We start from the raw sequence: 72,089 nt of genomic DNA, 5'->3' as shown, positions 1-72,089 counted from the left end.
AAAGTACCAGGGAAGGCAATTGCTAATATTTCCTTGTTTAACTTAGCCTTTCTAGGCAATTTAAGAAAGAATGAAATACATTACCTGGTGCCTATTTCATTCATTCAGTGTAACTCTATTTTTTTTAATGATGATATTCAGCACATATCAATAACTAGGTATATTTATCTGCCAAAGACACACATTATGTTTCACATAATACTTTCAATTTTACTAGGCTAGTTTTGTAAACAGAAGATGATTACTTATTCAACAAAGATCGGACAAAGTAAAATAGCAGAAATGTTAGATGTTACCTCTGTGGTGACATCTAGGGATTCCCCTTCAGGGTTGATTAACTTTACATAGGAATCTAAAATAATTATGACTACACATGCTGAAGAATGAAATGTTCCCATCAGGCAATGATTACCACCAGCATCAAGACAGAATTTCAGCAGGCAATCAGAAATCACCAATTATGCAGAGTATCTGCAAGAGATAATGTTGTTGGTGCATAAAAAAGCAGAAATGAATAACTGGAAAAGATTTGTAAAGGGAGCAGATGGACTCATTTTGGCTCCTGACAGTTGACTTATGCATACTGTGTGCACCTGACCCATGGTAATAGCTAACTACCCGCACTCATTTGCAAAATGCTCTTCAACCACAATGATAGAAAACAAAGCAGAACAATTCTTGTTCAAACAGAATCTATTTCTTCTATACTTTGTCTACCCAAGTCCCTGACTTTTCCCAAAAGCATGAATTTCTAATTTACATTTCAATGTTGCATGTAACAATTACTTTATGTGTTTGCCAGCATGTTTTTGAGATGTTTGTTATCCCACCACAACAGGAGCCACCACTATCTAAGATTTTTCTTGCTGGTTATTCTCTCTCTCTCTCTCTCTCTTTTTTTTTTTTTTTTTTTTTTTTTGAGATGGAGTCTGGCTCTGTCATCCAAGCTGGAGTGCAGTGGCATGATCTCAGCACATTGCAACCTCTGCCACCCGGGTTCAAACAATTCTCCTGCCTCAGCCTCTGGAGTTCCAGAGTAGCTGGGATTACAGGCACCTGCCACTGTGCCCAGCAATTTTTTTTTTTGTGTGTGTATGTATATATATGTGTATATATATATATATATATATATATATATATATATATATATATTTTTTTTTTTTTAGTAGAGAGGGGTTTCACCATCTTGGCCAGGCTGGTCTTGAACTCCTAACCTCGTGACCCACCCACCTCAGCCTCCCAAAGTGCTGGGATTACAGGCGTGAGCCACTGTGCCCGACCTGGTTATTTTTACTGAACCTTTACAGCTTTCTGCCATCAAAGATCGATTCAAGTTTGCAGATTTGGGAGAAGTTTCCATAACACAGAAACAAGAAGGGACTTTAGTTTTTACATAGTTCACGTTTCCACCTTTGAGATGTGAGATAAACTACATAGAATCAAACATCTTGTCAACAACTAATTAGTGGCAAGGCCAAAACCAGAATACAGGTGTCCCTAAAACATAGAAGCATAAACCACAATAATTTATTTCTCATAGTGTTGTGAGGTGATTGGGTAACTTTTCTGCTGCTTTCACTTGGGCTTATCTGCATGGTTGCATTTAGCTAGAATGTCATCCTGGCCAGAAGGAACAAGATGGCTTCACTCGTCTTGCTGGCTGGGGCACTTACGCTCTCTTTTCAATGGGTTCTCGTCCTCAGAGGGACTGGGCCAGTTCCTTTACATGGCAGTCTCAGTCAGTGTTGCAAGAGAGCAAAAGCAAAAGTTGTAAGAACCCTTAAAACCTGGGCCAGAACTGGCACTGCCACTCTTGTCCCATTCTGTTGGTGAAAGCTGGCCATACAGACAGATCAGACAAGAGAAGGAGAAATGGATTTCACTTCTTGATGGGAGGAATAGCCAAGAAACATTGCAAAGGAGCATGGAAGACATCTCCGTAGGATCTTCGTCAATCTACATTCGGTCAGCAATCTCAAGGAGGGAGGACTACATTTCTATGTCAGCCCAGCCTCTTCATCATTTGACTCATTGTTGCTTTTGCAGCAAATGGGTTCAACCTAGTTTTTCTGCAAACACTTGGCCAACAGCCAATTTGTAGGCAAATTTACCTGATTTGGGTTGTTTGGCTTTATATAACAGTGAAAACTTTTAAACCATCTAGTAAAAATAACTAGGTTCTCTTTTAAAATTAACTTGATTTGTAACCTAATACATTTTACAAAGTAATAAAACCTTGAGAAAGCCTTTTTCTGCTCTAAGTCGAATCCTTAAAGTTTGATTAGTTTCCAAGTGAAAGCTGTCGAATTGAGCAAAAGGCCTGTGCTCACAGTTTATGAGAGATGTCATTTGGTAACCTGAAGGTGGCAGATGCAAAGGCCAAAAGTGGAGGAGGGTAGTGGGGCCAGGGTCGGGGGCCCCCAGCTGCTTTTTTGATGGGCTCTTTGTCAAAGTCTCTCCTCTAAGGAACGTGACTCCATGCAAGTGGCTGTAGGTCTCAGAATAAATATTTCATTAGTCATGATGGTTTTGAAAACTTAAAGCTGTGAAGGACACATTGGAATCTCTGTGATTTATGATAAAGCTGAAGGAAATTTGATCATTCCAGTCCTGCCATATGTAGCTGTGAGAAATGTGCAAATGAATTGAACTAGCAAACCCCACAGATTTTGTTTCTTGATTAAAAAAAAAAAGTCTTAAGTCAGATCAGCTAACAGTCAATTTGAAACAGGGACTTAGCAAGGCAGCTGTTTTAGATGAAATTCTTTTCAGATGCTTCTTTCTCCCTTCCCCCTTCCATATTTTTCTGGCAAGGACTCAGAGCAGCTTATCTTCCAAAATTATTTTAGTGCTGCCTATCAGTGATTAAAAAAAATAAAAGCCTGGCATAGTTCTGTAGGTGCATATGTTACTCCTCTATCAGTTTGCTCTTTGAGGGTGGGTGTTTTACACATCCTAGTATGTCCACCAATCTTATTCTCTGCACATAATAATTCTTTATATGGTACATGTAAGGCATTTAGCACAGAAGCTCAATAAAATGTACAAATGTGCTTTTGAGTATACTATTAAATTTAATTATCATAAGTATCTAGAGAGAAAGAGAAGTTAAGTGACTTGCCAAACTATACAGGAGTTAGATGGCTAAATCAATTTGAACCCAGGGCTCCTGACTTGTATCTGAGTTCTTTTTCTGTTACAACATGTTTGACATTTCATAATAGGTGCTCAGTAAATATTTATGCAATGAATGAATCCTCATTGTGATTGTCTTTGTTACCAGGCAATGCAGCTTAGTCAACAGAGCATATTTTAGAATCTAAAATTTAGATCAGCACGTCAGTTCTAAAACACAGTGATTCTTTGACTCCTGTCTTCAGCGACCCATGAACAGACCAGACTGGCCAAAAAGGAAGGAAGTGATTCATCAGGTCATTTGGACAAGGACTTCATTTCCCAATATGACGAGTCTTTCAGCACTTGCCCACAGCGATAGGAGCTTGGAGGGAATCAGACTCAGTGAGCTGAATTTTCTTTTCTCTGTGGCATAGGTTCACATTCCTTTATCCAAAACTCTTAGGTGAAAATTCAAAATATTTTAGATTTTAGAAAGGAAATACAGTGTATATTCTAAATATTCTGCATATACAGGCCTGAGGGTACACCACACAATAAATACATTAAAATTTATACAGTGAAATAAATATTCTTAGTAGAATAAAGATTAAGGCAGATTTTGCCACTCAAAGAGCTTTGGAGCCAAAATTGCAAAAACATTTACAGTTTCAGAATTTTCAATTTTGGAATTGTGTATAAGAGATTGTAGACTTGAATTCTGGTGATAAGACAAGTCTCATAGAAATATAGGAAAAACTTTCTCTTGAGTGACATTTAAACATTTGAAAAACAAACAAACAGACACACCACTCCTCTTCTCTGTCTGTGCCAATAAAAGAAAAAAGGCAAGAATTCTTTTCTAGATGGAAGATGTATCTGTATAATGTGCATTTCTCCACTGTCTCAATTTAAATATCCTTCCTTTATAGAGAAAAGCAGTCATGTTGCACCTTTTTAATGCCCATTTGAGTAAGTCCTGTAAGTTGCAAGTTCCAGAGAAATCCACATTTCATTTTTATTGTATGTGAACCAGATATCTTACCTGACACGTGTCAAGTGTATAAACACAATCTTCAGTTAAGTTTTTCGTTGTCTCTGTGCTTGTTCAGTAACCAAGGGCCTAATAAATGTTACTGATTTTTTTGGCCCAGTGCTGTCAGATTCCCTTAAGTCAGGCCCAATGCAGAAAAAGATCAATGTAGAATCAGTACAAATGCTGTAGGTCGAAGCATCCATCAGTTCAACCAGAAAGAAGGGAGTGGGGTGGGATGCTGTAAAATCATTACTCTTCACAAATCCTGCCTTTTGAAATCAGAATCCAAATTTCCTCCATGTCGTTTTCAAAGTTCAAAGAGAGTTATTTTCTTAAATCGCATTTTATTCTTTTTAGGAACATCTGTCCCGCTGGTTTCATCTTGCGTGTAAATGAGCTACGATAACAACAATTTCTGTCATCTTTGTCACTGATCTGGAATGAAAGTTACCAGACAGCCTCTTGAGAAATGTGGTAGAGATAATTGTGAGCCCTGCAAAAATGTGAGTCCTACGTTGCATTTGTTAACCAAAAATCCTACAAAATTGATATTTTCCTAATATCATCTCTAATAACCAAAATGTCTCTGCATAAATCACATATATAAGGAAGGCACTTACAGTTTCTAAAGTAATAACATTAATAAGAAATCAACTTTAGATAAAGAATAAAATAGCTATTTATGTGGCAAGGTATCTGAGATCTCAGATTATTAAAGTTAGCAAAATAAGATTAAGTCATCCAGGAAAAAGAAGAAAGAATCTACCAGTGTGTTAGTCTGTTCTTACGCTGCTATAAATAACTGCCCAAGACTGGGTAATTTGTAAAGAAAAAAGTTGTCTAATTATCTCAGTTGCACATGGCTGTGGAGGCGTCAAGAAGCTTATAGCAGCAGACACCTCTTCACAGGGTGGCAGGAGAGAGAATGAACGCCCAGCCGAGGGGGAAGCCCCTTAGAAAACCATCAGCTCTCGTGAGAACTCACTCACTATCACGAGAACAGTATGGGGGAACCACCCCCGTGATTCAATTATCTCTACCTGGTCCCCCCCTTGACACTTGGGGATTATTACAATTCAAGGTGAGATCTGGGTGGGGACACAGACCCAAACCATATCAACCAGCTATCTATTATATTTCTAGTTTGAACTTCCTAATTCTTCTTTCAACTTTTGTGCTTCTCTCTGATGAGCAGCTAAAGTGATTGTTTACTATGAGAAGTTAGAGCATATTAATCCTCTACATAAAACTGTTTAGTGCCTTCCCATTTCACTTTGGAAATATTCAAACTTTTTAGCAAACCCACAAGGCTCTATGAACTGGCCTGGGTCTACCTCTGAAGGTAGGCATGACCTACACCCCTGCTGACCATGCTATCGACATACTGACCTTCCTCCAGCATTTTAAAAGTGTCACTTTCTTTCTTGCAGAGCTTTTACATGTGCTATCTAAAATGCCCTATTCCAACTTGCTGGCCTTCAGGTTTCAAATTAAGTATCATATCTTCAAGGAGTTTTCACCTGGTGATATAGACTTGATTTCAGATACTTACTCATAAAATCTGTGCTTCATAAAATCCGTGCCTATCTTTGAAAGAATCCCCAAATACTTTTCATTATGTGATTATTGTTGTGATTGTGAATTCATTGCCTATTTTCCCACAAGCTTCTGCTTTCTTTTAGGCCTGAAATTGCACCTGTTTACTCTTTACTCCATTCCCAGTGCCTGGAAAAGCTCCTTGAACATGCAAAGCATCCATGAATACTTAAATGAAATGTCACTTTTATCATATATATCTTTTCTTATTGAAGAGTCCCTCGCTTGTGATGGGAGTCACTTGCCTTATACCTCCTGAACAGTTTCTCGTAGAGACAGAATAAGCATAGTCACATTTCCTTAGGCAGTTGTTTAAGGCAGAGGTTCACGATTCATGGGTAAAGGCCCAGGTGAGGAGTGAGGGCACCCAATTCTCCAGGCTCTCCCCCCACCACTTCAGCATTTGTCGATTCACTTCAATGTTGATCACACTTCTCATTTGTCAAATGTGATAATAATGCCTCCCCAACTCATAAAATTGTATCAGAAGTAGGCCAGGTGCAGTGGCTCACACCTGTAATCCCAGCACTTTGGGAGGCTGAGGCAGGCAGATCACGAGGTCAGGAGATCGAGACCATCCTGGCTAACACGGTGAAACCCTGTCTCTACTAAAAAAAAAAAAAAGCTGGGCATGGCGGCATGCACCTGTAGTCCCAGCTACTTGGGAGGCTGAGGCAGGAGAATGGCGTGAACCCAGGAGGTGGAGCTTTCAGTGAGCTGAGATTACGCCACTGCACTCCAGCCTGGGCGACAGAGTGAGACTCCGTCTCAAAAAAAAAAAAAAAAAAAAAAAAAAAAAAAAAAAACTATATCAGGAGATGAAGCTGAAGGTTGTGTGAAACATGCTATATAATTTAACTATAATAAATTCTTTTTAACTTCTATTTTATGTTTGAGGGTACATATACAGGTATGTTACATAGATCAACATATGTCGTGGGGGTTTGTTATACAGATTATTTCATCACTCAGGTGTTAAGCCCAGTACCCAATAGTATCTTTTCTGCTGCTCCCCCTCCTCTCACCCTCCCCTCTCAAGTAGATCTCAGTGTCTGTTGTTCCCTTCTTTGTGTTCATGAGTTCTTATCATTTAGCTCCCACTTATAAGTGAGAACATGCAGTATTTGGTTTTGTGTTCTTGCATTAGTTTGCTAAGGATAATAGCCTCCAACTCCATTCATGTTCCAGCAAAAGACATGATCTTGTTCTCTTTTATGGGTGCATAATATTCCATGGTGTATATGTGCCACAATTTTTAATCCAATCTGTCATTGATGGGCATTTAGGTGGATTCCATGTCTTTGCTATCATGCATAGTGCTGCAGTGAACATTCACATGCATGTGTCTTTATGGTAGAACGATTCATATACCTCTGGGCACATATCCAGTAATGGGATTGCTACGTTGAATGGAAATTCTGCTTCTACCTCTTTGAGGAATCACCATACTGTTTTCCACAATGGTTGAACCAATGTACACTCCCACCAACTGTGTGTAAGTATTCCATTTTCTGCACTACCTTGCCAGCATCTGTTATTTTTTGACTTAATAATAGCTATTCCGACTGGTGAGAGATGATATCTCATTGTGGTTTTGGTTTCCTTTTCTCTAATGATCAGTGATATTGAGCTTTATTCATATGCTTGTTGGCTGCATGTATGTCTTCTTTTGAGAAATGTCTGTTCATGTCCCTTGCCCACTTTCCAATGGGGTTTTCTCATGCTCCCACATACTTCTCTAATCTAAACCAAGCTGGACCAAAGGGAAAGAGATGTAGTTTTCCAAATACATCTCCAAATGATAAGAGTATTATAATAAATATATAATAGAGATTCCTTGAGTTATATGTTAGCTTTCTAGAAAACAGAAGACAATATTGATCTGAAATGCCTGGATCTGAAGAGTACAAGTTCTTATTAGAAGAGGAAAATAGTTGCACCTGAGTAGTTATGTAGGCAAAGTAGTCTGTACCAAATATATTACTATACACCTCATTAAGTAACTGCTAGCAAGCTAGTGCTAACCCACAAAAGTAGATGAAGACACTAAAAAATAATATTGGGGATTTAATCTGGAAGTAGACTGGATACACTTGCAGATTCAACAAAAATCTCAAACTAAAGTAAGAGTATCCATGATTTTAAGGAAATAGAAAAGAAGGGGATGAAAACAATTGTTAATTCTTTGCCCTTTAAAGACCTGATGTATTTATCTTGGAGTCAGAGGGAGGGCAGGATGCACATTATTTCTGATTGAACATTTTTCATCACTGCCTACTTGACCATGGTTCAGTGCTAGTGTGTGTGTGTGTGTGTGTGTGTGTGTGTGTGTGTGTGTGTGTTAAGAGGAGTGATATGGTACTTCAAATAATCTTGCAGCCAGCAGCAGCTGTTTCTGATTTCTTTTAATAATCCATGAGAAAAATATTGAGTGTATAGTAATGCAAACAGCCAAACAATGAAATAAAAATAGGCAGAAGCAATCATTTGCTCTAAGTCTTTTCATTTTATTTGAATATACTAAGTAGGTTGAGATGTTGAAGTAACTGCCACTGTTTATGAAACAGCACATTTGTGGCACCAGTCTTTAATGTGTCGTACATGTTTGTTTAAATCCATTCTTGGGTTGAAGCATTTGAAGTCAATGTAGCTACTCTTGTTATAAAGGAGATCTTTCTGCTTCACTAATTTGTCCTTACTATTTTTATTTTTATGCTATCCGCTAATTGTTTCATTGTGTAACTCACCTAGACCTTAAGCAACCACATCAGATAAAGAGTGCATAGATGAGTTAGTACACATTAGCTTAATATCTGGTACCGGAATTCATTTTACACTGGGAATTGTCTTTTGTCAGGAAAAACTTTTATCAGGTGCCACCCACTCCTCTGTTTACTATACTCTGGAGACCCTGGTCTTCTTCCAGTTTCTTGAACAGGCTACTTTCTTTCTTGCCCCAGGGCCTTTGCATGTGCTATAAATGGGGGCTAGAAGGTGAGACTATGGGGACAGGAGTTAGCACGGAAAAAAGGAAATGGAAGTGATAGATACAACATTTTAAATTAAAAATATGTGGAGAATTGTGCACTTAAGATTCAAGTATTTCATTCTGTTACTAATTTCCTGGGCTGCTGTAACAAATTACCACCAACTAGAAGACTTAAAACAATAGAAAGTCACTCTCTCACAGTTCTGGAAGCCAGAGGTCTGAAACCATGGGGTCAGCATAACCCTACTCTGTTTGAAGGCTCTAGGGGAGGTTCTGTACTGTGCTTCTTCCAGCTTCTGGTGGTTCTGGGTGTTTCCTGGCTTGTGGCCCACAGAAGTCTAGTCTGTTCTATGGTCATCTTGCCTTCTCCTCGTTTGTTTCTTTTTTAAAAGGACACTTGTCATTGCATTTAGGGGCCATCTGGATATATGGGGTAATCTCATCTCAAAATCTTTAGCTTAATCACATCTGTAAAGACACTTGTTCCAAATAAGGTAACATATACAAATCTGAGGGATTAGAATGTGATAATTTTGAATGGTCATTATTTCATTAACTTCTTCAAATTTACTTGCAAAGTATTGAGCTAAGTTGCATCTTCAGTTTATTTCAATATGCTTTTGGGAACTTCTCATATTGTAATTTTTGGTTTAAGTAGTTTTAAGTTGTCTTTTTTTCATAATTAGGTTAGCTAATGGATTGAAATTTTATGGACTTTTCAAGAAAATAACTCAGAAATTTGATTATAAATTTTGTAATTGTGTTATCTCATTACTTTAATGTATATTTTTATATTTATCTCATTAATTATTTCTACTTTTATAAGATTTGTTGTGGGTTTTTCCCCTAACTTTTTAATCTGAATGTTTAACTCATCTATTTGTATTCTTTCTTGTTTATTGATGTAAGACTTTCATGTTAGGTATTTTCTTCCAAGAACCTCTCCAACCAAATCCATCCTGCGAATATGTATTTGAATCTTTGACCCAAGAGTATTTTTTCAAAAGATTCTTCTAATTTAGAGGTAGCATGGTATTTTTGTTTATTTTTTAATTTCTACTACATTAATTTTAGTGTAATACATAGGTCTGAGATTGTTACCTTTATTATTATTTATTTTTAGGATTTGACAAGTTTTCTTTGTGGCCAAGATTTGTGATTGTTCCATGGGTACCTGAAAACATGTTCTGCTTTCAGAGTAGAAAATCAAGTAGAAGAGTCTTATTAATTATGTTATTTAGGTCCCCTATATTCCTTATTTTTAAAACTTGATCAAACATAAAATGATAGTGATATGGTTTATATCTGTGTGTCCACCCAAATATCATGTAAATTTGTAATCCTCAGTGTTGGAGGTGGGGCCTGGTGGGAGGTGGTTGGATTCATGGGGTGGATCCTTCATGAATAGTTTAGCATCATCCTCTTAGTGCTGATAGTGAGTGAATGAGTTATCGAGTTATCACAAGATCTGGTTGTTTAAAAGTGAGTAGCATCTCCCCCCACCTCTTTCTTCTGCTTCCACCATGTGAGACGTGCCTGCTCCTGCTCTGCCTTCCACCAAAGTTTCTTCTGCTTTGTTTCCTGACGCCTCCCCAGAAGCAGAAGCCACTGTCTTTCCTATACAGGCTGTGCAACCGTGAGCCAATTAGACCTCTTTTCATCATAAATTACCCAGTCTCTGGTATTTCTTTATAGCAATATGAGAAGGAATTAATACAGAAAATTCATACTGAGGAGTGGAGTATTGCTATAAAAATACCTGAAAATGAAGCAGCTGTGTAACTGGGTAATGGGTAGAGTTGGGAAAAGTGTGAAGAGTTCAGATGAAGACAAGGAGATGAGGGAAAGTTTGGAACTTCTTAGAGACTTGTTGAATGGTTGTGACCAAGGTGCTGACAGTGATATGGACAATGAAGTTCAGGATGAGGAAGTCTCAGATGGAAATGAGAAACTTATTGGGAACTGGAGTTAAGGTCACTTTTGCTATGCTTTAGCAAAGAGCCTAGCTGTATTGTGTCCCTGCTCTAGGGATCTGTGGAACTTTTGAGAGGAATGATTTAGGGTATCTGTAAAAGAAATTTCTAAGCATCAAAGCATTCAAGATATGGCCTGGCTGTCTCTAACAACCTATGTTCATATGCGTGAGCAAATAAATAACCTAAAACTGGAACTTGTATTTAAAAGGGAAGCAGAGCTTTTAAAGTTTGGAAAATGAGCGGTCTGGCCATGCCATAGAAAAGAAAAGCCCATTTTCAGTTGAGGAATTCAAGCAGGCTGCAGAAATTTGCATAAGTAAAAAGAAGAAGCTAACTGCTAATAGCCAAGAAAATGGGGAAAAGGCCTCAAAGGCATTTCAGAGACCTTCGTGGCAGCCCCTTCCATCACAGGCTCAGAGACCTAGGAGAGAAGAATGATTTTATGGACCAAGTCCAGACCTTGCCTCCCTGTGCAGCCTCAGGACACTGCTCCCTGCATCCTAGCCACTTCAGCCATGGCCCAAAGGGGCCCAGATATAGTTTGGGCCACTGCTTCACAGGGTGCAATCCATAAGCCTTGGTGGCTTCCATGTGGTGTTAAGCCTGTGGGTGCATAGAGTGTAAGAGTTGAGGCTTGGAAGCCTTCATCTAGATTTCAGAAGTTGTATGGAAAAGCCTAGATGTCCATGCAGAAGTCTGTTGCATGGGTGGAGCCCTCATGGAGAACCCCTACTAGGAAAGTGCCTAGTGGAACTGTGAGAAGAGGGCCACCATCTCCAGACCCCAGAATGGTAGAACAACTGGCAGTTTGCACCCTGTGTCTGAAAAAGTTGCAGGCACACAATGCCAGCCCTTGAGAGCACCTGTGGGGGCTGAACCCTGCAAAGCCACAGTGACAGAGCTGCCCAAAGCCTTGGGAGCCTACCCTTGCACCAGAGTGCCCTGGATGTGGGACATGAAGCTGAAGGAGATTATTTTGGAGCTTTAAGATTTAATGACTGCCCTGCTGGGTTTAGGACTTGCATGGGGCCTGCAGCACCTTTCTTTTGGTCAATTTCTCCCTTTTGAAACAGAAGTATTTACCCATTGCTTATACCTCCATTGCATCTTGGGAGTAACGTATTTTTGATTTTACAGGCTCATAGGCAGAAGGGACTAGCCTTGTCTCAGATGAGCCTTTAAACTGTGGACTTGTGAATTTGTGGTGGAATGAGTTAAGACTTTCGGGGACTGTTGGGAAGGCATGATTGAATTTTGCAATCAGGGAAGGATATGAAATTTGGGAGGGGCCAGGGTCAGAATGATGTGGTTTGGATCTGTGTCCCTGCCCAAATGTCATGTCAAATTGTAATCCTCAGTGTTGGAGGTGGGGCCTAGTAGAAGGTGATTGGATTCATGGAGTGGATTCTTTGTGAATGGTTTAGCATCATCCCTTGGTGGTGTTCTTGTGATAGTGAGTTATTGAGTTATCACAAGATCTGGTTGTTCAAAAGTAGGTAGCACCTCCCTCCTCTCTCTCTCGTCCTCCTGCTCCCATCATGTGAGGTGTGCCTGCTCCTACTTTGCCTTCCATCATGAGTAAAAGCTCCCTAAGGCCTCCCCAGGAGCAAAAGCCACTATTTTTCCTCTTAAACCTATGGATATGAGCCAATTAAACCTCCTTTCTTTATAAATTACCCAGTCCCTGGTATTTCTTTATGGCAATGTGAGAACAGGCTAATACAGATAGTGAGAGTCTCTTTCTCGTAGTATGATTCTTCTTTTTCCTTTATGTTTCTTGTGCTATTGACTTTATGACTATTAATACTACATTATTTGGTATATGGCTATCCCTAATTACTGAACACCATTGTAAATTTCATTCTTTACCAATCTAAGTTGACCATAACTGTATCATCAAATGCCTTTTTTCTCCCTATTTACTTTTTCTGTTTTTTGTTGTTGTTGTTGTTGTTTGTTTGTTTGTTTTTGAGACGGAGTCTCGCTCTGTCACCCAGGCTGGAATGCAGTGGCACCATCTCGGCTCACTACAGGCTCCGCCTCCTGGGTTCACACCATTCTCTTGCCTCAGCCTCCCAAGTAGCTGGGACTACAGGCACCCACCACTATGCTCGGCTAAGTTTTGTATTTTTAGTAGAGATGGGGTCTCACTGTGTTGGCCAGGATGGTCTCGATCTCCTGACCTTGTGATCCACCCACCTCGGCCTCCCAAAGTGCTGGGGTTATAGGCATGAGCCACCGCACCTGGCCCCTATTTACTTTTTCTAATACTAAGGTTGTAACCTCTGCTTTCCTAATTGTTTGCTTGCATTTTCCTCACATGCATTTTCCCATATTTTAATTTACAACTTTTCTTAGTTATTTTTGTTTTGTTTTAAGTATCTGTATCTGTTGTATAAAGCCTACAATTAAATTTAGCTTTATAATTTCCAAAAATATCTTTTTTGGGGATTTTGAATAGGCAAATTCGTCCATTAATACATTTATTAATGTGAAAATAATGTTTGATCTTAGAAGTATATAATATTTCACACCACCTTCATCTCAGTTTTTATTCTTACTTTATATGATTTTCTGTAAGATTTGTATTTGCTTTGCTTTGTGGCTATATGACTTAAAAGGTTTTCATATTTGTTCTGTATGATTGCCATTACACAATGTCCTTAATCCTCTATTTCTTTTGAAGGACTCTTAATTCCTTACTATGAGCAATGACAAAATACATATTGTTATATTTCTCATTCCTTTCCCTGGCATCATCCAGTTTTTGGATGATTATGTGTTTTGTCCTAATATTTGTCTTCCTGTCTTTATGCTTCATCTTTTGTGACTTAACTGTACAGACTAAAATAACGTTGTAGCTCCACCCCTCATGGGTTGAGAGTTGCCCCTGGTAGCTTAGCTTTCACTGCAAAGCTCCCCTGCACTCACTTTCTGAGCTGAGTAGGTTGCCCTGACTTTGATGAAAGCCCTGCAGCAGAAGAGCCAAAAGCCTACATGGAACTGTCCACACAACTGCACAGGATTCAGAATGGGTCCAGGGATGTAATGTGAGCACCAAAAGCATCTGTTCCAGTATCCACAGAAGAGTGAGTGTCAATTCATGCAACATCAGTTGGACATTGATATCATGCGTGAGCCTCAGGTTGCATCACCTCTGTGATACCAGCAAGTGTGGGAAAGGCCGTGAAAAAGCCTGTTCAGTTCACACAGTCTATCTTTTGGGCTTATCTTCTCTTTTGTGTTCTGAGGAACAGCTACCGTTCTTGCTGTTCTTGTTCCCATGAGAACAAACACAGGTCATGTGGCTTATGAAGGTACACACTAGTTAGGGCCTGATCAGGCTTCTGTTGGAGACAGACACTAAAACTAGATGGCAGTCAATAAAAATACAGCTCAAAAGTATTACAACTATAGTTGCCAAAGTAGCTGGTCAATAACAGCCTTCATAAATCAGGCTGTTAAAAATGGATTTCTCTGTGTCTCTTCCTGGCCTAAAATACACGAGATAAAACAGATCAATGTATTAAATTGCTTAGATATATCTGTTTTTCTAAATTCCAGTTACTAAGTGTGTACACTTTTGGGCGTCACATCTGGATTAAAATCTTGCCTTTGCCACATACTGACCATGCGAACTTGGGCACGTTACTGAACCTTTCTGGGACTCAGTTCCTTCATCTGTTAAAATGAGGTAATAATAGTACTTACTTCATAGTGTTGATAAGTAGATTTTTAAAAATGATATATGTAAAGTGTTTTAAACAGTGCCTGTTCCATAGTAAACACTGTACAACTGTTATCTCTAATCATATTATTGTTGTTAGTATACTCCCACTGTTAGGTGAAGCCTCCTTTCTTGTGTGTGTCTATAATGCCTTCATAAAACTGATCTTACAGCCAGGTGCGGTGGCTCACGCCTGTAATCCCAGCACTTTGGGAGGCTGAGGCGGGCAGATCACGAGGTCAAGAGGTAGAGACTATCCTGGCCAACATGGTGAAACCCCATCTCGACTAAAAATACAAAAATTAGCTAGGCGTGGTGGCACGCACCTGTAGTCCCAGCTACTCGGGAGGCTGAGGCAGGGGAAGCACTTGAACCCAGGAGGCAGAGGTTGCAGTGAGCCGAGATTGTGCCACTGCACTCCAGCCTGGTGACAGAGCAAGACTGTCTTAAAAACAAAAAACAAAAAACTTATCTTACTTACAGTTACTTATGCAGTGCGCATCCTACCTACTAGACTGCATGCTGTGAAAACAGGGATCCTGTTTATCTACTCCACAGTTTTTTCTAGCTCCTGGTAATTAGTGTGGAACATGGTATGGTTCAATAAATACTTTGTTGCATAAAAGGGTGAATTACTCAGTGAATCATTCAATCAATCCTGCTCATTTAGCTCCCTTATGTGCCAATTTTCTGAAGTAAAGCATATATTTTGAACTCTCTCACTCATTATAGAGAAGCACTATTTGATATAAGCTTTGAACATACCTCTTAAAACTATATTTATATTTCCCCTTCAGTGATAAAATACAGATCAGACTGATAGATCAACTTAACCCATAACTCTTCTCCCTAACCACCATACACAGATTGACTTCAATTACTCAGATACATGATATTTTTTCTCAGTGGATTATACAGACCCTATGGTGTGACCATTCAGGCATTATCTTGAAAAAATTCTCAGTCCTGACCCTACTGCATCCTATTTCTGTTACCCTGGAAAATAGTCATTAATACCTCTGCTGCCATACGGGATAAAAACAGTTAATTTCTAAATTGTCTGATGTAGGTAGTTACCTTTTTGGCTGTCTTTCACTCTTTTTAAATTGTATGCCCCCAAAGCTAGAATTGATAAGCTTCAAAGTGAATGGGGAGAAACTGACCCCAAAATTTCTGATTTCCAAGCAGTCAGAGGTGGTTCAAGAGTGTTAGGACCTGGATGGGGGAGCTAAATGAACAGGATTGATTGACTGATTCGTGATTATTCATTGATTTATGCAACAAAGTATTTATCGAACCGGCTTCAGATGAGATAAAATTGTCCTTTGTCAGGGGCCTGAGATTTCTTCCAACATGGAAACACTGCATTCCACTGACACATTAGGAACACTCATTGGCTGGGCGTGCCTGATACAAAGCTATGAAGAGGAGCAAAAATGGAAGGGAACTAATATTAATTAACCCCCAGTTGTGTCAGATGCATCATCCTATTTAATCCTCACTGCTATGAATCCTATAATTAAACCTCTTTTCGATGGGAAGAAACCAAGATTCAGAGAGTTGATGCTACTTGCTTAGGGTCCAGATAGAAAGAAACAACTGATCGTTGATTATTTGACAATGCTGATAACTAACATTGGCTCACCCAGTGTCTCAACTGCCTAATTAAGTGGGTCCAGGGATGTGATGTGAGCACCAAAAGCATCTCCCCACTCCCATCTTCCCCTCAACTGTATGAGATCTCACATCGCAGGGAACACCTCTTTTGCTGTGTCTATTGCTTCTTAAACCCTACCCACCTCCAGTCATTGGTCTTTCTGTCAAACAACCCCTGTTTACATGGAGTTTCCCTATCTTTGTCCCACTCTGGGGCCTGCTCAGGTAGAAAGTGATTTACAGAAAGTAATTAACAGCATGTTTTGTGTTTGCATTTTATTTGGTTCTTAGATTTCAGTATATACAATCTATTATTTTCTTGACTTGATTACTTTCTTCCTGAGTTCTTCAAATTCTATTTTTACTTCTCCATCTCCCTCGCTGACTCCTGCCCCCAAGGACCTGCCCTTGTTCTCTTTTGTGAGCTACACAATGTTCTCTTCTTAACTAAAGTCACACCTTTATAACTTCCAGTGTCATTTCTACTCAGATGAATCACATATCTATTTCGGACCTCTCTTTTGAGCCCAAGATTTGCATTTCCAACACCCAGTTGGACATCCAAGAGATGTTTGCTCAGGTTTGGACATGTTGATTCTGATGCAGGCCTAATGTCTATGGGAAGACTCACATTCATGTCTGTATTTATTTGTTAATCTATAAATGGATGCCAAGCTAATGCTTCAAAATCAACAAGCCCAGACTTCTCCTTGCTCCCTGCTTTGATAAATGTTATCACTTAGCCACTCAAACTTAAAACCTAGTTACCTTTGTCTTGCTGTCTTTCATAAACACCCACATGAGTTGGGCCACCAGATTTTGTGGACTTTACTCAATCCTTATATGCTCGCTTTTTATTGATCTTTCATTAGGATCCTAGTCAATCTTTTCACTTTTTGCTTGACCACTTTCTATATTCTCCCAACTAATCTTCATCCCTGCACATCTTTCTCTGAAAGTTCATTGACACTGACACTAGAGTTATTCTTCAAAATCACAGACCTTATCTTGTTTCTCATTTATCCAAAATGCTCTAATTTAACTCCCTTGCCTCCAGAATATCAATACAAATCCATAGTGGGCATTTTAGGCCCCATTTAGAGCCAGACCAGACTAATTCAGCATGCACTGAAGGCTCTGACTTTCCCTCTATGCCTGTGCTCATGCCACACTATTTTGCTTAGAAAGGCCTTCCTTCCTACTCTGTCACACTCAGCCCAAATTCAACTTTGTCTTTCAATATCCCAATTCTCTCTGATATGGTTTGGCTCTGTGTCCCCACACAAATCTCATCATGAACTGTAGCTCCCATAATTCCCATGTGTTGTTGGAGGGACCCAGTGGAAGATAAGCAAATCATGGGGTGCTTTTACTCATACAGTTGTCATGGCAGTGAGTAAGTCTCACGAGATCTGATGGTTTAATAAGAGGTTTCCCTTTTCACTTGGCTCTCATTCTTTCTTGTCTGCCACCATGTAAGATGTGCCTTTCGCCTTCCACCATGATGGTGAGGCCTCCCCAGCCACATGGAACTGTGAGTCCACTGAGCCTCTTTTTCTCTGTAAATTACCCAGTCTCGGGTATGTCTTTATCAGCAGTGTGAAGATAGACAAATACACTCTCCCAGTCAGAGTTTATTGCCCCTTCATCTATTTTCCTATTGCTTAATTGAAATAATATCAACATCTATTTTTGAGACAGGGTTTCTTTTTTCTTTTTTTTTTTTTTTTTCACTCTTGTTGCCCAGACTGGAGTGCAGTGCCATAATCTCGGCTCACTGCAAACTTCGCCTCCCGGGTTCAAGTGATTCTCCTGCCTCAGCCTCCCAAGTAGCTGGGATTATAGGCGCATGCTACCACACCCAGCTAATTTTGTAGTTTTAGTAGAGACAGAGTTTCTCCATGTTGGTCAGGCGGGTCTCGAACTCCTGACCTCAGGTCATCCACCCACCTTGGCTTCCCAAAGTGCTGGGATTACAGGCATAAGCCACCGCGCCTGGCCCAACATCTATCTTTCTATGTTTGTTTAAGTTTTTTGAGCAGAGAGAACTTTTCATAATCATTTCTGTAATTATGCTACCCCAAGTAATTCAATACAAGTTGAAATTAACTTCCAAATATCTTACCTCTTAGATTAGAAATCTATCAATAGAATATTTATATTGAATAATCTTATATTTAAATCATATTATGTCACTAACATTTTTACTTAGAGACCATGAATTGTAAGCACCATTTTAAAGACAGGAAAATAAAATACAAGGGAGATATTTGGCAGAGATCAGCCAATGAAATTGTGAAAGATTTTAGAGAAGAATTTGGTATTCTTCATCTTTAGTGCTATTTTTGAGACAGGCTAAGAGAGAAGCACTAGCCAAATGTTAATTTTAAATTAACTAAAATTAGAGAAAAAGGTAAAACTTAGTTATTTATTCACATTAGAAATATTTTCAGCACTCAATAGTCCCATATGGCTAGTGACTACTGGTATTGAATAGTGTTGGTGTAAACATTTTCATCATCACATAAAGTTTTTTCAACAGCATTGTTCTATTTCCCTTTTTTTCCTTTGTAGTATACACTTGATAATTCATTACCTATTAAGGTAAGATTCTACTCCTTTATTGGTGTTTTGTTCTTCATTTTTATTTGCTCCTGCATTGTGAAATCCAGTGTTTGGGGTGTGTCAGAATGAATAAATATATGATTTTCCAAATAGCTCTTGTAAACTGACTGACATTCTTCCATGCCTTTGGAATTTCTTTCAATCCAGCTTCTTCTCAGCTGAGGTCATGCAAAAATGACTCACTTGCATACGATACTTTCCTTGAGGAATTAAACCATAAACTGTATCCTTTTGTGTAAATCCCTTACACATTTCAGTTATGAATCTGTATATCTCTCACTTCATTTATTCTGGCTTAGTTATCAGCATAAGCCTGTAAAAGTCAAATTTTGCTAACAAATGGAAGTAATAGCAAAGAAAGCTAAGGACAATTTATTTCTCTTAGGAGAGGGGAAGCAGAGGTACAAACAACTTTTGTTCCACTACCCTTTTAACTTAAAACACACACACACACACACACACACACAATCTTACTTGAAAATGAGGACATTAGAATCTATAAAAGGGACAGAGGGTCAGAGTACAGTAGTGTGAAGATCTCTTGTCAGTTGTACATTATGAATACAGAATGGGCTGATATAGCCCATTCCTCAAGTCCTGGGTAGTCCAGCCTTCCATATCCCTGGCCCCATTCCTCATTCACCATTACTAGCTCTCCTTGCATTGTGTATTTCAGGAGAAGATTCCTAGAACCAATATTCATCATCTCTCTTTTCAGTGATGGACAACTCTCTGCTGTGCCAAATATACTAATTTTAACCACCCACTCCCAAACTCACACCTCCTTGTTCAACAAGCCAGTTAAGGGCAGTGAATGAATCTACGATGCTGAAGAGCCCCATGGGAATCTTCTCACTGGACACTGGCTAGAATGCAATTGCATTAGACTTTCACAATTGCTTTGTTTCAAAGCAAGGAAGGAGAAATCAAAGGCAATTCACCACCTTTCTATATCCAAGATGAAAACACAGCACTCTTCTAAACTTTGGAAGTATAACTCAGTAGGTTAGTACTTCAGATCTAGCCTGAGGCAAAATTATGATTTTTCCAAAAGATTTTCTTTTTTTAGCATTCTTTTCCTTACACACAGGCCTTTGATCAAGCTACAGTTTTGAACTGATTGCAGCTTTTGAAGCCTCAGAAGATTTAAAGACCCACATTGTTAACAATGGTGTTTTAGGTGTGTGGGGAGTTGGGTACTCAGAGGAGTTAGGTAAGTGCAAAATCCTGAAATTTACACAAGGTTTGCAGCTGCCTCTTCCACTAGACATGAGTGTACCCTGCTATGGTGGGTCTCAAATGAAGAAAAATCCTAAAGATAAAAATAATTAATTTAGCTTTGAGATCAGAGTCTAACAGCTGTGGAAAGAATTTCGTATTTCCCTCCAGAAAGGAAAGAATTACAGTCTGCTCAGTTCCAACCAAGCCTTTCTATGACATATGGAACAACTAAGTTCTTTTTTTCCACAGAGAACAGCTTTCATTAATCAAGTTTCTCAACTTCTATAGAAGAAAGGCTGACATATAACTTAAACAAGTGGTTAAACCAAAAATATGGTGTAGTTTTTATTTGGTTAATCAATGATTTAATAGCTTAAGCTGAACTTTTAGGACTTCATTTATTTTCAGTTTTCTTTATCAACAGAATTAGATCTAATTGACTACACAAAATTGCTCATTAAAAAGATTGATCAACAAAAGGAAAAAAATGAGGGAAAGTCAATTAGAATGCCAGTATAAAGACAGAGCTATTGATACTGGGAAACTCCAGGAAGCTTATACAACATGCAGAGATTTTTTTTTTTTTCTAAAGCTTCCTTTTAAAAGGTGGTATTGATCTTGTTTTGGACAAAAGCAAATATATTTTCCCCAGGATCACCCTATGTTTTCTGAAGTTACCAGATTTATTTCTTTAAATCTTCTTTCTTTGGTCTGTTAACATAGTCTATCTGGGTAACTCATAAACAATACACAAAACTGTGTCTCTCTACTGAGACCAGGCTAATGCTTCCCTATGTTAGCTTTATTCTCTTGTTTGTGACTTTCCTCATCCTTTCGTATTTAGAGCTTAATATAAAAAAGCAAAAATATTAAAAATATGGCAGAGGATTGAGGATGGGGAAGAATATCTAAATCTCAGCAAAAAGGTACATGGGCCATGCATTTTTATTATCCCCATGTCTTGCCAGTATTGCATAGTCAATTTAGGGTGTCATTTTTTCAAGCACAATTTTATCAGACAAGACACTCTGTACCTCTGCAGAGCTTGGACACAGGGAAGGTGATCACACTATGGTGCTGAAGAAAGCTATGTAGCAGGTGACTTTGCTCTGGATTCATATATTTGATACCCAAATTGACATCCTTGAAGCTCTGGGTATTTTCTGAACAGAACATACTAGAAGCTAAATGCCTAGTGGGAAGTACCTTGACAACCAACTAAAGAATGGACATTGGGAGCATACAGTTTGGAGCATTAAGTGATTGAGAACAGCAGATAAGCTTTCAGACTTGAGAGTCCATTTTCCTTTTAAGCTGCATAGACTCCAATAATAATAGATCAAGGTTACCTTTTTACACTTTTGGCATCTGTCTTAATCTACAGGATATAAATGCCCCAGACAATGCATACTTAAAATTGACTTTATACAGAATTTGGAGAGAGAGAGTAGTGATTGTGCAACCAGATTACAGAGACCAGCCACATTCCAGCAAATTCACATTTACTCAGCATCTGGGATAGTTTAAAGCTAACAGAAAATGGGAATGAATGTTGACAAAGGTAGAATAGTATATATTAAGTTCAAACATAATACAAACAAACCATATAACCAATGACATTTTCCGTGAAGAGAAGCTTTTAACGGGAATAGTGAGAGGCCAGGCCGCACAACCCTTTGGGTGTCTAGACATTTGGATGGAAGGAAACTAACCAAATTGTTCCAAATCCTTCTCTTTTGCACTGATTGAATCTGGCCGCAAGGACTCAGCCTGTGTCTAAAACAGAACAACTCAGTCTTCCTCTTCTTCTTCCTCTACTGTTTCATGTTTCAGAGTTGATAGTTTGGGTCAAGGAAGCTACAGACAGCATATGAGTCTATGTATAAAAACCAGAAACAGTTCAATGATCTTGAACCTTAGCTAAGTGTTTCCTTCATTTACAGGCACTCTGCCTTTCCTGAGTTATCAACCTTTAGGTCCTCAAACTAGACACATCTATAATGGACATGGCTGACCTCCACCAGGGAGGCCCTGCAGTCCTTAACACTGAGTACGCTTGAAGGCAGGGGCTTCTCTCGACTCTTTTTTTTCTGAGACAGAGTCTCGCTCTATTGCCAGGTTGGAGCGCAGTGGTGTGATCTTGACTCACTGCAACCTCCGTCCCACCAGGTTTCAAGCGACTCTCCTGCCTCAGCCTCCCAAGTAGCTGGGACTACAGGCATGCACCACTACGCCCAGTTAATTTTTGTATTTTTAGAAGAGACGGGTTTCACCATCTCTTGGCCAGGATGGTTTCGATCTCTTGACCTCGCGATCCGCCCACCTCGACCTCCCAAAGTGCTGGAATTATAGGAGTGAGCCCCCATGTCCAGCCTCTCTTGACTCTTAAATGTTTGTTGACTTCTCCGTAGGATTCCAAAACTAACTTCAAGTTAAAAAAAAAAAAAAAAAAGATGCAGGATACCTTTAGCTTTTTTTCCTTCTTACCAGCTATTTGGACAGTTGCTGCTAATTGACTTGGTTGAAGATGTCCATTCTTGAGGTAGTTCATAGCCATGTTTCTAGGGTCATCTTTATCTAAGGGTCAAGGATTAAATTGGGATCTTGAGAAGGAAAGTGAGTATTGACATATACGCACACATTACAAAGGAAGCAAAAGAGCCTACTATCATTTGATTAAATAAAAATAGGCTGGGCACGGTGGCTCACGCCTGTAATCCCAGCACTTTGGGAGGCTGAGGTGGGCAGATCATGAGGTCAGGAGATGGAGACCATCCTGGTTAACATGGTGAAACCCCATCTCTACTAAAAAATACAAAAAATTAGCCAGGCATGGTGGCGGGCGCCTGTGGTACCAGCTGCTCGGGAGGCTGAGGCAGGAGAATGGCATGAACCCGGGAGGCGGAGCTTGCAGTGAGCCGAGATGGCGCCACTGCACTCCAGCCTGGGCGACAGAGAAAGACTCCGTCTCAAAAAAAAAAAAAAAAAAATAGATAAGATTTTAAAAGTGATGGTATTTTAAAATCTACCCACTACAAACAGGAATTGCAAGACTTTCAAGACAGTGTCTACTGAGTGGAGAGAAAGGTAAACATTTAAGAAGAGAAAAACTGCCACACTTAAGTCAGACTGTCTTATATCTGGATAGTTTTTTTCCTCTTTCGACAAGGGACTTTTTGTAAGAAAGTAGTTACTTCCTACATTTAACTCTGAAAGATAGGGATGTTCCCCAAACACGCAATTTACTGTAATCAAACATGGATGATGTTAAATTCTTCCAAATCACTGCTTGCATTAGTTAATTATGCCCAATTGAATGATGTCATCAGTGCAGATAGCCAGAGAAAAACCATTAAGACCAAATACTATTTAAAAGTCTATATTCACTGAAGCATCTGAATTCTTAAAAGGGATGCTTGGCTAACCTCTGGAAGCACAAAGTAGTCCTCATCCTCCACCTGCAGAGTTAGCCTGCCTGGGACCAAAGCCTGGCTCCACTACCATAATACTGTGGAACTGTTTTTGTCAGGGTTCTCCAGAGAAACAGAAACAATAGGATTTAGAGAAAAAGAGAGAGTGCCAAAGAGATTTATGTTAAGATATTGGCTCACATGGTTGTGGAGGCTTGATGAGTCCAAAATCTGATTGAGAAGGATGCAGGCTGGCAACTCAGGAGAGAACTGCAGTTGGAGTTCATAGGCAGTTTGCTGGCAGAGTTCCCTCTTACTCTGGGGATGGCGGTCTTTTGTGCTATTGAGGCTTCCTTCCAATTGACTGGCTGAGGCTCACCCACATTATGGGAGCAATCAGTTTACTCAAAGTCCACCGATTTAAATATAAATCTCATCCAAAACACCCCCATGGAAACATCCAGAATGTTTGACCAAATATCTGGGCATTGTAGCCCAGCCAAGCTGGCATAGAAGATAAACCATCACAATGACCTTGGGCAGGCCACTTAACCTTCTTGTGCTTCACTGTGCTCGTCTATAAAGGGAGATTGTTTAAAGTATGGGCACATACTTCATCGGATGATTGTGAGGATTAAACAGGTTCATTTCTAAGTGGAGTGCTTAGAACAGTGTATGGCTCATAGTAGGCACTTTATTGCAGAGCACTGGAACAGAAGGGAACTTTCAAGATATCAAGTACACTCTGAGATTCAGAGTGGTGAAACGACTTCCCCAAAATTGCAGAGTTAGTTGTTATTAGGGATGAGATTACAATTATAATGCCCCAAACACCAGTCCAACCACTATTGTACAAAGTTTTACTGCTGCTTCCCTTGGTGTGGGTAGACTCAACAACAGTGTATCAGATGAAATGTATTATCACTGGAATTTAGAATCCCTTCATTTTTGAGATGTTATTAAAATAAGTACTTGGTAATCATTATTGCAGAAATGTATGCTTGATATTCCTATCTACAGATTGTTGAAAAAATACCTCTCTTGTCCACTGCATGATTTATTGACACTGGGATTCCTTTATCCTTCTGCTGTTTCACATGAGACATTGTATTCCCTTGGGACAGACTGAACTAATACACCTGGTGCTTCCACAGAACCTACCCTCTAAAGTTCAGTGAGAGTCAAGGTACGACTAATTAAAAATACTTGCCTAGTTTGAGTTGTTGGGGTTTTTTTCTTTCTTTGAGGCTTAGATCTGCATTCCATCCCAGCCTGCTGAGAAGAGCTCTCGCTCTTTTGCAAAGCCGTTTCTTCCTTCCTATGCGAAATGTTACTCAATCTGAGATTCTAGATCAGTGTTTCTCAACGTGAGTGCTACCGAGATTATTTGGATTATAATTACCTGCAGAGTTTGATAAAAATATAAGTAATTGGTCAGCACTACAGAATCACCGAATTTGAATTTCTTGAGGGGAGATTTGGGAAAAGACACTTTTTATAAGGTCCTCGTGTTGATCCTTACGCCATAGGAGCTTGAGAATCACTGCCCTCGATTACCTTGATCTTGCTAATAAACACTGCTTCGTGGAATTTCAAAGCTTTAATAATGTCAATTAAAGTTTGTAGGTGGATCAATCTCCACTTAATTATGTTGCATTATACATTCCTTCTAGCTGAAAACAGTTTAGTTCTTCTGCATTAATGAAGTGTAGCTGTGCTTACACAGTATTTCCTGATTTGAACTGCAAGCCTGGTGATTATTGTTAGCTCTGCCTTATAGAAGCTCCAGGATAGGTATCACGTGTTTTAATGCTGACCGTTAACATTCATGGTTTATTACATTAAGTGCCAAATTTTTAATCACCGAGTGTAAAAGTTTCCATTTTCAAAGCACATTAAATCCCAATGATATTCTTGACTGAAGTCATTCACATCCTTAATAAACGGTTTAGTAAGTGTATTTGAAGGGCCAGTTGGTAACAGGTAGAAAGATACATGTGTAGGCCAGGCGCGGTGGCTCACGCCTGTAATCCCAGCACTTTGGGAGGCCTAGGCAGGCAGATCACGAGGTCAGGAGATCGAGACCATCCTGGCTAACACAGTGAAACCCCGTCTCTACTAAAAATACAAAAAAAAAAAAAAAAAAAAAAAAAAAAAGCCAAGTGTGGTGGCAGGCACCTGTAGTCCCAACTACTCAGGAGGCTGAGGCAGGAGAATGACGTGAGCCCTGGAGGCAGAGCTTGCAGTGAGCCCAGATGGCGCCACTGCACTCCAGCCTGGGTGACAGAGCGAGACTGTCTCAAAAAAAAAAAAAAAAAAAAAAAAAAAAAAGATACAGATACATGTGTAGATGTTGGTACTGATGATATAATGATATAAACTTACATTGAGGAAAGAAGTCTTTGCAACCTCAAGGTGAAAATACCCACTGGAATTGATTCTTGACTCCTGCCTGACCAATTATCATTGACAATACTAAGATCGAGAACAATGCAACATTCAGTGAGTGTTCACTACATTGAGGGACTTCTATGCATTATATTACTTAATCCTCCAACAACACAATAAATTATATAATTTTATTTATCTCCATTTTTCAAAGAGGACCTGGGGCTTGGAGAGGTCATGGCTCTTGCCCATAGTCAAACAGCCTGCCAGGAAAAGAGTGTGGATTTGAACACAGGTTTATTTTACCTCAAAGCCCTTGTTTTAACCTTGTCTTTCAGTAGACCAGCTTCCTGTTTCTGTTCTGTTCTGACGTTATTCATAAAGTGAGACAGCAGACAAAAAGAAAATGGGATTTGGCCTTTGAGAACAGTGTCAGCACATCTTGAACATGCTGCCACTCCAAAATTAGAACCATGCCATTTTCGTTTTACTGCAGAGGGCGCTGCCTGGGGCCCAGCTGAGCTGAGCTGAGGTTTGGAATAGCTCAATTACTAGTTAAATATGGACTCTGTGCAAGTCATTTATTTCTGTGGACTCCACTGATCATATGTAAATCAAAGGGGCTAAAATCACATGCCTTCAAGCTTCTGGTATTTTACAAATACTGTGATTTTTGTATATTTTCACAGAACTTTAGAACCAGCAGGGATGATCTGGTTAGGAATCATTTGGCTATAAGGAAAAGAGATCCACCCAAGCTTGCTTAGGTAAAGGAAGTTTATGGTAAGGAAAACGGCTTATCTCATAGAAACCAAGTTAAGGGATATAGCCAGGCTTCACAGGAAAGAAAAGCCATCATTTGTCTTCTGTTTTCCTTTTTTCTGTAAGGGGCTAAGGGATGTTCATTTCTGTGTGTTGTTATTTTGTTTCTCTCCAACTCTGAAGATTGGTTTTCTTTCCTCATCTGCTCATGGCCAGTCAGAGCTGCCCAACTGGCAGCACTCAACACTGCTTCACTTCAGTCTCTGGGAATGAATTCCAAATTTTAAGACAAGAGAATCTAACTGGTTGAGTATGGGTTCCATGCTTAACATTAATTATCAAGCCAAAGAGATGGGATGGGATTGTTTGGTATTTGGTACTGTTCTTTCAAGAAATGATTTTAGTAATTTATGCAGAGATTATACAACCTTTGTGAGAAATTGAGAATGAATGTCTAATGGATAGGATAGACATGGTTTGCACTAGGAAAAGCAACAGCGTTTTTTTACTCTCTCTTATCCTATTTCTGTATCTTTGATCCTATTTTATTCTCATTCTTTCTCAGTGCCTTCATCTTATCTTTCATCCTGGTCTTTTCTGATCTCCCTGGTTCCTTTCCTTCCTCTACTCATGAAATTTCTCATTTCTTTGAGGTGCTGCAGTTAGGTCTTTGCGGTAGTAGCAAAAAGAATCAGATGAAGTAATTTCTGCCTCGAGTTAAAATAAATACATGTTCATTTTTCACTGAGTGATTATTATGTGCCAAATCTAGTGCTAAGCCGTTCACATATACTATTGTATTTATTCCTCACTGTAAACTCACAAAATAAACATTAACTTATTTTTCCATCTGAGAAACTCAAGGTTCTGTGAAGTTGAGTAGTTTGTACAAGCTCACACAGCTAGTAAATGAAACTGTGGGATTTAAATTCAGCCTCCAGAGCCTGAACCACTGTATGCTATGGCTTCTATCATCATGATATGTTATCCAAGCACGTGAAGCAGCGGGGTTATCCTGACTCACAAGAGACAAGTGTTACATTTGCTTGAATTTTGAGAGCTGATTATTAAACATGACCATTATGAAAATTTAAATTATACAAACTTACAATGAAATTACATTTATTTTTAAAAAATAATACTTAAAGCACATCACTAATTATGTTACTATATGTGACCACTATATATGCATTTGAGTTTATTTCTATCACATCTGTATGATAGAAATACTGCACCTCTCCCAAAATCTAGAGTATTTACACCACAGAAATTGACAACTGCCCATCTAAATGCAATTAAAAATTTTTTTTAAATGAATAAGTAGACAGCCATAGAGGTGAACGAAGTCCATCTAAAGGCTAAATAGGACTGTGAGTCACCAGTTTGACCTCTGGTTTTTTTGTTTTGTTGTGTTTTGTTTTGTTTTTTGAGACGAAATCTCGCTCTGTCACCCAGGCTGGAGTGCGGTGGCACGATCTTGGCTCACTGCAACCTCCGCCTCCCAAGTTCAAGCGATTCTCCTGCCTTAGCCTCCCAAGTAGCTGGGACTACAGGCATGTACCACCATACCTGGCTAATTTTTTGTATTTTTAGTAGAGATAGGGTTTCACTGTGTTAGCCAGGATGGTCTTGATCTCCTGACCTCATGATCCACCTGCCTCGGCCTCCCAAAATGCTGGGATTACAGGCGTGAGCCACTGTGCCTGGCCCTTGACCTCTGTTTTAAAGAAATGCATCTACAATGAATGAATCTCAAGCACTCATGCCAGAGCACTCTTTTAAGTGTGGGCATCAGACACAACTACACATCTGGTCAATCATGACTGCCTCAGGAACCACTCGTTGTCCAGACAAAAAAAAAAAAGGAGTTAAGTTAGTGCTAGCCAAAGGTTGTCTGTTGCCTAAGCTGAGGACTTTTTGAGGCCTGGCTAAGGTTTCCTGTCCTGCACAGCCAGGTATTTGCATTGGCAGATGTGGCATCACCACAGTCTCTGCAAAGAGCTGGCTGGACTTCTTGACTAAAGCAGCAGTGAGCAAGAAAGAGCTGACCCAGAGATTACATTTTTGCTAACCCACAGCAGTGTACTTTTTATGCAGACTGCCTTTGCATCTGTTTTAGACTTTATTTATTCATTAGTTCTTCTTTCTAGGTCAATGAGAAGCCAAAGAGAAGAGGGTCTTGCAGCTGGAGGAGATAAATATGTGATGGGGTGTGTGGGTGGTCATTTAATGTTTCTTTCTGGGCTGAAATGATGTCGGTTTCTTATGTTGTCTGTGGAAGTAGCAATTATCCTTTTCTCTTTGACTGGAGTAGTTATTTTTGGTAAAAGCTATTAAGTCTTTTGAGTAAGAACATTTTGGGTACCCTGTGGTTGGTTGTCTATGTTTAGATCACTTGATCTGTGACCTTGGACAAATCTCCCAGCTTTTCCATTTCTCTCTTGTTAAGTTGAAAATGATAGAGTGACTTGTCAATAACTAGACAATTTAAAAAAGGTTTTAAAGAATTGTTTAACTTCTAGAATATTTCAATTCAATTATGATTTAATATTATTTCAATTTTTAATGCCTAGAATGTTATTTTAAGTCACATTTTAGCGAGAAAAAAATCTTATTTATTTATTTACTTAAACAGTTACCCCAGTTGCCACTAATTCATTTTGTGCTTTGGATACCATATCATATCCATAATTGTATATGGTATATTGTTTCCAGTTGTGAACCTTCGGAGTGTTTCTCTTCTGGGTAGCTCTAAAAAGCCTCTTCACTTCTACCTTGCTATTTGAGTGTAAGGAGCAAAGAAAATTTAATGAATACTGTATATATAAATACATATATATTCTGTAAAATATCACTGTGCTTTGCTATGAGGAAGACCCTGCTTTGCTATGAGGATGACCCTAAAGGAATTGTAAACAATGTTCCTGGAGTCAACTATAGCAGTTTAGATGAGAAAGATAATTATCGCCCGAAAAGCAGTGTATAATCAAAGTCGAGTAATGATATAGATTACAAATATAAATGAGAATAATCTCTCTTCACTATCCACTTAACCAGTACTCTGGAAGACATTCAGCTCTTCATTCACCCCATCAAACACGCTGACCTTTGTCATAGCATACTGTCTGCTCAGAGCTAGCATGCACCCCTCTGCTAGGGCCACTTGAACAGTGTGCAGCCCAAGTGTGTTCATTCCAAACTGCCAGTGGCACTTGTTATTAAAATCATGTAACATAAATCAATGAAATATCGTACAGAAAGTAAGGTATGAGATTTTTTGTATGAAAACTAAATTGATTGCATTATGAAGACTTTTATATATGAATGGCTAAAAACAATTACTAATGAATATTGCAAGAAAACTTTTTTAAAATTTGGGGCAGAAATCAGAAAAGTGTATAGGAAGACTTCACACTCACAATACTTGGAAGGTTCTTGCTCTATTTTAAATAAACCAAGACTGGGAATCATGGAGGATGCATTATGGATGAATTGTATGCAAGAAAGATACTGTAGGATTGTTATTAGCAGACTCTTAATCGCAGGAAAATATCCCCTGAATCAAAAGCTTAATGAAATAACACATGTGTAGTTTTAAACATTTTAAATCAGAGTATTTATAAAGCATATGTATCATTGTTAGGATTCCTTCTCTGATCATTTTTTTTCTCTCTTTTTTTTTTTTTTTTTTGCTGCTGTTGTAGTTGATTGGCAAATCAACTACTAGTCTTGCTTTCATCAAATTAGAGAACTTCTACTATATTGAGGATTTGAGAAAAGATGAAATCAGTTTTGTTTAATAGTTGGGAATTTGACTGTAAAATGATTGGTGTGATTTTCTCACCACAGAAGAACAAAGCAACTTTTTTTTTTTTTTTTTTTTTTTTTTGAGATAGAATCTCACTCTTGTTGCCCAGGCTGGAGTACAGTGTCATGATCTCAGCTCATTGCAACCTCTGCCTCACAGGTTCAAGTGATAGTCCTGCTTCAGACTCCCGAGTAGCTGGGATTACGGGCGCATGCCACCACACCTGGCTAATTTTTGTATTTTTAGTAGAGATGGGGTTTCACCATGTTGGCCAGACTGGTCTTGAATTCCTGACCTCAGGTGATCCACCTGCCTTGGCCTCCCAAAGTGCTGGGATTACAGGCGTGAGCCACCAAGCCCGGCCCAAAGCAACATTCTTAATTAAGAATAAACACACAAGTGGCAAGACAATGCAAACTTCAGAGCAGGAGAGGTAAAAATCCATGCATAAGAGTAAAGAAAAGGCCCAGAAGAAGCTTTTGGAAAGATCTGGGAAGAGCTTAGGGACCTGATTATAAGTAGTAGGCAGTATTGAGCCATTGACTAATTTTGATCAGAACAGTGAAATTATGAAAGCAATACTTTGAGGGAATTCTTCTGATAACAGTGTGCAGAATGAGATGAATCTTTAATGGCAAATATGTGTTTGAGGATTGTGCAAACTCAGATTACTGGTAATGCTGATCTGGAGCACTGTGATGAGAAGTATGAGGCTGAGGCTATTCTCTGTAAAACGTGCTGTTTTCTACTAGTGATGCCTGACATGAGCAAGGGAAAGGAGGTTGCAGCACATCTATGCCTGATATTTGTAGGCCTCTGATCAGATTAAGGGTAAAGATAGTAGAAGCGTTTATGCCACCACAATAGCACGAGAGATTATAGAAGAAGGTATAAATTTTTTTTTCCAAATACATACTAATTTGGTTCCATGGATAAAATTATGTCATAAGTAGAATTTTTAATTTGTGTTTTGGAATCAAGCAAGATTAAGCTTTTCCTTATTATTCACATAAGGGCTTCATTAGAATATAATCATAAAGAGCAGCACGGGATTTCGAGTAAGATAGAATTTTGCTCAAAATCCAGACCTGCCATTGGCTAGTTAAGTAATTTGAGACAAATTTCCTGAACTCTTTAAAAATTTATTAAGTTGCTGTAAAATGGGAACTAAGTTACCTAGCTCATAAGGATCCAACATACTAAGTTTATTGGGTAGTATTAAAGGCAGTTAGCATACTGCCTATCACAAGCATGGTCAAGGAAATTCTGCTTAAAAATATTTTACTAATTTTTTTTTCATTAAGCCTTAAAAATAAAAATCCATAAGATTATTATTCTAATAGTTGGAATTTTCTAGCTTCTGAGACCCCAAGTGAAACTGAACTAACTCTAGATAGAAAAATAAGCTAAAATATATTTTTCCAGGTTTTTGGAAAAGAGACACCAACAATTCTTTTTCCACAAGAAACTAGATATTATAAAATTCCTCCTCTGTCTGAGCCACTGTTTGCCTGCTATTTAAAGGCTTTATAAATGAGGGATCATCATGACTTTGAAGCCATGGTCTGAACTGCAGGATGTTGGTATACTCATATACAGACATTTCAATATTTTTTTTCTCCTACTTCTATCCCGTGGGCAGTGATTTCTTGGCAATTCACATGCAAACACTGGGCATCCATTCACAGAATTTCTCAGTTTGTTTAGGAGAAGTTGTGATGTTCATTTGCAATAGGGTTTTGGCAAACTCCTGTCAGAATGTCTTTATAAAAAAGGACAGAGCACTTAATTTGGCATGGCTCTTTCATGTGTAGGTTTGTATTTCCTCTCTTCTAGTTTCCTTAAAAATATGTAGAAACACACACATACCCATTCATTAAGCACTTTGAAGCAGCAGTTTGTAATATTTCCAAACAAAACATTACTTTACCAACGTGGTTGAGTGTCTCAAACATCTCTTTTCTGTTGAATTCTACCAACTGACAGTTGAGACAAAAAAGGAAGCCAAAAATGTAGGTTCTGGCTAGTTGTATAGCGTGTTGCTTGTGGTAAAGGAAGATTTGAACCAATTCTAATCCAAGAGAAATATCATGAGTCATCATATTGTTCAGGGTGTGAATATCCTAGAACTGATCTATTTGCAAAGCCTACTTCTTCCCTATGAACTTTTCTTTTGAAGCAAATGGTAAGCTTTTTTATAATGTAAAAATGATATAGCTTTTTTTTTTTCTTTTTGAAACCATTGGTAAGCTTTTGTTTCTAATGTAAAAGTGATAAAGCTGTGATATATTAAACATATTATTTATAACAATGGCTTGAATTATTATAATAATTACCTCTATCATTGTTAATCATTCAAACCCAGCTAATTCTAAGTCTTCAAGTGCTCAAAAAACAACATTAAAAAGTCTGACATTTGAAAAGTATGGAATTAAACATCATGGAACTGGCTTTAAAAAGGTGTCCATTCATGGCATGAAAATGTGAAGAACTTTCTTTCTTTACAATGTGAGTTCAAGGAAATGCCTAAGAGTGAATGTTCCATCCTAAATGCTCTGCCCCCAGCTTTTCGAAGGACACAGAAATTGCACCCAGCAAAGATGTCCTGTCAAAATGATTTAAAAGAAGAAAAAGAAAGTTGCTAGAGGGGAACTGGTACTGCAGATCAAAAAACAATTTTAAGCGGTCTATTCTGGTGGTCTCTGTTGAGACATATAACAGCCCAGGCTGCTGTTTTTCCAAGAGGTTAAATTTCAAAAAGAGGAAACAACAGCAAACAGGCTGCCAATTTACTCAACGATGTCACAACTGGCTGGAGCTCTGTTCAAAGTAAAACCGCTGATTTACAAATTCCTGGATTTACTCTTAAATATTAACACTTCTTAGGAAACTTTAGAGCTTACATGTCCCATTTATGACTCCCAGGCAGACACAGCCCTCTCCACAAACACATGGTCCTCATGACAACTCTTCGCCACATATTTCAGCCCCACTAAGGGAAGCCACTGTCAACTCAACCTGTGATGCCAAGAAGCAGCCCAGGTACCAAGGGACACAGACTGGAGTTAACACCATTTGCGTTTCTGTATGGTGTAGTTTGGAGGAGCATGTTTACAGCACAATTCCAAAATAATATGCTGTAGCAGACAGAAGTTTCCCTTCTATCAGACACACAGAACTAGTTAGGGAAGGCAAGCTGGCTAGACCACAGTTCAGTTTTTCTCGTCTCCTTTCTCCAAGTGGAAAATCTGCTGGCTGGCAGTGGAAACAATAGGGAAACCACCTCAGAATGTTCGAGAAGAGGATGGGGGAGGAGTTGCAGCTCAGGAATACTTCAAAGAAGATGTGTGGGGAGAGGAAGACAGCACACATAAACAGGGAGAAGTAAGTGTTACATAGCCAGTAACTCTAAAAATTAAGAGAGGTGTAAGAGCATTTAAACATTCTATATCCCAAGTAGTGCTTCCCTCCAGAAAGCAGAAATTTCTCCAGGTTATTCAGCTGGAAGAAGGGTCCAGGATCCAGTCACAGAATAAATTTAAAGTAGGTCTGGTAAAGGTTGCAGGACTGCATATATAAATATACCAAATGTATTTTTTAAGAAGAGAAACAATGTACACTCCTTTTAAGAAGGGAAATGCATACTCCTTTAACTAGAAAAGGACTCAAGTTGTCATTCAAAAAAATAAGTGTGCAAACAACTAGAAAAACATAAGACACTCCACTAAAAGTTGCATGACTATAAATTGTACTGTATGCATTCATTTTTATATATTTTTGTGTGTGTTATTTCATCTGTATCTATTATCTGTCTATATCTATCTATCTACCTATCTATCTTCATTATCATCATCTGTCTCCCTATTAGTTTACCTAGTTATCTTTGGAAAAGGAACAGCTGTAAGAAAAGCTTATTAGGGTAAATAATAGTGTTAATCATAACTACATCCGAAGTTTCTATGACATCACGAGGTGTTTTTAAATAAATCTGTTATTCATCAGCTTGGCGCCGTGGCTCACACCTGTAATCCCAGCACTTTGGGAGGCCGAGGCGGGTAGATCACGAGGTCAGGAGATTAAGACCATCCTCGTTAACACGGTGAAACCCCATCTCTACTAAAAATACACACACAAAAAAATTAGCCAGGCGTGGTGACAGGCATCTGTAGTCCCAGCTACTCAGGAGGCTGAGGCGGGAGAATGGCGAGAACCCAGGAAGCAGAACTTGCAGTGAGCTGAGATTGTGCCACTGCACTCCAGCATGGGCGACAGAGCGACTCTGTCTCAATAAATAAATAAATAAATAAATAAATAAATAAATAAATAAATCTGTTATTCATCTAGAAATGAAAACACACACGGTAATAGAGCACACCTTAAACACCTTATTGCTAACTGAGTATGTCTATCTTCTGCAAGTACACAAGTAGTAGCTAAAATTTATTGAGTGGTTCTCACCTGCCAGCCTCTGTGCAAGGCACTTCACATATATCACGTATTTGATCCTTATAAGAATGTTAATGAGATACAGCCCATTATTTTCATCATTTTCAGTTGATGAGACTGAGGCTTAGAGAAACCAGTTGGCGAAGGCCCACTAAGTATAGTCATATTTCAGGGGATAAATGATTTGACTCTAGATTTATCCAAATTTGTTCAATAATTAGTAATGTTGTAAATGGATCCTTGTAGTTTCTAAGAAAGAGATCTTAAATGATTTGGAGGGGAAAAAAATGCATGAAAAAGTCTAGTGGGCTGAAGAGTTAATGGACTTTGGAAGCAGATGGCCTGGGTTTGTGTTCTGGCTGTACCATGTTTTAGCTGCATGATCTTAGGCAACTTATTGATATATTGGAAAGTGAGATTATCTTTCATTGTTTAATCTTGCCAAATGAATGTGTAACTTTAGCACTGACTTTACTGAATCCCTTTAGTTCTTTATGTAGGTGATGGTCGTAATTAATTTTATAACTATATTTCTTATCCAGAAATAAATAGAGCTAGCAATTCTTTTTTTTTTTTTTTTTGGATCTTTCATAACAAGCAGGTAATGTTTTTCAAGTACTATTTTCAAGTTGTCATATCAGGATGACACTGAAAAGTACCCAGCAGAAAGACTTACTTGGGTTATTGTCCATAGCTAGATATAATTCATTATTGTTTTTAGGTTACAATAAGGGAAACTCAGAGTTTCAAGAAAATATCTTATGAAAGATGGTTTAAATTTTAAATAATATTTACCAGGAATAATAAAAGCCTAATAACCCTGTAACTAAGCTTTGGGTTACTTCTTATATGATTCACTTTAATCAAATGTGTAACCTCATGTATCATTTTTTTAAAGAACTTCCAATCCCAGCACTTTGGGAGGCTGAGGCGGGGGGATCACAAGGTCAAGAGATCTAGAGCATCCTGGCCAACACGTTGAAACTCCGTCTCTACTAAAAATACAAAAATTAGCTGGTAGTGGTGGCATGCACCTGTAGTCTCAGTTATTCGGGAGGCTAAAGCAGGAGAATCACTTGAACCTGGGAGGCAGAGATTGCAGTGAGCCAAGATTGTGCCACTGCACTCCAGTCTGGCAACAGAGCGAGACTCCATCTTGAAAAAAAAAAAAGGAATTTCCACTCTCATTTTGTTAGTTCCACAAGAACACTCAGAAAATGTTACTAAAAATACGTCTTTATACTGAAAAGATTAATTTCAGATATCTTTTTATTTATCATAGCTTAAGAGCATGAACCTTACCAACATGTAAAAATGTGTCATGTTAGTCTTTTCAACATCAGCAACCGTGTTAAAAGATGGAGCACTGGAAGCTGCATTTTAAACAAATGTCCCAAGTAATGCATACTGAAAATGTAATCCTGATGCCTTAGGTGGTGGAATTATTGTTGTTTGGAGAATGCACCTGTAAATTTCTTTTGCAGTCTTCTCCCCTCACTTTCTGTGCTTAAGAAGTCTAAGTCCCACTGCCCCTGCTAATTGTCCCTGGTTAATTAGAATAGAGAATAACCCCTGAACCAGCACGGGCCCATAAGCCGCACTGGTGAATTGTCATTCAGACCCAAATTGCCATTCAGTCTCCCTGAGCATTGAGAAACAACAGAAAGCAAGTATGTTCTTTGATTAAAGATTAATTTTCTAGCCCCAGAGTTGGAACTAAAATATGTAGATAAGATAGTGGCAAGAGACAGACAAATGCCTAGGGAGATAAGGGAGGGTCCCTGGAGAACCTCTGACCTACCCAGGTCAGTGTGCACCAGGGTTTTGCCTAAACATGCCCATGGTGAAAAATTTCATCCTTTAACACACGCAGTGTACAGTGGCTCAGACGAAGGGCCTGCAGGCACATTGGAAAGACAGGGTAGAGCCACCAAAAATTTGCTCCTTATGCAGGGGAAGAGCCTGGCTTCTTCAGCTTGTGTGTGGTAGCCTGGTATTCAATTTGTGAGGTGGAAACCTGTGTCCAGGACCCCTCTCTTTGCTGACAGCTTTCCTTTTGCTTAATAAATTCCACCCTCCTCACCTGTCAATGTGTCCACGTGCCTAATTTTTCCTGGTTGTGAGACAAGAACCCGGATTTAGCTGAACTAAGGAGCAAAAATCCTGCATCAGATCTACAGATAGATAGACATAGATCCAGATATAGATACAGATACAGGTGTAGACTCAGATGCAGATACAAATACAGATAAAGGTATTTTTACAGAGTACACATCTATGTAGTATGAGTAAAACAAAAAGTTAACACCACTCCCCATGCCCCTAAACCAAGTGTGTAAAAACAGGAGACTAGCATAAGAGAAATAAAATCTTTTGGCTTCTTATTTCCCAGGCAGATTATAGTGTATGCCAAAAATGGATGTAATATTTAGACTCAATTTAGATTGCCTGTCTTACATTTAAGGCAGATGGGTTTCAACTACTGCAGCAGATAGTTGGTAACCTAAGGCAGAAAGCTTTGTTACAAGGTGGCAGATGGAAGGACAGAGGTACAAACTCCCAAAAATGACTCTCTCAGGGTCTCTTAAAATACTCCAGAACAGGGATGATCATGTTTGGCCCATTTGCCAAGAAAAACTGAGAACAGATTCCATAAAGAAAAGATTAAACCGACATGAGTAGAGAAATGTATCCTGCCCTTGGTTTGTATGAGATACCACTGATTCCTCCTAATAAATCCCTTACCTTTGATTTTTCTTGATATCACATGTGTAGTTTTCTGTTCTTTGTAATGAAATAATTCCTAACCAAGATAGCCACAATAGGCAAACAATTAGAACTCCTAACCAAGATAGCCACAATAGGCAAACAATTAGAACTATTAGAGCATGAATTTACAGGATACCTTGGCTATTTGTTTCATTGATGCCTGAAATTCTGTATTAGGGTTTTATTTTTTTCATGTCATTTTAAATTTCATGTCATTCTTTTGGTTTCTACTCATTCAAATATAAATATCTCTGAGAATAAAAATTACTCCTGAGTCCGTACATTGTGTATACCCTCAGAATTATTACATCAGAAATTTTTCTTGTGAACACTTTTTGGTAGGGGAAAAAAGCATCTGGTGTGGTAGGAGGGGTGGAAGTGATGCTACTGTCCTTGCTGCCAACTTCCTCTACAGTGACTGCCCCTGCCACCATGGTCTTCCTAAAGGTGGGGGTCTTCCTTCCTAAAGGATGATTTGGAGAGCCCCTTGTTACTGTGTTCTACCTGGCAGGATCTGAGTTAGGCATTTCAGATGTATTAAGGCAGGAATTTCTCACAATTACCCTATGATGTTGGCATTATTATTAATGATCTACAGATGAAGACTTAGAGACTTAGAGGATCAGAATGGTAAAGAAACTAGCTCAGAAAGAGCTGAATTGGAACCCAGGTCTGTCTGCCTGACTCAGAGTCTGTGGTTTTTTGTTTTGTTTTGTTTTTTGTTTGTTTTTTTGAGATGGAGTCTCGCTCTGTCACCCAGGGTGCAAGATCGCAGTGGTGCGATCTTGGCTTACTACAACCTTCACCTCCCAGGTTCAAACGATTCTCCTGCCTCAGCATCCCGGGTAGCTGGGATTACAGGCACGCACCACCACGCCAGGCTAATTTTTGTATTTTTAGTAGAGACGGGGTTTCAACATGTTGGTCAGGCTGGTTTCCAACCTCTGACCTTGTGATCCATGCGCCTCGGCCTCCCAAAGTGCTAGGATTACAGGCATGAGCCACCACGCCCAGCCAAAGTTTGTGTTTTTAACCATGGATATAACAAAAGAGGAGACACGAGTAAATAGGGGACTTAAGTAAAAAAAGGAAAGTTTTGAATGTCTATGACATTTCTACAATTTAACTTTTTGCCCAAGAATCTTAATAGAAAATGAATATTTTTTAACATTTATAACCTAACAAGATACACTATGTTAACTGTGAAAATTGATCATATTACTACATGTAGATATGTACAACACCACATTTTCCTAACTTTATCATTCTCTAGTTCCAGTTTCCAGTAACTCTCTGTAAATAATCGCAATAAGGAGGTAGTTTTGGAGGATTTTTGATCACAAGAATGTTCATGCTTGCAGTGTATAGGTAATTACTAACATGAATAAGATGGGCATGATCAAAAACTGCTTAAGAAGGATAAAACTTCTTTAAAATGTTAGATATGTGTAATCTATTACTTTTAAAATATCAACAAACTGTACCACAATTTTAACTGGAAGATGCTATCTTTTTAGACACTTTGCAGAGGAGTAGCCATCAAGGGCAAAAACTCCAGTTGAAGACCCTTTGCCCTGTATAGTGGGACGTTTCTGTAAGGTTACAATTGGAATATTTATCTTGCTTTTTATGTATAGGTTATATGCTACTTTAACTTAACCTTTCAACACAGTGATTACATGTAAGCTTGTCCATGTTTGATAAATACTCTGTGGAGTGGCAATCTCATGCATGAAGTCCTTTTAAGAATGAAAATAAAATGATTTTTCTCGTAACAATGCTGGTAGAGAGAAAAACTTTATTAAGTCAAGTTCTGTACTTTAAGAAATGTGATTAACTCCAAGTTCATTAGCACAGCCTAATACCATACATCACAAAATATGAGCATTTAGAGAAGCTTTTTTCTAAACTTTAATTAGAAAATGAATGAATTAAAAATAAATATAATTCTTTTGACAGTTGAACAACACATGCATATGATCACCAGATCTATTTGGTGAGAGAATAATCCATATTGCAGTGATATGAAATGGTCAGTTAATTGCTTGTCGGCCTCTTGGCTGAGGTCAAGTGAAATTGTCAGATGGTCTGGGCTATATTGTGGTCTCTTCACCATTTTACTTGCTGCTTCTGGCATTCTAGTTTTTAAACAGAAAACAATTACTATCCTCACTACTTGGGTCCATACCCACTTGGTAGAATAAAATAGCAAACTGTCAATTGTTCAGTCTACATACAAAGTATGGATTTTCTGACTGGATAATGCACAGTAAAAGCAGATTGCTGGCATGACTGGTTAAGCTTTTGTATTAACACAATTGACTACACAATTGCTCGCTACCTTAGGAAGTTCCGCTGACAAGTTCTGGCAACTTACCCACAAAAATTGGAGTCAACATCACCAACATAGTTGTAAAGCATTTTAAAAATAAATATATACAGGGCCGGGCTTGGTGGCTCATGCCTACAATCCCAGCACTTCAGGAGGCCAAGGCAGGCGGATCACAAGGTCAGGAGATCGAGACCATCCTGGCTAACACAGTAAAACCCTGTCTTTACTAAAAATACAAAAAATTAGCTGGGCATGGTGGTGGGCACCTGTAGTCCCAGCCACTCGGGAGGCTGAGGCAGGAGAATGGCGTGAACCCGGGAGGCGGAGCTTGCAGTGAGCCGAGATTGTGCCACGGCACTCCAACCTGTGTGACAGACCAAGACTCAGTCTCAAAAAATAAATAAATAATAAATAAATAAATAAATAAATAAAGTTTGCAGACAAGATAAAGATATGATTATTTACCTTACAAATAGTGATATCTCTTCCTTGATTTATTAAATAATAAATGTGCAGCGTATTTAAAAAAATTCTTACATTCACAGAAGTCTCCTTTATCCACAACTTTCAAGGAATACAATTATTAAATAGTTATTTATGTTAATTCTTATAAATGGGTTCATATTAGCCATTTTATTTCGACAAGATGGAGACATAACGGTCTTCAAATAATATAGGGATGCTAAGATTTGGCTCCAATCCCACCTTTAGGCGTAGGGTGTGAGAGAATAAACAATTCCTTATTATAGGCTTTTAGGTAATAAAAAGAAATAAGTCCAAACTGTAACATAAAACTAGGTAATGGATCTCACATGTTTACAGAGATTATTCCTGCCATAAAGTTAAAAAAAAAAAAAAAAAAAAAAAAAAAAAAAGGAATGGCATAAGGTAATTCCCTCCTTTGTAGTTCCTGGGTTGGTTTACCATAGAAGATGACATGTTGGACTCACCACCTAGGGCATTTATCTATTCTGAAATCCAAGTCCAACAGAGTAAAGCGTGAGAGAAAAAGCAACTCAGACTTCTCTGTTTCACCTCCATAAACTCTCCTTTTGTGCTTCCACTTTGCTGACTGAAAACCCATCTTTCTCTAGTGGTCCAAACTGTCCCATACAGAGTGGTGTGGCCTCTTAGGTTTTGGCAATATTACTACTGCCTTCAAACAGCACCACCCCTGCTCATGCAGGAGATATTAAGCTACACAGTCCTTAAATGCTAAGTCTGGTTTTGTTCCTTGTGAACCATAGGAATGTGGCAACATCAGAGCTACTGTAAATTTCACATGCTTTGCTGACTCTGTGTGTGTGTTTACAAGTTTATGCAATATTAGGATATATAGAAAATGCAGTATTACAAAGAGAACTCACTTAAGAAATAATATTTTGTCTAAATAATTGAAGGCCATGTGTACTTTTTTCCAATTATACCAACTTACTTCCCTGCCAAGAATCACCATTTTAAATTTGGTATCTATCATTGCTTGCATTTATTTCCTGCTCATTCCTTTTATGTGGGCTAACAATACTCTTAATATGTTTTTTTAGTATGGTTGATTATTTTATTTTATAATAAAATAAATAAAAGAAGTAAACTTTGGTTAAAAATGAAAAAGATATTTTTATAGAGAATAACATCAGCATAGCTTTACTAATAGTCATAAAATGGACTTATTTTGAAGATGTTATTATTTTATACTAAATACACTTCCCCTTATACCACAATACTTATTCTCTTGATCAAATTTGCAATTTTAGTACCTGTTGAATATTGAAAATCAGACAAATATTAAGAAAAACATCTCATTTCTGAAATGAACTACACTATAGAAAAGTGGAAAATTTCTGAGGACTCTTTTCTGTTCCATTGGTCTATATCTCTGTTTTGGTACCAGTACCATGCTGTTTTGGTTACTGTAGCCTTGTAGTATAGTTTGAAGTCAGGTAGCGTGATGCCTCCAGCTTTGTTCTTTTGACTTAGGATTGTCTTGGAGATGCGGGCTCTTTTTTGGTTCCATATGAACTTTAAAGCAGTTTTTTCCAATTCTGTGAAGAAACTCATTGGTAGCTTGATGGGGATGGCATTGAATCTATAAATTACCTTGGGCAGTATGGCCATTTTCACGATATTGATTCTTCCTATCCATGAGCATGGTATGTTCTTCCATTTGTTTGTGTCCTCTTTGATTTCACTGAGCAGTGGTTTGTAGTTCTCCTTGAAGAGGTCCTTTACATCCCTTGTAAGTTGGATTCCTAGGTATTTTATTCTCTTTGAAGCAATTGTGAATGGAAGTTCATTCCTGATTTGGCTCTCTGTTTGTCTGTTACTGGTGTATAAGAATGCTTGTGATTTTTGCACATTAATTTTGTATCCTGAGACTTTGCTGAAGTTGCTTATCAGCTTAAGGAGATTTTGGGCTGAGACAATGGGGTTTTCTAAATATACAATCATGTCATCTGCAAAGAGGGACAATTTGACTTCTTCTTTTCCTAACTGAATACCCTTGATTTCTTTCTATTGCCTAATTGCCCTAGCCAGAACTTCCAACACTATGTTGAATAGGAGTGGTGAGAGAGGGCATCCCTGTCTTGTGCCAGTTTTCAAAGGGAATTTTTCCAGTTTTTGCCCATTCAGTATGATATTGGCTGTGGGTTTGTCATAAATAGCTCTTATTATTTTGAGGTACGTTCCATCAATACCGAATTTATTGAGCATTTTTAGCATGAAGGGCTGTTGAATTTTGTCAAAAGCCTTTTCTGCATCTATTGAGATAATCATGTGGTTCTTGTCTTTGGTTCTGTTTATATGCTGGATTATGTTTATTGATTTGCGAATGTTGAACCAGCCTTGCATCCCAGGGATGAAGCCCACACATATACAGCCATCTGATCTTTGACAAACCTGAGAGAAACAAGAAATGGGGAAAGGATTCCCTATTTAATAAATGGTGCTGGGAAAATTGGCTAGCCATAAGTAGAAAGCTGAAACTGGATCCTTTCCTTACTCCTTATACGAAAATTAATTCAAGATGGATTAGAGACTTAAATGTTAGACCTAATACCATAAAAATCCTAGAGGAAAACCTAGGTAGTACCATTCAGGATATAGGCATGGGCAAAGACTTCATGTCTAAAACACCAAAAGCAACGGCAGCAAAAGCAAAAATTGACAAATGGGATCTCATTAAACTAAAGAGCTTCTGCACAGCAAAAGAAACTACCATCAGAGTGAACAGGCAACCTACAGAATGGGAGAAAATTTTTGCAATCTACTCATCTGACAAAGGGCTAATATCCAGAACCTACAAAGAACTCAAACAAATTTACAAGAAAAAAACAAACAACCCCATCAAAAAGTGGGCAAAGGATATGAACAGACATTTCTCAAAAGAAGACATTCATACAGCCAACAGACACATGAAAAAATGCTCATCATCACTGGTCATCAGAGAAATGCAAATCAAAACCACAATGAGATACCATCTCACACCAGTTAGAATGGTGATCATTAAAAAGTCAGGAAACAACAGGTGCTGGAGAGGATGTGGAGAAATAGGAACACTTCTACACTGTTGGTGGGATTGTAAACTAGTTCAACCATTATGGAAAACAGTATGGCGATTCCTCAAGGATCTAGAACTAGATGTACCATATGACCCAGCCATCCCATTACTGGGTATATACCCAAAGGATTATAAATTATGCTGCTATAAAGACACATGCACACGTATGTTTATTGCAGCCCTATTCACAATAGCAAAGACTTGGAATCAACCCAAATGTCCATCAGTGACAGATTGGATTAAGAAAATGTGGCACATATACACCATGGAATACTATGCAGCCATCAAAAAGGATGAGTTTGTGTCCTTTGTAGGGACATGGATGCAGCTGGAAACCATCATTCTTAGCAAACTATCACAAGAACAGAAAACCAAACACCGCATGTTCTCACTCATAGGTGGGAACTGAACAATGAGATCACTTGGACTCAGGAAGGGGAACATCACACACCGGGGCCTATCATGGGGAGGGGGGAGGGGGGAGGGATTGCATTGGGAGTTATACCTGATGTAAATGACGAGTTGATGGGTGCAGCACACCAACATGGCACAAGTATACATATGTAACAAACCTGCACGTTATGCACATGTACCCTACAACTTAAAGTATAATAATAATAAATAAATTAAAAAAAAAAAAGAAAAGTGGAAAATTAATCTAGAACGAGAGGAACTCAAACACAGAAAGCCATAAGGAACTTTAAATTTAAAAAATCTAAAGCTATTTAGTGATATATAAGAACAGAAAGCATGAAATTCAGGCTAAAATTCAGTTGGTTGAAGTTACAACTATGGTGACTATTACGATATCTAAACTATAACTCAGATCATTGGAACTCTTTAGTTTATCTTAGCAGCACTCTTCCAGATGGTTTTATAAAATTAGGAAATAGAACAAAAGAAATCAAATTCAAAATAAGTATTTGTCAATACTCTTCTGGACTCCTAAGGACAATTTCTTTCCAACCTTCATTTACCTTTTCTCGTGAAATATTCAAAGAATAGACCAAGAGTTATTGAAATCGTTTATCACTTTTCCCCTTCAGAAAACTGATACCGTTTTAGAGGTGTTGTGTATTTCTACCCATTGGAGCTTGAAAATCATAATTTCTAAACTGGATTTTTTTCTTTTAATAAATCAGTCCATACATGGTTAAAGTGTTTGTGTATATACTTTGTTTTAAAATATTTTATTTACAAAATTTCAAAACAAATAAGACAAATTAACTATCTGTATTTCAAAAAGAACTCACTTAAACTGAAAAGGTTTCCTAAAATATTAAATATATGTTGAGGCCAGGACTTTGAGATCAGTATGGGCAACATAGTGAAACTCTGTCTGTACAAAAAAGTTAAAAATTATCCAGGCATGGTCACATGTCTCGGCAGACCCATCTGCTTAGGAGGCTGAGGCAGGAGGATCTCTCAGACCCAGGAGTTGGAGGCTGCAGTGAGCTATGATCACGCCACTGTACTCCAGCCTGGGCAATAGAGAGAGATGCTGTGTCTAAAAAAATAAATAAATAAAACAAATATACCTATGTGTCTTTATTTCAGGTTTTTTGTTGTTGTTGTTTTTTTTTCTTTTTGAGATGGAGTCTTGCTCTGTCACCAGGCTGGTGCAGTGGCAAGATGTTGGCTCACTGTAACCTCTGCCTCCCAGGTTCAAGCGATTCTCCTGTCTCAGTCTCCCAAGTAGCTGGGACTACAGGCACATGCCACCATGCCTGGCTAATGTTTTGTATTTTAGTAGAGAGAGGGTTTCACCATGTTGGTCAGGCTGGTCTCGAACTCCTGACCTCAGGTGATACGCTAGCCTCGGCCTCCCAAAGTGCTGGTATTACAGGTGTGACCCACCATGCCCAGCCCTTTCTTTCAGTTTTATAAAAATATAGGTATGTTCTTTCTTTTTCTCTCTCTCTTTTTGTGATAATTGGTCTGTACATATTTAAAAATGCATGCCGTATTCAAGGTACTGTCCAAAGCCTGGAAATCCTCCCAACTTTTATTGTTGTATTTGTACCTACTATTTTATCTAGTCACATTTGTAAAAGGTTCACAATCCTCCAAAATTATTGCTCTAAGAGTCAAGGAAATTGACTTTCTTAATGCTCAAGTAAGAAATGATACTGGCAGAACTGTGCCTCCAGAAAGGAAAACCGTAAGGCCTCGCTCTGATATTTGAAACAATGGATTTCGGCAACCATGTAGGTCTTGTAAGGCACTGTTTATTCACACACACACAAAAATATTTCTAATTCTTTTCTTAGAAATGAAGAGGTCACCAGCAGGTATGCTTCATTCTACAATGATCTCTTTTGGAAACCTTGTTCAGATAAAATCTAGAGATAAAATTCTTGCCTTCTCAAAAACAGCTGGTTCATTGGCACGGGCATGAGAGGATAGGTATATGTAATAATATTTAAGAAAGAATTAAACTTGACTTAGCAGTTCTTGGAAAAACTGATTTAAGCAAATAGTTGACCTTAAGGCTTTGAATTCTCTGAAATTTTCCCTTCAAATTTTAATCTTTCATAGATATTTAGAAATATATATTCAATAGGGAATAAGAATGCCATTAGATAATATGAGACAGACAAACAGTACAGGTAAAAGGAAAGTGATACATTCTAGACTATTTTCCTGGGAGTTCCGAGTTCCAAAGTTAGCATACTAGTACAGTGGGGGAGAATAGACATGTTTGGTACAACAAATCAATTGCATAGAATTTTAATCTCGGAGAATTTGGAAATATTAATCTTGCTACTCAGAGGGTCATAGTAAGTTGAGAATTGGCCTGACCACTTTGGAAGTAACATCTAGTCAAATCTTTTAGCCTGGAATAAAATTCAAGTCATGATTTTCAACTTTTAAAAATGTCTGAATTGTTCAAATAATGGTGTCAACGTGTTATGGTAGAAAAGTGATGGAATTTGGTTTAAATTTTTCCAAGTAATTGCTTTTCTTTTTAAAAAAATATGCCATTGATTTTTTTTTTAATCAGAGTAATACATGTACATTATTTTAAAAGCAAGCCAGTTGTAGATGCTATCTCTTGCTTTGCTATTGGGAAAGTTAAACATTTAGCTTTCTCAACCTATGTGCTATTTCTCATCTCACCAAAAAATCAGATGCACTTACCTTACCCTGAAAATTGTTATTACAATGGAAATACTAGTCACAGATATTACTCATGATTACGCTTCTTTTTGTGTAACTTGCTTTCCCTGGAGTTAAGCATTACCTCTTTTTTTTCTTACTTTTAAATGTACCAATTGCTAATTCATCCCTAAACTTTCTGCCAAAAGTGTCCTAAGTATTCCAGCATATTGGTTATTCCAACTGGAGCCCTCCAACCTCCTCACCAGTCTAGATTGGTTTCTCTCAGACCACAGGCAGCTGATGTTCTAGAACTTTTCTTCATCAAGATCCTGGGAATTTTCTTTCTTTTCTGTTTCTCAATGCTTGTTTCCTGGATCCTCTAGCTACTTCTGTTTTGGGTTATTCCCTCATGTTGCTCAATCATATCCTCCAATAGCTCTTAAAATATGGTATGTGGATGCATTTTTTGAGACCTTGCAATTGAAAATGCTTATTTTCTACCTGCAGTTAACTATTTTCTTTTCTTTTCTTTTTTGAGATGGAGTCTCACTCTGTTGCCAGGCTGGAATGAAGTGGTGTGATCTCGGCTCACTGCAACCTCCCGGGTTCAAGTGATTCTCCCGCCCCAGCCTCCTGAGTAGCTGGGACTACAGGCGCATGCCACCATGCCCAGCTAATTTTTTGTATTTTTCGTAGAGACGGTGTTTCACCATGTTGGCCAGGACGGCCTCGATCTCTTGACCTCGTGATCCAACCGCCTCGGCCTCCCAAAGTGCTGGGATTACAGGCATGAGCCACCACGCCCAGCCTAGTTCACTATTTTCTTCCCTCATATTTGTCTTTTAAAATTTCTTGGCATGGAATTCTAGGCTGGAATCGTTTTCCCTCAGGTTTTCAAAGCAATTTGTTCATTATTTTCTACTTTCTAAGGTCGCTTTCTGACCTTAGAAATCTTTTCTAATTTCAATCTTTTCAAGTGACCCTTCTATTCCTGGCATTTTATCATTTTATATACATGTGCCTTTAGTTGAGTATTTGAAATTCATTTTTCTGAAAATCTGAACCGATCAATCTGAAAATTTATTCATTTCCATTCTGGAAAACATTTCTGTATTATTTGCTTGACAATTTTTTTTTTCAATTTTGTTTAATTCTCTCTTCTTATAACTCACATTACACTTTATTCTTTATCTTTCTTAAATTTAATCTATAATTTTCCTGTTTTATCTTGTCCTGCTTTCTGAAGTTTATCCTGAACTTTTTTATATTTCCAGTTTCCTGTTAACTTTTTAAGATAATTAACATATTTTTAATTACAAAGATTTTTCTCCATATGATCCTTTTCATAGCCTGCTGCTCTTGTTTCTTATATACCTCTGAAAACATTAGTTTTTAAATATTTTCCTACTCTCTAATTTGTCTCTATTTTCTCCAGATTCTTTTTTTGTTTGTTTCTTTAGGTCATGGCCCTTTATGTAAGTTTTTCCTGTAATAGCTATTGATTTGGTCATCAGCTGACATTTTAAATGCAAAGTTTTTAAAAATAAGTTGCTGACTAGAAACTTTGGTTTTCACATGGGTGAGGGTAGTCAGGCTGAACCACAGGGTAATCTGGTGGGGACCAGGCCATTTTGGGGAGATCCCCAACTGTTAGCACTCCAACCACTCTCCACATCTTAGGGTAGTTCCTCAGATTTTAGTTCTTCAATTTCTTTTCTTTTTTATTTCTTCTTTTTTATTTTTTTTTAGACGGACGCTCACTCTGTCGCCAAGCTGGAGTGCAGTGGCGTGATCTCGGGTCACTGCAACCTTCTCCTCCCAGGTTCAAGCGATTCTCCCTCCTCAGCCTCCTAAGCAGCTGGGACTACAGGTGCGCCCCATCACGCCAGTCTAATTTTTGTTATTTTTAGAAGAGACGGAGTTTCACCTTGTTGGTCAGGACGGTCTCCATTTCCTGACCGTGTGATCCACCCACCTCCGGCTCCCAAAGTGCTGGGATTACAGACGCCGGCCACTGCGCCCGGCATAGTTCTTCAATTTCATACCTGGAGATTATGAACCTGGTTGCCAACATCCTGGTAGTTGAATGAAAGAAGAGAGTTTGGGTGTCTCCATTCAGTATGTTAATTTTCACTTAACTCCCCTGTTTTTGGTACAGCATGTCAGACTAACTAACCCTCAGTAACTCTGGCATACCACACTTTACAGTCTATCTTATTAAACTCTTATCTGCAGATTATGAGAGGAATAATCACCCGACTGGGTGTGGTAATTGAGGGGTTCTAAGGACCCAATTTCTTCTTTAATAGACTTTCAACATTTCTTCTTGCTTTCAGTCCCACCTTGCCCTTCTACTTCCACAGGTACTAAGGTCTCAAACTCGTAAGCTTTTCCAGGGTTTTCTGCATTGAACAACTTTTTGTTTGTTTGTTTGGTGGTGGTAGTCAGGAATAGACCTTCCCCCTTTGAAAGCTTCCCTTGTTTCCTTTAGTCTGATAAATCAGTTACCACTTAAATATCTGCTTCCTAGCTTCTGAATTCATGCTGATAATGTCCATCTGCTGTCTTTACCTCCCTAGTGTCCCTGATGGTCATTTTTCTTAGGGGCTTATTCAGTGCCAATAAATGACTTTCTAAGGAAAAAAAGAAAAGAAAGGAAAAACTCTGATTTATAGCATTTGCCCATTTCCAGTGGTGTAGACACTCTTACTTTGACTGTCTTCAAGCTGCCAATAATTTAACAAGCTTTCAAGAGTCCTGAACACTTACTAGTTATATCTCAGTAACAGTTAAGTGCACTGTTTATGCCTTTGTTAGTTTTACTCTCTTTAGTAAGGTTTTTGGAGAGGGTTGAGATAAAAGTATATCTCTCCATATTTAACTGGAAGTCTCAATTTCTTACCTGTTCGTGTAGACATAAACTGACTAGGAAAATTAGCTACTTGAGTGGAATAAATTTTAAACATGGAAATTATCTGGAATATATGTGTAGGGCTTTGCCCCAAACAATGACAAATTTGTTTTTTCTATAGCCCCAGCTATTCAGGGGACTGAGGCAGGAAAATCCCTTGAGCTCAGGAGTCCCGCAGGGGCAACATAGCGAGTCTTAAGGAAAAACAACAACAACAAAAAACAATGTTTCTTCTTTATTCAATGTCATTGCCCTAACTTTCCTTTAAGTGAATAAGGCTTCTTCCTGCTCATTCTTTCCCTAACATTCATAAATACATTTATTAAAGTGACTAAGGGATTTAAAAGAAAAAAAAAAAAAGTTCACTTCCTTAAACATAAGCCTGAAACGAAATGAGTTTACTTAGGAAGATGTGTTTTAAAACACTGAGAGGGGCCGGGCGCCCTGGCTCACGCCTGTAATCCCAGCACTTTGGGAGGCGGGGGCGGGCGGATCACGAGGTCAGGAGATCGAGACCATCCTGGCTAACACGGTGAAACCCCGTCTCTAGTAAAAAATACAAAAAATTAGCCGGGCGAGGTGGCGGGCGCCTGTACTCCCAGCTACTCGGGAGGCTGAGTCAGGAGAATAGCGTGAACCTGGGAGGCGGAGCTTGCAGTGAGCCGAGACTGCACCACTGCCCTCCAGCCTGGGCAACAGAGCAAGACTCCATCTCAAAAACAAACAAACGAACAAACAAAAAACACTGAGAGGATATTTAGGGCTATAATGTACTAACACCAACTCATAAGCAGTATCAGTCATTTACATCTTGGAGGTGTGGAACACGTAAACTGAGATAATGAAATAATATTTGCCTTCACATTAGTCACTGCTCAGTCACTTAGAGATGTAAATTGCAGAAGATATACAACTTGTAAAAATTATCTCAGTCTTTCTAATTGGATTGTGAAATATCTAACAGCAGCTCCATTTCTAAGAAATGTTAACGCAAACCTGAGAGACTGCAAATACTGCCGGTGTTGCCTTCTATAGGAACAGGGAATTTGGCTGGGTGATATCCCTGGACTAATCACCTACAATGTGGAAATACTAAGAATCATGGCACAGAGGTTAATACACTTAGGCAAACAACATAGTGAGTAAATTAAACTCGCGATTCTTTTAGCGAGATAAAGTTTGTCACATACCCACAGAATTCATGAGGAAGTTCTGAAAGGATCATACACTCTCAAAATTTACAGCGAAAATGATCTTAGATAATGTCGTTTTCACAGCACTCAGTTATGGATAAGGAAACTAAGGCCCAAAGTGGTGAAGCCTGTGAGAGAGGGGACTAAAGAAAGACTCATTGTATCTACCTCGCACTTGTGAATTTCCTATCTAAAGATTTCTGTTAGCCCCCAAGCCTCCCCCAGGATCAGGAGAACATGAAACCAGGATATTTACATTTCCCATACTTCTCATTTGGGAGAAATGCTTTCAGTTCCAAGTGCTGTTGTCCACTGAACATGTCAGTACACATGTTTGGAACGTTTTACTTGTGTGAAATAATTAAAATCCATGGTTCTGAGGGTCATGGATTTGTTTTTGTTTATTCCATGACTTCCGCCTCTGCTCATCACAAGATTTTGCATGAGTAAGTGAGGAATATTGCCTTTGGCTGTCTTATTTCCTGTGTCTAAAATACAGACAATGTGACCAAAAGAAAACCAGACTGAAAACCTAGCAATGCTGAAGGCAAAGCAAAAGATGGTGATTTTGGTAACTGCTCTTTGTTTCCTGTGAAAATAACCCAGGTGTTTTGTTTTCTTTAATTTTAATGTCTTTTCTCAAACGTTTGAAGTATTTCCCATGTTGGACACCAGTCAAGTTGTAGCATTTGTTGTCATGTGCAGCGTGTTCAGAAAATCTGCTTCGGTTTATTTTGGATGATGTCATGTTACATGCAACCATCTTAAAATGTAGCTTTTCCTGAGGGAGTTGATGAGAGATGTGACAAAATGTGCACATGGCTAGAGTTAACTTTTGGAACTTAAAATCTAGATAATAAAGACAACATTTCCCTTTAAGTTTTAAAAATAGCCCAAAGATATGTAGAGCCTAGGTGAGTTTTGATGGGCAATTTCTTGTTTTTCTAATCTTTCATGGGGTTGGACCATTCCAGACCATCACTGGCAAAAAAACATCCAGATTTTACCTTCAGTGAGTCGTCCTTTGAGAGAGTCAATGTAGACAAGGCTTGCCAATTAAAACTGGAGTCCATCCTCTATGAGTATTTAACCCTAATGCTCATTGTCTACATGCTTTGGATAGCATTTCTTTTTAAAAATTTATTTTTTGGCCGGGCGTGGTAGCTCACACCTGTAATCCCAGCACTTTGAGAAGCTGAGGCAGGCGGATCATGAGATCAGGAAATCGAGACCATCCTGGCTAACACAGTGAAACCCCATCTCTACTAAAAATACAAAAAAATTAGCCTGGCATGGGCACATGTCCATATTCCCAGCTACTTGGGAGGCTGAGGCAGGAGAATTGCTTGAACCCGGGAGGCGGAGGTTCTGGTAAGCCAAGATCGCACCACTGCACTCCAGCCTGGGTGACAGAGAGACTCTGTCTTAAAAAAAAATTATTTTTGAGGGGTAGAATGGGATGTCACTATGTTGTCTAGGGTGGTCTTGAACTGGCCTCAAGCAGTCCTCTCAGCTTGGCCTCCTAAGTCACTGGGGTTACAAATGTGAGCTATTGCACCCAGTCTGGGTAGCATTTCTGAGCTATTTTTAATATCTTTTGTCCCAGGGAGTTGAGGGCCACCATTTATTCTATTTAATCACAGGTTGACAAGAGTAGATGGCCTTATGGAGGTTTAATATCCTCTTAACATTTTGTCAGAATTTCTTTCAGCTCTTTTTGTACTTGATGACTTACTGTTTTCTTGGTGTCATAATTGTCACAGAAGAAGTGGAAGAAGTTCTTTCATTATAAGTCCCTGATGGAGAAGAAAGGAATTCCCACAGGCCAGGAAAAAGGAACAAGTGGATTAACACCTGGCATTGTGGCTGATATGGTTTGGATCATCTGTGTCCCCACCCATATCTCATGTTGAATTGTAATCCCCAATGCTGGAGGTAGAGACTGGCAGGAGGTAATTGGAACATGGGGACAGTTGCTAATGGTTTAGCACCATCCCCCTATTGTAGTTCTTCTGATATCGTTCTCATGAGATCTGGTTGTTTAAAATTTTGTAGGACCTCCCCGACTCCTCTTCCTCCTGCTCCTGCCATATAAGACATGCCAGCTTCCCCTTCACCTTCCACCATGATTGTAAATTTCCTGATGCCTCCCCAGAAGCTGAAGCTGCCATGCTTCCTATATAGCCTGCAGAATCTTGAGTCAATTGAACTTCTTTTCTTTATAAATTGCGCAGTCTCAGGTATTTCTTTATAGTGGTATGAGAACAGATTAATACAGTAATCCATCAGGAGACTGTGATTTACTAGGTAAAAAAATTAAAAGCATTTTTAAATTTAAGGAAGTCAGTATAATAAACAAATAACAATAATATTTTACATAATGTCCCCTAGTTCCATCCATGTTGCTGCAAATGACAGGATTTCATTATGTTAAGTGAAATAAGCCAGGCACAGAAAGACAAATATTGCACGTTCTCACTAATATATGAGAGCTAAAAATAAAAACTTGTAGCCATGGAGAGAGAGAGTAGAATGATGGTTACCAGAAGCTTGGAAGTGTAGTGACGAGGGGGGATAAAGAGGGAATGGTTAACGGGTACAAAAATAAAGTTAGATAGAAGGAATAAGATCTAGAATGTGGTGGCACAATAGGGCAATTATAGTTAAGAATAATTTATTATATATTTCAAAATAACTAAAAAAGTGCACTCTGGATGTTCCTAAAACAAATAATATATGCTTGAGGTCATGGATACCCCAATTATCCTAATTTGATAATTAAACATTGCAGGCTTGTATCAAAATATTACATGTACCCAATAAGTATGCACAACCAGTATGTATCTGTAACAACTAAAAATTTTTAAAAGAATATTTAAGGATTAATTCCTTCTTTAAAAATAATTCAAGGGAAGCTCAAAAAAAGTGAAATTAAAGACGTGTCCAGAATCCTTTAACTTTCTAACTGCTGCCATTCTAAGTTGTTCTTGAAAGAGAACTAGAATATTCGAGATGAATAAGCTCATGTGTGCTCCTACACATCACCATACTATCACAACTGCAGGAATTCTAGACAAATAACAATTAGACTTTTAGAAAAATATTGCTAATGATGTGCTACAGGATATCTATTTACTCCCTGTAATTATTATCTGGGGGAACTCCTTGTAAGTTCTTATATGGATGTGTCTTTATTAAGATCATTATGTCCAACAATTTACTTGCATCCATGCTGGTCCCATTTTTCTAAGAAGAATCTTTCCCACTGTCTTCTGGGGAGCATTTTATTTCTGTAGGGCAGGGGGCTGCTTCTTTTGTATTGCTCTTCTGTCTCGTTTACCTCTTGACTTGTTACAGGACACACCCCACAGACATGTGGAACTTAATTGGCCTTTCTGGTTTGGTTATTCCCAAAAAGTCACACGAAGGGTTGAAAGTTCTTTAAAAGCATGTAACTTCTTTCCTATTGAATTATAACTGGTTTCCTTCCATCCCACCTGTTTTTTTCCTCAAAAAAGGCAGAGGAAAATAATCAAAAATTCCTGCTGCTTTCATATCATGGCTTTTGGTCAGCAGATTGTATTAAGGTGAACAATTTCTGATTTTTTTGATGACTTATGACTGTCATTGGATATGTAGAGTTTGGTTATCATTGCAAGGCTCTGATTGGGAGGAAGGGAAGCTCCGTCAACCAAGGAAGGGGACAAAGGAGTTAGGTTTTAGCTGGAGATCCACGATTGATTGTGCCTCACTGGTTATTGGTCAAGACGGCGTATTCTAGGGTGTAGAGAACGATGCAGACAAATTGCTTGTTTTTATGGAAGTAGAAAGCATAATAATCTACAGTGTAGATAGATGCTGAGTCCCTGGGCTGGCGAAAAGCAACACATTTGACAGCATCTAACCTAGCACAGAAATACAGAATGCCAGGCAGGAGGCAGGGAGACACTAGGGACATCAGTGAGGGAGCAGCTTCCTTCTGTGACCCTGCCACCTGGCTTTTGGACCTGGGAGTATTGTAGTGGCCAGAGAGACATAATACCTTTACAAATTACCAGGGATTTACTCTTTAGCACCATGATGTCATGTAGATTAAATAACAAAATAGAACAAAAACAAAAGCAGTCAATGTTGCTACCTTTGAATCATTTCCTGTTGAGGATAGTCAACCTAACCAACTGTTTAGAGACCACTTGATCAAACAACATGACTCGCTGATGCCTTTTTCCATTTTTACCTGGTTCGTTGATAGTAGGTTGAGACAAGTTTAGACAGCACACTCACTTCCATACAAAAGATAGAAGATAGTTTGTGAACTCTTATGAGAGAGACAAAAACAAATATTTTAAATTTTTTTCTCCAGAAAATTAAGCTTACAAAAATTGTACTGCTTTATACATGACAGGCTTTTCTTTTATAGCTGTACTTCCCCAAGCCTTAAAATCATTTCATGAGTTAATACACAAAATTCATTGGATTATTTTTCTCCTGAGGCCCTCTCCTGCCCATGCCAATCAATTTACCTTCTTCTGAATCCATTCACTACCTTACAGGAAAAAAAATTATATATATATATATATATATATATATATATATATATATATATATATATATATATATGTATACACACGAACACACACACACACACACCCCCATACATATAATCTTTATACATATATAAGCCCACTCAATTTTTGTAAATAGAAATATTTTAAAAATCTGTACTACATTATAAAATCTAAATATTGTTAGGTTATATAAACTGTTATATAAATATATATAGCACCTTAAAGACTGTGGTGCTAGCCTCTTCATGGGGCCAATGCAAGAATCAGGCCTCTCTATTTTTGGGTGAGAAAAGAATGAAACAAATGTTTTGTAAATTCCAAAACCTTGTTATTTAAGATCAGATATCTTACAGTGTTCTGAAGAAAGAATGTATAATCAAGATGTGAGCAACAGAAAGTGATTAATTCCTGGCATTATTACAAAAATGTTAAGTTATGATTCAAGAAGGTCTGACTGTACTTACTAAAGAAAAATATTCACCCAAATGAAGACTGAACAGAGAGCCTTCCACCAGAGTGTGGAAAAGAGTTCATCTATTCTTCGTGGTCATGGAGGTGCTCTGCACCTCATGGGCTCCAGGGAAGCCTGGATCTCAGAGGAGCCACATGCAGAGAGGCAGTTTGCTACAAGGATCACAGAGGCAATGATGTCAGAGATTCCAATTTCTATTCTTCCCCAGGCTCAGGTTCAATTTTAAGACCACTGGAGTCATCTCTGGGCACAATGCTATAGTGTCAAACACTTGGAGGCTATGGGGAACTTAAGCCAGGGGCCTCATGCTTTGGGCCACCTTCTGATTATCTGGTCCTCCAGGAAATCAAGCTTGAGGACCACCCATCATGTGCCACTGCCCTCTTTTGAGTCTGTTTTGTGAATCATCTCCTCCAGTCATCCATCCATCCCTGGGGCTGCTCAGTGTCCTCCTTCTGCCTTGAAGGAGACGGAGGAGAGAAGGATGATGCACTTTGGTTCCATGGAGGCTTACAAGAGCACCGTAGAACTATGCTGCTTTGAGGAACTCTACATGTAAATTTGTGTGCATGTAACATATACACAGACACACTGCTCTTTCAGACAGCTTGGAATCACTCCTACATGGGCTACAGGTGAAAAAGAGTAGAGCAGGGAGGCAAGAAACCTCACAAACAATGCCACTGTCCCTACATGAGAGGGAGAAGGTGCTCTGATCTCCTCCTCATCCCCTTCCGATGGCTGAGATGTTCATGCCTGCCTCTCAGGAAGACTATCATAACATGTTAATGAGGTATACAATTGAGTAACATTGCACATGTAAGTGAAATTAATGCAAATACATCAGAAAAGTGGTATGAGAATGCATTATTGAGATACAAGTGCCCTATTTCTAAAAATAGGTTGCTAGCTGTTTTACACACACACATGTGCACACATGCTCCATTTCTACCAACCCCAGCCACTAGTAAGGGGTTTTCCAAGTCACATGTTGGGAATCCTACATTATTCAGGGTAATATTTGTAAGCGTGTATAACCGGCTGCCTTTTGAGCCAGTCCACACATTTAACACAGAATTGAAGTTTTAGCAAGGACTGGTCATTCCAGGATGTGGCTGTGTGTTTCCAGAATATTTCTAGACATGTTTGAGTGAGAAATAAATTCAATGTATTGCAGACTCCATATATTAAATTTTTCTGTTGCCCACCTTTTTGTGTATTTTTCAGATATGTTTTATTCTCTAAATCAGGAGCATTTTGTCAGGAATTTCCCTCAGAACCTCTTAAAAAGTCTGTGCATTTGGAGGTAAATGAAATCCATATGTTCCTGATTTATTCTCACTTTCTTCATCAAAACATTACTTTCTATAGGGACTTGATCATCAACAAGCTATATGAGATTTTTAAAGGCCTTTTTTTCCCCTAGAAAAGGGAAACCACATTTGATCAATAACATAGTTATAAAGACAACATTACACATGAATTTATAAAGATACATTGTTTTACTATTTAACTTTAATAACTTAGGCTATATATATTTGGAAACTCACCAATCATTGTCAGAAAAATGCACATTTTTATTTTTTTCTTCACAGGCTAAAAGCAATATTTTTTGTTTATCTTTTCTTTTCTTTACAGTTTTCTTTACAGTTTTCTAAAAAATTTGGTTCAAGATCTACAAATGTACCTAGCTCACATTTCAATACATCTGAATATAAATACCTTTAACTGAAAAATTCTAAGTTTGTAAACATAAACATATAGTCATAATACATAGTTCTATGCACATAATATAATACAAGACAATACTCCTCTCTCTAGACTCACAGCTCACTGAAGACAACAGGGATGTCTTTCTCATCTATCTCACCTATCAAATAGGCCCTTGATAAATATTTGTTGACCAAATGAAAACATTGAAAATAACAGTAAGGACCGCGTTTATAGAAAAGAGTCTGCTGTTTCAGAACTCAAAGGGATGCCAGTTGAACAAGAAAGAATGTGTCAACAAGACAAGATAATACACTAATTCATACTACAGTCTAATTTAAAAATTGATTAAGGCCGGGCACGGTGGCTCACACCTGTAATCCCAGCACTTTGGGAGGCCGAGGCGGGCAGATCACGAGTTCAGGAGATCGAGACCATCCTGGCTAACACAGTGAAACCCCGTCTCTACTAAAACTACAAAAAAAAATACAAAATTATACAAAAATAATTAAAAATTAGCTGGGCATGGTGGCAGGCACCTGTAGTTCTGGCTACTCAGGAGGCTGAGGTGGAAGGATGGCGTGAACCTGGGAGGTAGAGTTTGCAGTGAGCCGAGATCGCGCCACTCCACTCCAGTCTGGGAGACAGAGCGAGACTCTATCTCAAAAAAAATTGATTAGAAGTACATGGCTGAGGGCAAGAGGGAGTGGGGGATGTTCTCAATCACACAGCTGTTTAGCCTTCCTCAGCATAGCCCCTTGTTGAGAAGAGGAGTTGGGAATTGGAGTTGGTTACAGGGCTTGAGATTAATTTACATTCAAACTTGGAATGTTAACATGATCATTGTACTTCAGAAGTAGCAATATTTTTTTCTGTCTATGTAGCATTTAATACATGTATATACACACATACATACACATATATAAAATATAACATATAAATATATACAACAAATAAGTATTTGTTATGTGTATTTGCTCAGCTATATATATCTAATTCTACATGTAAATTTGTGGGCATGTAACATATACACAATATATATGTAATATGAATTTATATATTATTTATAAAGGATAATAAGGTAAGACAATACCATTGCAGTTCATATATTCCTTTTACATTACATATTATTTACTTAAAGAATATTATTTTCTTTTGGACCCTGCAAGGAGGCTGGCGATGATTTCTGATGTCTGAAGCTTGTCCACACTCATAATTTTATGGGCATTACCAAAGAGTAAAACATGAAACTCCCTAGAGACACTCAAGAAACTTAAACCCTTCCTAATTGATATAATCACATTTCTAGAATCACAAAAGAATAAAGAAAACTTGTTTGAAGCTACATTCCCCATCAAAGATTTTCATTGGATTATTTTTTAAGCTGCAAAGACGATGAAATGGAGACCAAAATGAGATCTGAACAGCAACATTTTCCCACATACCAGCATTACTGACTTCTAAACATAAAGCCATCCATCAGAGTTTCAGGCTCACAGAATTCCCTGTTTCCACAGAACCCACATTCACCTTTATGCAAAAATGCTGATTCAGAACAGACATTGTGAGGAATATTTAGATGTGTAGCAACTCTTTCAGTTCTAAACACTGAATGTGGAGTATAAACGTGGAGAAAGGAACTTGTGAAAACAGGAACTGGTATAATTCGCTACGGGGCAAGACTTCGAAATGCAAATAACAGAGGAATAATAATGCTATTAGTCATTCAAACCTTAGTGGATATTAGTTTAGTCAGGGCTGCTGTCATTCTCATTAAAATCAGCTGCTTCTTTTAGCCTTTCTCATCACTCACCCCTGCAGAGATTTCATAGTGAAAGTATAGAACAGCAAAAAGTCATTGTGGAGGTAGGTTGTGGGAGTGGAGAGCAAGTAAGCACAGCATGATTTGAGAGACAATTGCCAGTAATAAAAAAAATAAAATGTGAACGAATATCCCAAATGAGCTTGATCTATTTTGGAATTTTGATAAAGCCAACATTCCAGGTACCAGAAAATTATCTTCTTTCTCTATCTTCTTCCCTCCCACACTATACCATGACCACCTGCTCCTAGAAGACAATTCCCTACCCTACACTCACAGGACGAAGTCCAACACAGCACTGTGGTGACTTCATCTCCATAGATGGTTTATGGGTTTCTGTTCACATAACCCCAGAAGTGATTTCTGTAATAGAATCAGGGTAGAAGTTAGAGACTTCCTGTTATAAGCTCACAGTTGTTTCCAAGTGATTACAGAAACAGAGTTTTTTAAATCAAACCAGGTAGGGGAGAGGAAGCTCTTCATTTGTCAGTTACTGGGCATATGTAATACACTGTGCACTGATCAAAGCACAGGGCAACAAACAATGATAAATCAATTGTTGTCTCCTAGGAAATCACAGTCTTGTCGGTATTGCAGATGTTCTTGCAGGTTGATGTGAGTGGTGCAAACAAGCAAGGCCAATTGAAAATTTGTTTAGGTGGTAGAAACTTTTTCCAATATTCAATATTCACAGGCCAAGTGGATCCATAAAATCCAGTGGTGTTGCAATGACTGACGAGTGACAATGGAAGATTATCTAGATGAATCAATAGCACGGAATGTCTGCATTCACATCCTGATTACATGTGAGGTCCTAGGATCTGGGTCCCAAAGTCAAGTAGCTCCAGCTCATGCATGCAAATGTGCTGAATGGGCAAGAGTGAGCAAAAGAGACAAGCCAAAACATTTCTCAAGCTAAAGGAGATTGGACATGAGAACAAAATAAAGACACATCTAAGTGCAAAAGACTAAAGCCAGTTATTAGCTCTCTCTTTAGCTCTCTCTCTCTCTCTACATATATATACACACACACACACACTATATTTATATATAGTATATATGTGTATATAGTATGTATTATATATAATATATATGTATATTTATACATATATATAAACTCTTTCCTAGTTTTCTTAATTCATGCTCATGTTCTCTGTGTGTGTGTGTGTGTGTATGTGTGTGTGTATATTAGGAGATTTCCTATGACTGAGTATCATAGCACAAGGTGATGATGTTTGGAAACTTTGCTTGGGCATGGGGAAAGTGGGGTTAAAGGTGCCCTCTGAGTTTAGACATTTAACGTGCTGTCTTAGATGGACACGTATTAGCATTTTAGCAAAAAAAAAAAAAAAAAAAAAAAAAAGGCTGGTGAAGGAATGATAAAAATAAAAGAGCCAGTGAAGGAAAAGCTAATATAACCTATTAATGTATAAAAATATTTCTAAAGTTATTTTTGTTTTTTGTTTGTTTGTTTTTCGTGGAGACAGACTCTTGCTATGTTGCCCAGACTGGTCTAGAACTCCTGGCCTCAAGTAATCCTCCTGCCTTGGCCTTCCAAAGTTCTGGGATTACAGGTGTGAGCCACTGTGCTTGTGGAATTGTCAGAGGAGTGATTTATAGTGAAGTTGTGTCAATAAATGTAATCTAAAGTCTGATGTGCAAGTTCTTACGCAAAGAATACAGCCAGCAAACAAAATACAAAATGATTTTGGATAAAATATTCAGATAAGAAAATAAAAAAATTAGTTTGATTGCATGTTCTAGCCACATATTTTTCTCAGACCCTCATCTTCCTATTTAATAGGCAAAAACCATTACAGAGACCTACTTTAATAAACTCTAGAACATCTTTAACATATTTTTCCATTTAATCTTGTTTTTGAAGAGAAGGTATAATACAAAGCAATCATTTCCACAAAAGAAAAGAAGAACACTTCAAATCACTTGAATTAAAAAATGAAATATATATATATATCTTCTCTAGGAGATGCAGACTGAAGATAATGAAGTAAAATTAACTGAAAGAAATACAGTATTCCATCACATACAATACCTAGATATTGTTCTGGTGTTAAAATAATTTCTTGAAATATTTTTTCTTTCTCTGAGTTAATAAAAAATTAAGTTGTTCAAAATGTCATTTTTTATAGTGCAGAATATCAATAATATGTCCAAAAGATACCTGTGATGAAAATATTATATGGGATTTGCTAAGTGCATGCAACTATTTCAAAATGATTTCAGAAGAATTCCACTGTCACAGTTCTGTTTCCCAGCAGCAGTGGCACCACCAGTAACCAGGCAGATACTGGCTTTTCTGGTTCAGAAGAGCAAAGAATGTTGACAGAAAGCACCACCCAGTGATTCATGTGTCACAACAAGGTTTAAATCATTCTTCAGTAGAAGAATTTCCAAGGTTATTCCTTCCCACAAGCTTTGTATGTAAGTTACTCTGCTATTCCCATGGTTACCAAAAGGGGAGACAAAAACAATACACTTCAAATTTCAACTGTTTTGCTGTTCAATCCCAAGCATAAAGTGACCTTCATCTGAACACTGTCTCCTAGAAGGTTTATTTTTTCAATTGATTTGGATATGACCAATCCCTTTGAAAACAATGTAAAAATATCCCAAACAAACAACAATAACATCTTCTATACGCATAACAAAAGCTAGAGTTTTGCATCCAGCTACACTGCTTAACTTTAAATAATCTGAGGGGCCTGGAGAGCAAGGAAATTACCCAGAAAACTATCATCTGGCAAAATTTTATAAACAAAGCACAATGGAAAGATGAAACAAATGATCCTTTGAGTTGGGTTGTTGGGCCCAGTAACCCATGTGAAGGATTCCCATTAGCTCCAGTTAAAGGGCTATTTTAAGCTTTGTAGTAAATAGGAGTTTAAAAAAATCCAGCCACCTTGGGCACATGTTCTCAGGACCTCCTGAGGGCTTTGTCATGGTCGCTCATATTGGGCTCAGAATAAATCTCTAAATATTTGACTGGAGTTTGACTCTTTTTGTCGACAGACTGCAACAGCAATGAAACATATATGTTGCTTCTGTTTATCTAAATAAATCTGTAGTCTTTGTATTAAGACACAAAAGGACAAACCATCCAGGTTACATGGCTCATCAGTCCTACCAACTCCTTTTTCCTCAAGGAAATTAAGAAAGCAAGCAAGTAAAACGAAACAAAAACACTTGTAAAACAAAAATAAAATTCTAAGACCCCCTCGACCATCTCCTCAGCAGGCTGCTCTTTTAAAATTTAACCTGAGAGACTGTTTCAGGCCATGAAGGGAAGTGGGAGTTGGACATGTCTCACCACACCTCTCCAGCATCCACATCGACACAGACCTTAAGTCTCATAAGAAGGATTTACAGTCTATTCTCTGTGAAGCCTGCTACCTGGAGAGGCTGTATCTGCATGATTCAACTTTGGTCTCCACAACCTCTTATCTTAACCCAGACATTCCTTTCTATTGATCCCAGGTCTTTAGATGGACTCAACCAATTGTCAACCAGGAAATTTTTAAGTCTACCTGTAAGCTGGAAACCCCCCCTTCACCCCCAACTTACACCCAGCTTCAAGTTGTCCCACCTTTCTGAGCAGAACCTATTTATTTGTTTATTTTTTAAAAAGGAGTCTTGTTCTGTTGCCCAGGCTTGAGTACAGTGGGACAATCTTGGCTCACTGCAACCTCTGCCTCCCAGGTTCAACTGGTTCTCCTGCCTCAGTCTCCTGAGTAGCTGGGACTACAAGCATGTGCCGCCATGTCTAGCTAATTTTTTTTTTATATATATGTTTACTAGAGATGGGGTTTCACCATGTTGACCAGGCTGGTCTTGAACTCCTGACCTCAAGTGATCCACCTGCCTCGGCCTCCCAAAGTGCTGGATTACAGGCACAAGCCACCACACCCAGCTAAACCAATGTATTTCTTAAATGTGTTTGATTGAAGTCTCATGTCTCTCTAAAATGTGTAAAACCAAGCTGCACCCCAGCCACCTTGGGCACATGTTCTCAGGACCTCCTGAGGGCTTTGTCATGGTCGCTCATATTGGACTCAGAGTAAATCTCTCTAAATATTTGACTGGAGTTTGGCTCTTTTTGTCGACAGACTGCAACAGCAATGAAACATATATCTTGCTTCTGCTTATCTAAAGAAATCTGTAGTCTTTAGTATTAGAGTCAGCTCAAGACTCGTTATCAGTCATAGAGGAGATGATCTGAGTGGTGTTTCCAGCAAAGTTCTTTCCTATTCTTGTCCAGAAGCAACAACACAACAGAATGAACACAAGAAATTCAGTACTTTCATTGTGTCCTCAGTATGAGCCCTAGGCACTAAATAAGATTCACAGATATTCCAATTCTTGTTCTCAGTGAACTTACAGTCTAGTGGGGAAGCTAAACACCTAATTTTACCTTTTATTATAATTTGATTTCCTCTTTTGTGCTTGTACAAGGAAATGAAATGAGAGTTCAAAGGAGGAAGAATTAATATCTCTTTGGATTCAGAAATTACTTTCTAGAGGCTGACCGTGAATGTGTAAAAAGGGCAGGATTTGAATAGGTGGCAACTGAAGGGAAGATTATTGCATGTAGAGAACGTACCATCAGGAAAGGCATGTAAGTTGTATTTCAGTCATAATTAGTTTAGAATTCATGTTACAAGGAGGATATAGACTGCAGAGCAGAGAGCAGTAGCAGATAAGTAAGTGGGATCATTCTGTGTCGGTCCTAAAAGGCTAGTTTAATAAAAATTAACTTCATTTTGTAGACAATTGTAAGTCATTAAATATATATATTTAAAAAATAGTGGTTGAGCTTCCTAAAGTGCAGTTCTGACCATATCCATCCCTTGAAGCATTGTATAGACCAAGTGCAAGGAGGAGACATATTTAAAGGGAAGCATGGTGTGTTAGTTCTCACACTGCCATGAAGAAATACCTAAGATTGGGTAATTTATAAAGGAAAGAGGTTTATGGAAGGGGACGCAAACACATCCTTCTTCACCTGGTGGCAGCAAGGAGGAGTGCCAAGCAAAAGGGGGAAAAAGCCCCTTATAAAACCACCAGATCTCATTGGAACTCAGTTACTATCACAGGAACAGCATGAGAGTAACAACCCTCATGATTAAATTATCTCCCACCAGCTCCCTCCCATGACATGTAGGGATTATGAGAACTACAATTCCAGATGAGATGTGGCTGGGGACACAGCCAAACCATATCATTCTGCCCCTGGTCCCTCCCAAATCTCATGTCCTCACATTTCAAAACACAATCATGTCCTTCCAACAGTCCCCCAAAGTCTTAACTTGTTCCAGCATTAACTCAAAAAGTTCAAGACCAAAGTCTCATCTGAGATAATGCAAGTCCCTTTGACCTATGATCCTGTAAAATCAAAAGCAAGTAAATTACTTTCTAGATGCAAGTTAATTACTTTCTAGATACAATGGGGGAACAGGCATTGGGTAAATACACCTGTTCCACATGGGATAAATTGGCCAAAACAAAGGGGCTACAGTCCCCATGCAAGTCTGAAATCCAATAGGGCAGTCATTAAACCTTAAAGGTCCAAAATGATCTCTTTTGATTCTATGTCTCACATCCAGGTCAAGTTGATGCAAGAGATTATCTACCATTCTGGGGCCTGGAGGACGGTGGCCCTCTTCTCACAGCTCCACCAGGCAGTGCCCCAGTGGGAACTCTGTGTTGGGGCTCCAACCTCACATTTCCCTTTCACACTGCCCTAGCAGTGGTTCTCCATGAGAGCTCTGCCCCTGCAGCAAACTTCTGCCTGCCTGGACATCCAGGCATTTCTATACATCCTCTGAAATCTAGGCAGAGGTTCTCAAACCTCAAATCTTGTCTTCTGCACACCCACAGGACCAACACCACATGGAAGCTGCCAATGCTGGGGGCTTTCACCGTATGATACAACATCCTGAGCTGTATCTTGGCCCCTTTTAGCCACGGCTGCAGTAGCTGGGACGCAGTGCTGAGGCTGCACACAGCAGTAGGGCCCAGGAAACCATTTTTCCCTCCTAGCCCTTCAGGCCTGTGATGGGAAGGACTGCTGTGAATGTCTCTGACATACCCTGGAGACATTTTCCCCATTGTCTTGGTGATTAACATTTGACTCCTCATTACTTATGCAAATTTCTGCAGCAGGTTTGAATTTCTCCCCAGAAAATAGATTTTTCTTTTCTATTGCAGCATCAGGCTGCAAATTTTCTAAACTTTTATGCTCTGCTTCCTCTTGAACAATTTGCTGCCTAGAAATTTCTTCCACCAGGTACCCCAAATCATCTCTCTCAAGTTCAAAGTTCCACAGATCTTAGAGCAAGGTCAAAAAGCCACCAGTCTGTTTGCTAAAGCATAGCAAGAGTCACTTTTATTCCAATTTCCAACAAGTTCCTCATCTCCATCTGAGACCACCTCAGCCTAGACTTCATTGTCCATGTCACTGTCAGATTTTGGTCAAAGCCATTCAACAAGTCTCTAGGAAGTTCCAAACTTTCCCACATCTTCCTGTCTTATGAGCTTTCCAAGTCTCTTGGAAGTTCCAAACTTTCCCTAATTTCCTGTCTTCTTCTGAGTCCTCTAACCTGTTCCAACCTCTGCCTGTTACCCAGTTCCAAAGTTGCTTCATTTTCGGGTATCCTTATAGCAGCACCCCACTCTACTGGTAATAATTTACTGTATTAGTCTGTTCTCATACTGCTATGTAGAAATACCTGAGACTGGGTAATTTATAAAGAAAGAGGCGTAATTGACTCACAATTCCACAAAGCTGGGGAGGTCTTAGGAAACTTATAATCATAGTGGAAGGCAAAGCAAAACTGTCCTTTTTCACATGGCAGCAGGAAAGGGAAGTGCAGAGCCAAAGGGGGAAAAGCCCCTTAAAAAAACCATCAGATCTTGTGAGAACACACAATCAGGAGAACAGCATGTGGGTAACTGCTCTCATGATTAAATTACCTCCCACTGGTTTCCTCCCATGACATATGGGGATTATGGGAACTACAATTCAAGATGAGGTTTGGGTGGGGACAGAGCCAACCCATATCACATGGTCTGTGGTTTCCAGAAAAGCTAGTGATGCCTATTACCATCATACTGAGACTATCGTCTCTCCACTCTTCACTGGGTCTGCCCACAACATTTCATTCCTCCCCACTCTCCCCCAACGTTCCTGTGCTGGGAATCCAGGTAAGCCCACTCCATCATCAATCCTTGTTTTATTGGGAACACTGCATATGGTGTGCAATGTCTCTGTATCCCTAAGTATTTAGATAAAGAACCAGGCAACAATCGGCCTGAGGTCAGGAGAATGCTTTTGGGATTGTATGGTGGTTAACTCCACGATAATGTTGTAAACCCGTTATTTTTGCACCACTCTCATCTCCACTACAGCCCTACCTCTGGACCCAGGCAGCCCTATGGATATTCCTGGTGCTTCCCAATGTTGAGGATACAAACTGAAATACACTAGACCTGTAAGAGTACAGTGAGATGGTGTGCACAGAAGAATATCTCAGGTAAGGGCCTAAAGGCTAGGGACCTTGGTTATACCAAATTCAGTGTCAGCCTTACCTTAGCCATACCAAAACATCCATAGACCATGCATTTAGTGGGGATGATATCACTTCCAAGAGGTGAAGATTGGTTCTTGAAGGGGTCAAAATGTCTAACTTGTGTTATGTATAAAACACAGATTATACATATAGTACATAAGCAGATATACAGTACATCTGTGGTATTAAATTGTTACAGGGAAATGTTAACTTGGTCCTAATGTATTAGGAAAAACATGTCTAAAAAGGCTCAGAGCAATGGTGAGAAAAAAGGTTGAGAGAAGCTGTCATAGGAGCCTCAACCTTGCCCCAGTGGGTTTACAGGGGAAGTGGAGAGGGGGAGGGAAAAGAAAATCTCTGAGAAAACCCCACCTTGACTTTTTATGCCATGAGCCAAGGTGGAACTGTTTGAATACTTCAGCATCCACTCTGACAGGCTAAAGGTAGCTATCCAGAGAGCTGATGACAGAATATGAGATTGGCAGGTCTTGCCAGGGTAGAGAGAGAGCCAGGGTAGAGAGAGAGTGGCAGCGGGGGAAGAAGCAGGCTCTGCCAGCTTCAGCGTGGTGCATTAAGCTTGAGGGTGGGGATTTCCCATCGCCTTCCTTAAGAGCTCAGGCTTGTAGGGACAGAGCTGGAGTTCCCCGAGTATTGCTTTGCACTCCGGAACACATTTGCAAGGCTGAGCTTAGCCTTAATGCTGTCTCCCCAAGGCCTGGAAGTCTCTCCCTTCTTGTGGACTGTGGAGGTGCTCTAAAGGGAAGTGTTTTGACTACACTGGACTTTTGGTAAGCCAGTGGACTGGCATGGAAGCACACTTTGGCAACCAAATGCTGCTTAGAGTGATGCCATATTCTCCTCTTCGTGGCTGAATGATAAACAGGTGGAGAGAACCAGTCGTGGTCTAGGACCATTCACAACCTCAGATGGAATCTTCTTTGTTTCTATTAGAGTTTCTATGTAATTGTTTTGTCCATACACAAACAGTTGGAGTCTTGCCCAGTATCTGAGACTCGGGAAGAAGGTGAGAGTGAACAGAATCAGAGCAGGAGGAAGGAGCTGGCACTGCAAGGAAGGCGTAAAATGTGAAGGACGGTAGGGGAGAGTCAGAGGAGGGCAGTGAGTGAGAGAGAAACTGCAGAAGATTAAGGTAGGGTTATCATAGGACATTCTAGCTAAGGAGAAAGAAAATACGAAGAAAATTGTTCTGATGACGAATTGGCTAGATACATAATTTTCTATAATTATGTTGTATGAGAAAATTATGCATATTTATATATATCAGAACATGTATAGCCTCATATAAACATGCAAACACATGCATATCTCATTTTATTATGTGTGTGTGATATTTAAGTATGTAATTTTCTAATTTGATAATTGTTTAATGAAATTCTTCTTTCAAGGTACCTTCCTTTGAATTTCTTTTTGTGTTCCTGTATGTAAAGGAAAAAGTGAGAGGATACTTCCAAAAATGGAAAAGCATCAAGGTGGGCAATGAAAATTTAATGAGGCTGTCGCTCTTTAGATCTTTAAGGGATTTCTTCTAAACGGTGAATAATACTCAATAGAATTAGTTGCTAAAGGATTAGGGTATATTTTTTAATTATAAGTTTATACAGGTAAATGTTGATGGGCTTGCACTGACAAGCTTTGAGAGAGGTAAAGAAGTTTTATGTCCTGTGGGAGGAGAAACAGGTCCACAAAAGGAAGTAAGAGTGTTATCCCACGTCATTTCATGTAAAATCAGCTTTGGAATTTATGTTCATACCTTTTATGGTGAAAAAAAATGAAGACTTGATTTGCATTTGTAATACGTACTCGGGTTCACATCCAGTTAAATCCAGCTAAGCTCACACACCCATGTCATTTTGACAAGACTGAGGTACAGATGAAACTCAGGATTCTCTGAGCTGTTCAGACCAGCATTCTTTCTCAGTCTGCCAAGTGGAGAGGAAGGACAGAGATTTTTACCTCAACTTCAAGAAAGAAAATGTCCTATTTTCCATATTTTTTATGTTTTGTAAACCCAAGTTGTCCGCATCATTATCACAGTTCTGCACTTATTTCAACATACACACTCACAAACACACAGAGATTTTGACAAAGCCATGTTCACTACCTTGGTAGAACAGACTTCTGTTAAATCTAAGTTTCCAAAGGAAAACTATTTAATTACATGAGGGTACTAACATGGCAAGGAGAAAAAGAATTCTTAGTCATAAATCAAATATGCACTATGGAAACCACATGCTTTTAAAAATAATGGTTTCCATCTTTATAAAAAAAATTACAGTATTTGAAAATTGTAAGCTATTGTACCTAACTCCCTCCATCCATCCTGCTTGGATGGGGAAGAGCCACCTGTCATCGATGCACCAGAAATATGTCTCATACACAAATCTCTGTGCCTTTTGAAAAGGCACTGCCAGAAGCCCCGCTCATTCCTAACTGTGCAGGGGGTTCGACTGCTTTAGAGTGCTGATTCTTCCCTCAGAGCTAACACATACCTTGGGATGAAATATTTTTGTGTGTGTGCATGAGCTGTGCCTTACAGCTTGGGTTTCTAAATATGTTTTTGTTTGCCTGGTTGGTTAGTTGCTTGTCATGAGTTTACTAATATCCCTATAGAATGTATGTGAAAGAGTCCAACACTGGCATTACTAAATTCAGATTCTAGACGAGTACTTAGGCATTACAAAACTGGAAAGTATGAGAAAAGGATACATTGTCCAGGCTCCATAAATCTACTCTGTCATTTTATTTTAAACATTCCTAAGAGAATTTTTTTTGCAATTAAGACCTTTTGTTCACAACAATTTCTCCAGTATGTTTTTATTTTACAAAAAAGCAAGGGTTAAAAGAGGTGAACAAATGCCAAAATTTGGGGAGGGGGAATTGCTGTGTTTTCTCTTTTGTTGTTTGAAGAATTTGGGGGTGGTTTTATTGTTCTTTTCTCTTTTCAAAATCCAGTTAATATAAACGCTTTTCTAATTGCAGAATCAGGCTTTGATGTCATTTAATGAGACATTCCTGAGGAAGTACAAAGTAAAAATAACATGAATAGTTACGCTGCAATCATTAAATCATCATTCCACCATGATAAAACCCAATATATGGTGAAATGAAAGTCATCTGTTGTGTAGGCAATGAGAGAAATTAAAATCCATTAAAGTAACAGAAAAAACAAGAAACTCCCACATATACAATTGTAGTGTTTGTGAATCTAAATACATGATCATTCATTTCTTAAAAAAACTTTTGATGAAAAAACAATTTTCCAGATAGAAATATATACATTAAGAAAGAACTTCTTTTCTGAGAAAATTTCAGGTTTGAACATGTAATACCAATACTGACGAATTTCTTTTACTTAGTCACATATTTGCCCCTTCCTGAGAAGAAACAGACTGTATAAACTGTTGGTTCTCAAAACAGTCTACCTTAATTGGAGTAGAAGCTAAAGAGATAAAGATAAAAGAAAGATACCATTTGAAATAGTATGGCCTTTGCTAAAACCGAGGTCACTATGGCCACCACAAATATAAACTCAAAAGATCCTGAATCATACATGAATGAATGCCAAATGCTGCTTCTCCACCGACGAGACATTTGAAAGGGCAACAACGGCTTGCAAAGTACACCATGTGCCTGTGTAATCCTAGTAATGTGTTAAAATATCATTTATAAAAAAAATTACTAAAAGTTTTGTTTTTTAAAGCCAATTTCTTCCATACCAGAAATGAAAATGAAAAAACAAAATCCTAAAAGAAACAGGAATCTCATTTTTTTCTAATTAAACTGACTGAACCTATAAAGAATTTTAATTTCTGCAAATGACTAAGAAGTACTGAAATGTTACGACAGCGGGAGAATCATTGGCATGCCAGATACAAGCAAGGCTGTTTGCATATCTTGTGGCTTGGCCATCATCTATTCAAAAGCTATTTGGAATTGTTTTAACTTCACTAAAAATCCAAGAGGAGTTTATTATGACCTCTGCAGTAGGAACCCACTCAGCTAAAACTTGTAACATCTAATTTTTATGATGTTACTGAAATTTTAAGACTTTACATTTTGGTAGCCATGGCAAAAAAACACGCTAGAGAGATGATTCTACCATGTTAACCCTATGAATAATAACGAACCTTTGGTTGACTTCTCTGATGAGCCTTAACATATACTCTATAATATAATCTTTTAACTGGGCAACTTCTAAATACTGACACAAACATTAATAATAATGCTTATAGGGTAACAGAAAATCTTTGAAGCACTAAATTCAGTAACCTGGGTCATGCTACAGTTTTGCTTGCTACTTCATATCTTTTATGTACATTATGTCTATAAACATCTTCCCTAAATTCCATGTCAGTTTGTAAAGTCAATGGATTAAATTATTCAAATGTAGCTATTTAATGGTCAGTAACAATCCCTAGAAACCTATTTTTTCATCTGTAATATTAGAAGGCTGAATTGATCTTGAAAATCCTTTCCAGATTTACAATTCTTATTCTAACAGTAAAAGAAATACAGAAAAGTTCCAAACAAAGTTGGACGGGAAGCTAGTATTTGTAATGTCACATGGAGAGATTAGCTCAACAAGTTCCATTAATAGGAGTCATATGGTGAAATCCCCCAGAGCTATTTATAAACAAATCTCTGATTGCTTAGAACTACAGGTAGAGCCAATTTACTTAGACTTTTTTTTAATTAGAAAATTCAGGGCATTCAGAGGTTATGCTCTGTCTTTATCGGGATATAGTAATAGACGCTTGGAGACTAATTGTGTTTTGCAGGTAAATATTGATAAAAGACTGACCTGAGTAAGGAATGGGTGGAGAAGAATGGCAGATGCTATCAAGGTCATAGTAACAGAACTGGGCTGAGGACTGGCATGTTACAAGTATTTCAAGACCCTATGGTTTCTTGCTGATAGTAAGCTAGCCTACCAATTTTACTGAATAACTTAAACAGTGAAAGAGGTATTGAGACACTATAAGCAGTGTGTTCACCATTTTATTTTAAGTTGTCTGTGGGATAGCTGATGCAAGACTAGGCAAATGTCAAAGTCAAAAAAAAAAAAGGAGAAACCAATCAAAGGAAGTTTTTAAAGATTTAAAAGAAACATTCTAACATGCTTTCCTTCTTTAAAAGTCAGTGTGTTTGGATGACGAGACTGTGTAGGCAATTGGGGAGAAGTGTTATTTTTCATAATCACATGAATTTATAAATTAGTCTTGAAAATTGAATATAATTGTTTCTAGAAAGTTGCTAGGTGTTTCATATTTCTGTAAATATGAAAAAATTT

General features: G+C 38.5%; 1 long non-coding RNA gene across 1 annotated transcript; it reads left to right on the top strand.

Moving 5' to 3' along the window:
• Positions 1-17,569: 17,569 nt before the first annotated feature.
• LOC106992583 (uncharacterized) lies at positions 17,570-36,836 on the top strand. The gene is made up of 6 exons (XR_001438579.3): positions 17,570-17,628; positions 18,669-18,698; positions 18,867-18,942; positions 19,372-19,932; positions 32,674-33,692; positions 36,037-36,836. It is a non-coding gene; the product is annotated as an uncharacterized LOC106992583 (long non-coding RNA).
• The last annotated feature ends 35,253 nt before the right edge of the window (positions 36,837-72,089 follow it).

Source organism: Macaca mulatta, chromosome 12 (genome assembly GCF_049350105.2).
Source record: "Macaca mulatta isolate MMU2019108-1 chromosome 12, T2T-MMU8v2.0, whole genome shotgun sequence".
In the NCBI taxonomy this organism is placed as follows: Eukaryota; Metazoa; Chordata; class Mammalia; order Primates; family Cercopithecidae; genus Macaca; species Macaca mulatta.
This window is presented reverse-complemented; position numbering and strand designations above follow the sequence as displayed.